The sequence below is a fragment of the Artibeus jamaicensis genome, unplaced genomic scaffold (assembly GCF_021234435.1).
Source record: "Artibeus jamaicensis isolate MK-2021 breed Jamaican fruit bat unplaced genomic scaffold, CSHL_Jam_final contig_755, whole genome shotgun sequence".
In the NCBI taxonomy this organism is placed as follows: domain Eukaryota; kingdom Metazoa; phylum Chordata; class Mammalia; order Chiroptera; family Phyllostomidae; genus Artibeus; species Artibeus jamaicensis.
Genome location: NW_026521950.1, coordinates 45894 through 112682, shown reverse-complemented (window position 1 = coordinate 112682; position 66789 = coordinate 45894). Strand labels below are relative to the sequence as shown.

Sequence of the window (66789 nt, the reverse complement as noted above, 5' to 3'; positions counted from 1 at the left end):
CACAGAATGTGCGTGGTACTCTTTAGTTTGCCAGTCTCATTAGTGAGAATGGTATCTGTGTAGCTTTAATTTGTATTTCTCTAACTATGAGGTCAAATTTCCTTTTCTTTCAAGATTAAATTTATTTATGAAGTATATGTTCTGTTTACTTTTCTGTTGGGTTTTGGGTCTTTTTGCTTTCTTCGTCTTTAAGAGTTCTTCACACATCAGGAACATTACCTGTCACATGAGACATGTTGGAAATATTTTATTCCATCCTGTCAGTTGTCCTTGACCTTGTCTGCAGTTTTCCTCCTGTGGAAAGGTTTCATATTGTTTACATTTTTGTAGGATCAAATAGATCCATCTTTTAAAAAAAATTAATTTCATCTGCATTCTGAGTCACAGAAAACCTTCCCCCACACCCAGGTCAAAGACACATTCATGCGTGTGATTTGTAGTACTCTTCCTACAAATTGATTTGAAGCCGTTCAAACTGATTTGGAAGGTTCAATTTTTATATTTAGCACCCCAATCTGTTTTATTCTTCTGTATGCTCTAAGGTGTGTATCTGGCTTCAGATTTTTCCAAGTGATTAACAAGTTGTCCTGTACTGTTTTCTGCATTTATTTGTGGACTTTCTAATTTACTCCCCAGTTCTGACAACTAAACTGCTTTAATCACAGTCACAATGTGTTTTAATGTCTAGAAGGGCTGGTCTCCCTTCCAAACATTAAAGTTTTTTTTATTTTTAAAGAAATGTTTACCTGAGTATTCTAGCATGCATTCTTCTTAAAGCACTTATTTAAATAAAATTTTAATAACCAAATTTGATACCCTCAAGTGTCAAAATGAAAATACCAGAAGTAGGGCTTCCGGGATGTTAAATGTCTGGGAGTGGACGGGCTTGGCTGGGCTCATCTGTGAGGTCTCCTGTTGCCTCTGGCTTTACTTGGATCAGGTTTTGGTCACCCGCACTGGAAGATGACCTAGGGCAGTTGCTTCAAGCGCTGCTTCTTCTCATTGTACAATTCCTGGTAGCAGTTTATTGCATCATTGATTGCTCTGGAAACTGTCCGCTTCCACTCATCATCGAGGCAGCTGCTGGTGAGGACCTGTAAACTAGCCTCCAAATGCAACAAGGCTGCCAAGAGCTCTCCTGTAGTCAGCTGATGGAGGGCAGGCTGGGCGTCTTTGCTCTCCTCCTCTTCTGCCAGCCCCTGTTCCAGCTGCATCAGCTCCTCATTGGACAGCGCGTCCTTGTGAGACTCAAGCAGCTGGCTGATGTCAGCTTCCACAACCGTTTTAGAGGCCGCGGTCTTGGCAAGGGACACAATGTTGCATTGAAGCTGTGTGATGTCATTGGATTAGGCAACATCCTGGGACTGAACACACTGGGGCCAGAGTTTTTTCCACACACTGTTCATTGTCACTGGTCTGAGCGCCTCCCAAGCTACTGTGATGTTGTTCACAGCATCCGTGATGTTGTAGTTTCTCCAAAACTCCCTGATCATCACTGTATCCTTGCCATCTGTTGCTTCTAGGATGTACTTAAAGGTCCTTTTCAGATAATGAGCTTTGAAGGTAGAGGCTACACCTTGACCCATGGGCTGCATCAGGTCAGCTATACTGTCATAAAGATATTCCACTCTTATGTTATCAGACAGTTCACTCAAATTGATGGGGTGGCATGCTGCATTGTCTAGGATGAGCAATGCTTTGTTGGGTAGGTTATTTTGGGCACAGTATTTTTCAACAGCAGGGCAAAAAAAGTATGTGAACCAATCATGGAAAATGCTCCTGGTGGCCCAGGCCTTTTTGTTTGAGCACCAGATCACAGGTAAATTGGGTTTGGAGTACCCCTCTAGAGCCTTGGGGTTTTCTGACCGGTACACTAGTAAGGGCTTCAACTTGAAGTCCCCAGCTGTGTTGTCAGCAAGAAGCAGCATCAAGCGATCTTTGGAAGATTTAAACCCTGGCTCAGCTTTTTCTTCCACGGCCATAAACGTTCCTTCAGGCATTCTCTTCCAATAAAGCCCTGTCTCATCTACATTGAAAACTTGCTGGGGGGTGTACTCACCTTCCTCGATGATGCTTTTCAGCATTTGCGGGTAGGTGTCCTTGCTGCTGGGAGCCGCACTGTTCATCCTGAAGTGGGACAAACAATGGCGCTCCTTGAATCTCACAAACTACCCTTCACTTGCACTAAAATTTTCTTTTTGAAGCTTTCACCTTGTTCATGCTGTAAGTCATCAAACAAACTTTTGGCCTTCTCCTGAATCATGGTGACACTCAGGGGCATGTTCCGCTGGCTCTGGTCTTCCAGCCAGGCACACAGCAGCCGCTCCATGGTCTCCATGACTGCACTTCGATGGCGAGTCAACCGAGGGCCAGCTATTTTTGAATTCGGTTTGATTTCTTCTTTGTTATCTCGGATTGTCGCCACCGTGGAGACAGCAAGGTCTAAAGCCTTTGCAATCTGGCTGAGCTTTTCACCTACTTCAAATCGTCTTAACACTTCCAATTTTATGTTGAGGGTAATTGTTTTCCATTCCCTTTTGGCACTCGGGATGGCTGTCGCATTCAGGGGCCTTTTCCCGGGCATCTTTGCCTCCAAAATATTAAAATCACCCCAGCCTCTGGGGCAAGGTGCCCTGTGGTTGCTCTGCTTGCTCACAGGACTTGAGAAAGGTGGGCTTCCCCGGAGACGTGGAAGGGGTGCTACAGGTTTGCCCAACAACAGAACTCATCTTCGACCCTAAGGTGGGCAGCATGGGTCCCTGGGGTCCATCAGTGTCCAAAGCCCTGGACAGCACAGCTGCAAGCCCATCGACACTGGGTTTCTGTGATCCAGAGAACAAAAAGAAACCCGTGAAGGGGCAAATCGCTGCACAGGACACACCGAAGCAGTTCTTTTGTTCTGGGGGTTATTCTCGCTGCAGTGAGCCCGCTCACCGAATAACTCCGGGTGCCTGCTGCAGCGGCCACCTGGGTGGAGAAAGGCAGTGTTCGCCCAAGCGAGCCACCGCCAATGAAGGACCCCGGAAGTGCGTGCCCCTGTAGATGCCCGACTCAGAAGAAGACTAAAAGCGCTCCTCCTAGCAGCTAGCCTGAGTCGTGCGCTGGTTTCTGTGCTCAGCTGACTGAATAGGGCAAGGCGGTGCTGTTTAAATCTTTAAAGAGATCAGGCGACACAGTAGACTCCTAAAGAGAAGTCCCTGGGCAGGCGCCTTGGCCTTGCTGGTCCAGCGTGCGGCCTCCCCTGGGCCGCTGGGGCGATTGATCGCCGCTGCACTGCGCGTGCGCGCGCCCCTGCTGTGCGCCTGGTACTCTCAGTGGCAGCGGCCAGGGACCCGGCGGTGGTCTGGGACTTGGCTTGAGGGCCGGGTTGGCCGTCTGAGCTTTTAGATCCACTCCGCAGGTGAGCCCCGGGGAAGTGCTGCCCGCCGGTTCCGGAGGCGGGACAGGCGACGCCGCGGTGACGCTATCTGGGTGCGCTGGCCGGTGCGGGGGAGCGGGGTAGGGAGTGGAGAAGAGCAGCCAGAGCCGCTTCGGCTAGGTCCCCGCTGCGGAGGCGGGTGGCCCTGGCCCCCGCCCCGGCCCCCGACCCCTAGCGCCTCTGTTCTCGCAGCCCGCTCCAGCCTGTACTCGGCGGGTCTCACTGCCAGCTCCCTCGGGCACCCTAACAGGCGCCCCGCCTCCTCTCCCGCTCCCCAAAGCGCCCGTGTGGAGCGGTTTGTGTTGGAGCCGCACTCCACGCCACCCTGCAGCGTGTCGTCCTGGCATCTCGCGGTGAGCGCGAGCCCGCTTTCTGGTGGGTCTCGCGGACAAACCGTGTGCTTTGTCCGCACCGAATGTGCCCGTGGATGGGGGAGAGTTTTGTGAATCCTTACGGGTTTTTAGTTTTGCCACTATTCATTGAGCGCAATTACTAGCAGATCGTGCTGCTCGAGGGCCTCCGTGCTGAGCTTCACATGACTCTCGCTTCAGTCTCACAGCCGGCCTGCCGCCGCAGCAGTGTCTTACCGACGAAGGAACGGAAGACCAGAGCTGGTTGGCTGGTACCGTGCCATTCAGGCCTGCCACGCTCCGGCACCTTCATTTTAAGTACTCCCGTGTTGCATGTTATACCCAGCTAGGAAAATTACAGCTAGGGCATTACAGCTAGGGCATAACCCTAAATCTGCAGTTCCTGGAACAGGGTAATGAACAAACATCCGGGAACAATTGGGTTTAAAATTCCAGCCAAATAAGGTAACTAACCCGGCCCGCCAGAAAGTGCCCGCCAGCAGCAGCACCCACCAATCAGGGACCCTCGCCGTTTTTAAATAAGCCAATAGCTAACCGCCACCTCTGCTTCTGTATGCCTTTGCTTGCTTGCTAGAAAATATAAATACCCAGTAGTCTGTAAGCCAGGCGCGACTTCCATTTTGTAGCTCTGAGTAGCTACGTGACTCCGGTCACAGTTGGGGAAGTTCGCCCCTGCGCAGGAAAATCTTTGGCCATTAAAATTTTTATCAATTCGGTTCCGGACTCCGAGAGTGTGTATTTACCCGCCGATCGTCTACAACATTGCACACCTCCTGGATTAGAATCTGGGGAATAGTACTCCATGGTTTAAGGTTGTTTTGTATCGATACATCCCAGGGGGCAGTGATCACATTGTGGGGATTTTCTCCTTCCCTAATACACTAATACGGAGGTTTTGGATTTTGACCCAAGAAAGTATCTTGATTTCAGATGATCGTGAAGAAGGAAGAGAATCACATAAGTTTATTTTCCACCCTGTCTTCAGGGGTGAACCTTCCCCTCATGTCTGTTCATTTTGGAGGCGGTGTGTGTCAGGTTTGAGTTGTCCCTAGCAGTGTCTGAACGCGGGGCCTTCACCCTGGGGCCTCGTGGCATCCCAGCCTCGCAGAGGGCTGTCCTGGTGGAAGTCAGCACCTGACTGCTGCAGCCCTGGGTGCAGGTGTCTCATGAGTCGTGAACTTCCGTGGATCCCACGTTTTCAGTTATGAAGGCAGGAGGGTGTTTTCCCAGACTGAGTCACTCATCCTTTGAGAATCTCCCAGCTAGGGACATCATGGGGAACAGGACAGGTGAGAGCTCTTCTGGGTTCACTGCTCTCCTTTGAGGGCATGTTGATGTGTTGGCTGAGGGGGGCATGGGAAGGCTGGGGAGGCAGCAGCTGCTCTGTAGTGAACAACCACGTGCCCTGGGTGTCAGCACTCACCGTGGGCAGCTCATGCCTGCCAGGCCTTCGACACGTCCTCTTTTCATTCAGCAAGCTTCTTGCGCTGTCCCTGCCAGACGGCGAGCAGGTGTGTGGCAGGGCAGGTGATTCTATGGGGTGCAGCAGGAGAGGACGCAGGAGCAGAGTGGTGGAAACGGGAGTCTTGGAGGCTAGAGCCATGTTACTGCAGGTGGGAATCAGGAGAGCTTGCCATCAAGTTGAATAGCCAGTGCTGGGTGGCGGGGGGGGGGGTGTCACCCATGTGAATCTGAGGCACAGAACAGGGACCTTGTTTGTGACCTGACTGGAAGTGACTAAAAAGGGCGGCAACACTGGGCCTGTTGAAACAAGACCTCGATGCGTCTGACCTCGAGTCCTAGCTTTGCATGTGCAGAGACTGACAGAAAAGCTCCTCCAAACCAAGGCGAAGGACCCTGGGACTCTGCGAGCTGCATCTGACCTCATGTGGGTCCCTAACCCAGTCAGAAAAGGACAGGCTCTGAGCTACAGTAACAGGATTGGATGTTTTCACAAGTGCTGGAGGGAAGGGCAGTACTTGGTAGATCCAGGGCCATCGGCCACCTGGTAGGTAATGGAGCCACCAGCTGCTTCTGGGCTCCCTTCTCGCCATGCTCCCAGCTCCCTCTTTTATGCCCCCAGGTGCTCACTCACCTCCCTCCACTCCTAGATGGGGACAGTGGTCAGGGTCGGAGGAGGTGACAGAAGCACCTGCCCTACTTCTGTGCTCCTTTGTTTGGATCTCCTTCTTGCGGTTGTTTCATAAGGTGGCACATGGGGGCGCTGCGGTAACTGGGAGGTGTCATCCGCCTGCAGTTCTGGCTGCAGGAGTGCGGTTCCTTTCGGAGGGTCCCTGTTTGGTTTTCCTGATGGTAACTTCTCTTCCTGGAACTCACTGCATTTTTCAGTCCACTCTGGCCTCTGAGAGGGTTATTTGAGTGATTTACCTTATTAGTTAATAATCACCAGGGAGAGTTTACTCTGGGGAAGAGCTGCCCCACCACAAAGGACAAATAACAGGTACTGTTTCTGCAGCTCCAGCTTTATTATAATAAAGTATTGGAGAGACCCAAATCTGTGGTGTCGTTGAGTTTTTAAAAATAGTCAGTCCTGAGTCTGAAGGTGCTCAGATTACTTTTTGGTGTGGTTTTTTTTTTTTTACTGGGCTTGTTTTTACTGTAATGGTTTTTCACCTATAATAGCGAAAACCCAACATTGTCTCTAGTTCTGTCCTTAACTGATGTTAATTGCTAGCATTTATGGTAAAAATTGGCACTTTCCCTCTGTGAGGACGGAAGAAAATACTGGATCCAGAAAAGCGTTTGTACTCCGCCTGAGAAAAACACTCTCCTTTGGTTAATCAAAGATAAATCATAGTATTCTTTGGTGTTTAAATTTCACATGATTTTAGTCTTAGAATTGTGTTTGTTTTTGAGGTTGCAATAGTCTCTGTGACCAAGATTGCCTTGGTCAAGAAAGGTTAGTTTTTTTTGACAGTTGTATCTATAAACATTCTTTATGCATTTCTGCGGTGAAGTACCTGTCTGAGTAACTTTTTATGGGATATTTAAGCAGCTAAATTAAGGCAGCAAGCTTACACCTCAGGCTTCGTCCCTGCCCCTGCACACCTGTAATCGCCACTGAGGGGAAACGACCGCAGGTTCAGGGCTGGCCCTCTCTCCTGTGTTTATTTCAGTGCCTCAAGGGCAGCGCTTTCAGCAGCTCATCCTGCCTGCAAGACTGACGTCTCTGGAGAACTGGCCAGTCACCCCTGCGTGCCTCCCTTCATTGTCCTGTCACTCACCTGTCAGCGGGATTGTGGGGCAGCCGGAACCTCTGCCTGTCTGCCCCCGGAGACGCAGGCATCACTTCTAGTCGGGCCGCAGGAAGCAGTAGCAAAACCTGTGGTTGGAAGATGCCTCCTGACGCTGCCCCCTGGTCAGTGTGCAGGGACCTTTCAAGCTTCAAGCCGGGTCCCTGGGGGCAGAAGTGCCGTGTCTGGGAGGAACACTGCATGTGGGGCAGATGGTCCAGGAGTCTGCCCTGGCCCAGCCGAGGCTTTGGCCGCCCCAGCACAGGTGAGGGCAGGGGGCCCTGGGTGTCGTGTCCAGCTGTTTGTTCCTCTTCTGCCTCTTACTCTCCCCGGGGTTCAGTTTTAGGCCTCAAAAAGAGGGCGTGGGTTCTGCAGCCAAGCTAGAAGATGGCAGCAGCCACCAGGAGGCTGGACTCGTGGTGGTGAGCTGGTTCCTAGGACACTTGGGTCCCCTGCCGAAGGCCGGTCTCTCACCCCCAGTGTGTTTGTAATGGGGTGTGGGGCCTCCTCCCCTGCTCCACCCTCCGCCCCTGGGCCAGAGTGCTCCGCCGCGCTGTTTGCAGCCAGAGGTCACTTGGGCACTGTGTGTTCCATGGATGCCATGGTCTAGAACCTGTTCGAAGAGGCCTTGGTGGATGGTAGGCAGAGGGCGTGTTGATTTCTGGTGGGGTCTGGATACCAATCACCCGACATTACAGGTTTGGCATTAAACACACCTCCCTCCTGAGCTTTGGACCCGGCCACATGACTGCTCTAGAACTTCCTCAGGATGGGCAGAATGCAGGGGTTTCCATGGTAACCCTAAGGGAGCCCCCCTGGTCAGTGGTGGGGCCCAGGGGACTCCCCTCCTCCCACGCTCATAGAGAGACCAATGGTCACAGTGGCCGAGTTTGGTCTGGGACACTCCAGGGCAGCCCCTGGAGGGGGCGGGCTCTGCGTGGGCACGAGGAGGGTGCTGCCTCCACCCCCTGCAGCTGCCCGTCATCCCCTGGGGCAGGGGATTCAGAGTGGCGCCTGTACACTCACCAGCAGCAGTTGGACTGCGTGTGCACCGTGCTGGGGGTCAGGAGGCCGGGCGGCTGTTCTCTGGACAGATCGCCGTGGGGGCCCAGTGCCTGGAGGAAAGTCACCCAGAGCGCTGACACCAAGGTAGAGGGTGGAGACCCCAGTGGAGGACTCTGCACAGCCGAGTCCTGCGATGCTCAACCTTGGTTCCTCCCCAGCTTCCAGGTTGCGTAGTTTGGGATGAGTGAAAAGCTGGGTGAGGTGCCCTTCAACTCTGCCCCACCTCCCCACTTGGCGAGGTGCTGGTGAGGGAGCTGCACAGCGAGGCCACTGCCTGCTGGACATGAGGAAGCGCAGCGCCTCATTGGCTGCACAGCGCCCCATTGGCTGCTCCCACAAGCGGATGCTGGACCTGCTCACACTGTGCCTGGAGCAGGGGGAGGTCAGTGTGGCCGGGTCCTGAGTGGGGCAAAGTGGAGTCCTTCCCAGCTGCCTGAGGGGCAGTGATGGGTGGTGGGTTTGCAAGCGGTTGCTGGGAGGGAGGTGCTGGAGAAGGCTGTGGTGGAGCTGGGCCCGGCCCTTCCCACAGAAGTCCACCCACGAGGAGTTGCTGGAGGGGGACACATTCCTCCCTGAAGGGTTGAAGAGCTCGAGCCAGGGGCAGGAGGAGGGGTGTGTGGAGCTCCGAAGGCAGGAGAGCTGGGCTTGGCACTCTGCTTTGGAAATAGCCTCCAGGGTCCCCAGAACACAAATGGACATTCTGACGCTGCAGGCAGGCCTTTCAGCCAGGGGCGTGCCGACCCACCCTGGCCCCCGGCCCACCCTGGAACAGTGCGGTGGAGCCAGGCCATGTGTCCTCCTGGGTGGGCCCTGAGTGCAGGACCCTCGGGAGCCTCTGATGAAGTGGGCGGCGGGGGCATTTGGTGGGGACATGCCTTGGGTGTGAGGTCATGCGGACAGCCTTAACTGCCTCAAAGAGAGGAGGCTTTGGTGTGACTGAGAATCCTCAAGGTCTGGTGAGCTGGCGGCGTGCAGGAAACGCTGTGCCAGTTACCAGGGGAAACTGTGGGTCTTGAAGGAGCCTTTGGGTTGGGGGAGGGCCCATCAGCGGTGTGGAGGACCTGCAGCACCTCCCACCCAGCCCCCCACCAGGTAGGCAGGTGAACCAGGGGTGGGCGGTGGAGTCGTGGGGGGCGCAGCTCTGGTTCCCAGTGTCGGCTCTCTGGGTGCATCTCGGAGACGGTTCCTTCTCCCTGGCTGGAATCACCGGGAGGGCGGGCTGCTAGGGGCTGTGGCGGGGGGACCGTCACTGCTCTGCCTGCACCTCCTTCCTGGTGCAGGGCAGCTGCTGGATGAGAGGGAAGCAGTGGGTCTTGGCTGCGGGTCTCTGGGGCCTGGTCTGGTGGGGCCTGGGGGGCGGGTGCTGTGGGCTGTGCACCCGGGAGCCTGGGGTCACGTGGGCCCCTGTGGGCATCCCCGGTACTCGTGGCCCGAGAGCCACGACAGGAATGGGCCGAGCTGTCGCATCTCGGTGGGTGGGTGGCCGGGTGGGTCACCTGGGATGTCTGTCCTCCCCCTGCTCTGCGGGGTCCACTCACAGCCCCCACACGCCCACCATATAGCCTGGCCAAGACCAGCTTGGGACTGGGCCTTAAATTTCCCAGATCATGTGATACGTTTGCCTCAAAAACAGCCCTGGCTGGTGCGGCACAGGGGCTTGTGCATCATCCTGAGAACTGAACGGTCACTGTTTCCTGGCCAGGGCACGTGCCTGGGGTGTGGGTTTGGTTTCTGGTCGGGGTGTGTATGAGGGGCAACCGATGGACGTTTTTCTCCCTCTTTCTCCCTCCCTTTCCAGCCTATAAAAACAAAATGGGGAAATAAAAAAAAATAGAATTTCCAACTTGAGACCAGCACTTTCAACATCTGTTGCTTATAGAACATGCATTGTTGCATTTTTTGTTCCTAGGGATCACCCTGTAATGCAGCCTCCATTACCTGGGTTGTTTGGGGTCTTTCAGGGTCCTGTTTTGGGGTTCCGTCTTGTGGAGGTGGGGGTGCCCCCCTCAGTGCAGGAAGGGCCCGTCTGTGGCACCAGAGCCCAGGAGCACAACCCCCCGAACTCCCTGCCTCTGCGCCTCGTGTTAACACGCTGTCCTCCGCCCCGTCCTTTACCCTCTCTCTCCTCATCTGGGCCATCACGCCCCCAGCACACCCTCCATGAGCTTCGAGTCAACTCCTGAGCTTGTGGACAGAGGATACCTGGCCTCAAACCACCTGACACATGTCTGGGGCCTGTTCTCTGGGCCCTTGATTCACAGATTGATTAAAACAGTTGGTGTTCCAGCCTCATCCTTGGCCTTCTGCTCACAAGCAAGGGTCTTCCCTGCTGCGCTGGGCCTGGACCTCCCAGGAACTTGCCCTGGGCTGGGAGGAGGCTCGCCAGGGACCACCAGTGTCTCCTGGGCCCCTGTGGAGGCAGGGTCTTCACCAAATGATTAGAGACCAAGGGGACCTGGCGTGTGACCCAAATAAGCCACCCAGAGTGCGTCACCACACAGTCCCAGTGGCTTCCCTTAGAAAACAGCACCCCCTGGAGTGTACCCCGAGCTCCGGTGACTGCTACAGAGGAGGAGACCGGCTGGGCCCTAGGACAGGCGATGTTTTGACCCCACTTCCTGTAATTAGGAATTGGGAAGAAGGCATGGTGGGTGGGCCAGCTGCCTTCAGAGGGCTGGGTTGTGAGTGGCATTCTTGCCTGTGCAGGGTGGGCACCCCCAGTCACACGTGGAGGGAACAGTGTCAGCGCGCGTCACTCAGGCCCCTTTCCTGGGGACTTGCTGCTGCGCAAAGGGAGCCCGCATGCCCAGAGCTCCTGCAGCAGAGCACACTCCCGCCCCCGGACATGGCTCAGGGGCAGAGGTCAGCACAGACAGCAGGCTCACGGTTTATTGTGAACCCAGTCTCAGGTCTGCAGGCAGACCAGAAGCCCATTCTGTCCCTTAGCACATGAAAAGCAGCGTTCAGAGCAGCTGAGCCTGGTGCCCTGGCATTGGGGGCCAGGGCTGTGCCCAGGTCCCCCGCCACATCCCCAACCCCCTTGGGCCAGGATGCCAGCTGGTAATGTGGGCGGGAATGGGCAGGAAGTGACCCCATCCATTGGAGAGCGGCATGCAGTTTTGGAACTCCGAGCTAAGGAGGGTTAACCGTCTGTCTCACAGGGACCAGGACAGGCAGTGTCTCAGGGCTTGGGTCGTGCTGGGTGGCAGGAGGGGACAGAATTGACATCAAAGTGGCAATTTTCAGGACTGACTCTTCCACCGTTTACTTGGCTGGACCCCAGGGGGTTTGCAGAGCAGCTGTCATCGCTCAGATCCTCTGTCACCCGGTATCCACCTGGGAATCTTGTGACAGATGAGCACCAGTCCTGCAGACAGAAGTTTCCAGAAGGCCCAGGCCACTCCCATCTCATCCCTGGGCATTGTCAGCCCTGATCCAGGGACCAGGAAGGAACTGGACATAAGGCCACCGGGCTGTGCTTGTGCGGGATGCCTGAGGCCCCGACCCAGGGCCACGTGGAGTGGGCAGAGTGTCCACAGAGTCACGGCCTCGCCTTCCCCCACCTGGGCTCTGGGGCGGGCTGGCTTAGTCCTGGGGCCTCTCCACAGTGAGGAATGTGTCCACGGTCGCTGTCTGCCGCTCAGTGTCACTGAGGGGCTGCTTCTCGCGGTTCTGCTCAGCCCTGCTCCTCGCCCAGGATGGGGATCGCAGGCAGCCGGCCCGGGGCAGCGGGTGCAGGCCTGGTGGGAACACGCAGGGTCAGCAGGGCCTGGGGCGTCTCCTGCAGCCACTGGGCTGGGTGCAGACCTCCCAAAAAGAGGTCCGGCCACACCCTGGTGCCCTGGGTGCTTAGAAAATGAGTGCCAGGCCACCAGCATTGAGGACACGTGGGCCTGGGTGTGGCCTGAGTTGCATAGCTGAGGCCCCACCCGGGAGGGGGGTCTGACCCCAAGCAGATGGCCACCCCCATGGTCCCCAGGGTGCAGGTTGGGTCTGAAAGACCCCACCCTAGACCCCCCTGCACAGGGTCTGAGCAGGGGGAGGAGGGTCCCTGGGCCCACACACCCCACTGGCTGCCGTGCAGTTTCCGAGGCCTTTGGGGTCTTGGGTCAAGAACAATGTTTCCTCAGGAGCTAAAGGGGGAGCCGAGTCAGGCTGAGCTGAGCAGAGCAGGGGCCGGGGTGGGTGACTTGTAGTGAAACTCAGAATCGGTGCGTCCTGCCTCCGCAGGCCTGTGGCTGCAGCCTCCTGCTGGTGTTTGAGAAGCATCGTGGGGCCATGAGGACAGGGTAGGGGGAATGCGGAGTGCAGCAGTGCTGACTCAGTGGTGCCGCGGTGGCCAAGGCGCATTTAAATGCAGTTGAGATAAAGTTATTTAAAAAAATACGGGTTTGCAGGGAGCAGTTGTTTTGAGGCCTTGGGCCCCAGGGCCTGCCCTCGTGGCCCAGCGCCAGCCTCACCTGCTGGGGAGTCAACGGCCAGGTTCTCGGCCAGGTTCTCATCGTCAGAGTCAGCAAAGACCTCAGCCAGCTCCTGGTCGGACATGTCGGTCAGCTCGGTGAGGTCCAGGAGGTCAAAGTGCACCTCCAGGGAGGACACGCTGCTGAGGGGCTCTGGGGGCAGGGGACTTGTCATTGGCAAAGTCCCTCCACAAGCTGCCCCCACGAGCCCCAGGGAAGAACCAGAGCGCTGGCTAAAGCCAGGCATGGCCCTAATAAGAAACAGCCAGCCCCCCAACTCTGCTCCTACACTCAGGGCCAAATGCCTTCTGGGGTCCCCTATTTACAGACAGTACAGCTGAGGCCCAGTGAGCGAAAGCTTTAAGCCTGGGCTCCCCATACCTGAGGGTCGAGCTCCCCACAGGGCAGGCCAGACAGCCCCACCATACTCACGCCTCCTCTCCGTGACCTGCAGGAACCCTGGTGCTGGGATGGGGATTCCCACCTCCTCCTCCTCCTCGGCCACAGGTGAGTGGCAGCTGTCCCCTGTCCCGGGAGTTGGGGTGTCCAGGGCGGCCCGTGGCACCTCCACTTCCTTAACTATTTCTGCAAAAGACAGAATGTTACCTGGGAGGACACACAGGGGCTCCTCACCCCCAGGACGCAGGCAGGGAGGACTGGAGGTGCTGGGCAGTGACGAGGGTGCTCGGGTGGTCTTGGCCAAGATCCCAGACTTGGAGGCTGGGGGGCTTCTCTGAGGAGGCTTCTCCTCCCCCACGGTGGCATTCCCACACCCTGGCCCTGCATGTCTGAGCCTCAGTGCACGCAGGCCATGCCAGTCTCCCGTGGACTCTGCGTAGCCCGTTGCCTGTCGGTCCTCTGCGGACTGGCTGCTGTGACAGAACCGCGGTCACGTCTGACCCCACCAGCGCCCTCTGTCACAGCAAGAGTCAGGGCAGCAGCAGGGCACCCGGCACCTGAGCAGACCCCTTGCCCCCCCCCCCCACCTCACCACTGGAAAATCCTTCCCTAGTGTTTCTCACTTTTCTTTGGAAGAATGTAATTTCTCATTTTCAACAATTTTGTGTGTGTGTGTGTGTGTGTGTGTGTGTGTGTGTGAGATGAAAGTAGGAGGCCCCTTGGTGCTGTGCTCCGTGGAGACAGGACCACCAGGGCACTGTCTCCCACGCCAGCAGCTCCTCCTGCAGACTGTCCTGGAGCCTTCCCCGCACGTCCCCTGGGACCCCCCACCAAGCAGGTAGACTCCAGTGACGAAGCCCTGGTGCCCCCCCACAGTGCCCTGCCACGCTCTGAGCACTGAGAGCCGGGCGTGGATGGAGCAGCTGCCTTGAGTGTCGCGACGAGAGAGGCCCGGCTGGGGGGCCCAGCGCCAACAGCTGCCCTGGAGGGGTGGGCCTGTCCCCCTGACAGTGTGGTCAGCAGCCAGGATGCCGCCACAGGGGACAAGTGGGTCTGGAGGGTGCCGTGCTGAGTGGGACACTGACTGACAGTCCCGGAGCCTGATTGTCTAGGCGGGCTTCTCCAGGCGGGCGGGCAGCACCCTCCCTGGAGTGTGGCGGAGGGAAGGTAGACCTGCTGGCTGGCAGCCTGCCGGGCTTTGCACCCTACTCTCATCACATGGGGCCTGGGCCAGTGGGCTGGACTGGGGCTCAGGGGATCCGGTTTCCACCTCTGCCGCATTTGGAGTGTGGCTGGCGAGCATCCTCCCAGGGTCGAGTTACACCCACCCCTGGCCCGGCCCTCCCAGCTGGGCAAGGACACCTTCCCGCCCAGAGGGCACGAGAGAGAGTTTGGATGCTGCTCTGGGCCAAGGGGTGGGGGTCGCACAGGGGTGCAAGCGTGACAGGGGTGGACTTGTGTCCTGGCCTTTGACACAGTTCTGAGACACTTCCACACATGTGGCCCCTGGTGGTAGGTGGGTAACCCGGTGGGGGCTCCAGGCAGGTGCTCCCATCTGTCTAGAGCATCGCTATGGAGTGGGACAGTAAGTGCCACAGTGACAGTGGCTCCTGGTGTCCTCTGTCCCAGCACTTGGCTTCTTAACCAATGTCTCAGCCAGCTAAGAGAGTGGCTCACTTGTCCCAGGCACAGAGGTCACAACCACCAGCTGCTGGCCTCCACTCCTAGGTCCTGGCACGGGGCTGGCGACGGGCCAGAAGGAGGAGGACTGACCCCTGACCTGTGCCCATGGGGAAGGTGCTGTGTTCCCAGGGCCCACCAGCAGAAGTAGGCTTCTGACAGACGGGAGCAGGGTGAGAGCCCGGGGACACAGACACAGCCGTCACTGTTACTGTGAGGGACCTTGGGGGAGCTGCTGGAGGGCTGGAGCTGTGGGGGCTGCATCTGCTTGCACTTTTTGGGGGCTGCAGTGGCAGGTGGGGAGAACCAAGCCCACAGGTGCTGCCCACCTTCCTGCACAGGACCTGAGATGGGGGGCGGGCCAGGGAGCCAGCAGGAACTCAGCCAGACAGCACACTGCTGCCCCACCCTGTGGGGACATTATGTGGGACATCCATGTGCGATGTGCCCCTGTAGGTGCCGGGAGCCTGGAGCCTGGCACAGCCCCCAGTTCAGCCCCCGCGCCTCTTGCACTGACTGTAAGAAGCACATTTGATCGAATTCCAGCATCCTTTGGAACAGCAGAGCATCTAGGGTGTTGTAGGGTCAACAGAATAGTGCATCTCTGGTTTTTGCATCTTTTCTGTTACCCTTTGGCAGTGGCCTGGCCTGGGTCAAAGCTGTTGGGGGAAGAAGAAGCAGAAAACGTATGTCCTGCTATCAAGGATACTGATCTTTGAGCTGGAAGAATATGATGGAGATCAAGAGTCAAAATGCCAGCAAGGCGGCACGGTCACAGTTGAAGAAAGTCCTGCTCTGAAAGGTGGAGCCTCGGCAGGACCCAGCAACTCCACTCCCACCCTTAAACCTCAAATAACTGGAAGCACCCGTCCGCACATACACCTGCATGTGAGCGTCCACAGGAGCATTATCCACAAGCAGAAGCAGACTCAAGCCCAGACGTCCACCAGTGGAGGATGGGTAGACGGAGCAGGACGGACCCTTCCATCAGTGGAATGTGACTCCACCCCGAAAAGGACAGAGCTCTAACTCCTGCAGCAACGTGGACAATCCTTGAACATGTTATGGTGGGGGCACGAGGCCAGATCAAAAGGCTATATGTTATGCCGCCATTTATGCAGATGCCCAGAGTAGGCAAAGCCGTGGAGAGCAGAAAACCACATCGAGAAGACCTGGGGAGTGGACTGGCAGCTGGAGTGTGTGTGGGGCACGGAGTAACAGCTCCTGGGCCCAGGGCTGCTTTTGGGGGTGATGAGAATATTCTAAAATTAGGTGCCAGTGATGGTTGCACCACCCAGTGAGCACAGATGCTCCTTACATTACAGTAGGGTTATATCCCAAAAATGTTAAGTCAGAAGTGCATTGGACACACCTAACCTACTGAACATAGTAGCTCAGCCCACCCACCTCAGGTGTGCCCTGAGGAGCACTGATGTCAGCCTGCAGCTGCCTGGCATCACAAGAGACAGTGTCATGTCGCAGGTCCAGGAAAAGGCCAGAACTCAACACTCAAAGTGTATCTACTGAGTGCGTATTGCTCTGATGCCGTCGTGCGGTCAAAGAGCCATTCAGCTGACCCCTCGAGTCTGGGCCCATCTGTGCATGAACAACACTAAACTGTACACTTTGAAAAGGTGAATTTCAGCACAAATGACATTTCTCAATTTTTAAAAATCCTCAGTGGAAACAAAGGTTGATTTTGGCTGGAGTTGCAGGACAAAGCCAGGAGGACATGTACCATTTGCTGTGCACCTACTGTGCACCAGGCACCAGGCTCAGAGGCGGGGAGTAGGTGTTGGAAGTGTGAGCTCCTGGACCTGGGCTTGGTCCTAGTGTACAGTAGGTGCACAATTTGTTGAATGAATGAGCCCGAGACTCGTGTCACAGTGAGTAAAGGGGTTGTGCAATTAGTCCGTCCGATACCTGGAGGATCAAGGGGCAAACTCACAAAAGGTCAGACCCCCTGCTGTTCCTGGGTCCCTGGAGAGTCGCCTCTCAGCAGCAGGCACACGGTGGGGGGCTTGGCAGCCTGACTGAGCACCAAGCTGGCTGGGTCTCCCAGGGCAGAGGCCATTGTGGACTTTTGATGTCCCTGGAGAGGTAGGTCCTTGTTCGCAGCCCAGCACAGGTCCCCATGGGGAGGCTGATGGGGTGCCACATGCCCCCCACCCAGAGCCAGCTGCTGATGGGAGCAGAAGCGATAGGGTTACCTTGTGCTCTGTTGCTGACCTATTTTCCAGCACAATGGTGCTGAGAACTTGGCCCAAATTTCAGGTTCCTTGCTATGTGCCCAGGGCCTCGCCCCTGCACTCACCCACAAGCAGAGGAATGAACTAGTGAAGTGAATGAATGAATGCCATGAAGAACAAAATGGCTGCAGAGGGGGCAGGTGGTCACAGGTGGGCCCTGGCACTGCATCTCCCAGTCCCTGACCCCAGAACCCTGGCTCTCCAGAGGTAGGAGCTGCGGCCCTTCCAGAAATATACTCCCCACCCCTCCCTGACACTTTCACCTCTGAGTCTGTACCCTTTTGACAGTTAGGACATTGTTAATTTGTTTAGGTCCAAGGTGGGATTTTATGCTCCATGAAGGCCTTACCTTTTAGAGAGAGTTTCAGAAATTATTGTGGATGAAACAGTAGATATGCTACCAGTCCCGCTGGGTGAGTGGGCAGGAGGGGCTGCTCTGCGATTTCCTTTTGTGTGTGTGCCACTCTCCAAATAAAGTTTACAAAAGTCGCTGAGCTGGGAGGACGCCAGTCACGGCCCCCCACACGTGAGCTCTGCGATCCTGTGGCCGCTGACTATGGGTCCCTCAGTGTGGCCCTGAAAGCCGCCCCAGCCCCGCTCCCACAGAACGGGCACCTGGTAAGCCCACGTCTGTACCCTAAGCCCCTTGGTCTGAGGTTCTAGTAGCTGAGATTCTGCAAGTGAAGGGTCGCTCGGCTCCTGCACAGCCCTGTGGGGGGCCGTGTTGCCCACCTCTCCCCAGCCCTTGCTCTGCAAGCCTTGTCTTCCCATCCCCACCAAGCTGCCACTGGAAGCTGTCGGGGGTGGGGGGTGGGCAGGGGTCCTGGGACTGTCATTTGTGAGAAAAGGCTGGATCCCACAAACGACAAAACAAAGGAAGCCGACACCCACTAGCCCCTGGGAGTGTGATGCCAGCAGGGAGGATAACAAGGGCCCCCAGGCAGCGCTCTGGAATGAACAGCCCAACAACTGGCTGCAGCTGGACAGCTCGGACCACTGCTCCCGGGTCCCCCTCCGGGCCTGCCGTGTGGTACCTGGGGAAGTCGCTGGAGCCGCTGGGGGGCCCTCGGCGGGCCCCTGTGTGGCAGGGAGTGGCTCTCTGGAATGGAAGCCCCAGGAAACCAAGGATGCTCCCGGGGCCTGGTCAGGCGGGTTGAAGAGTCCTGCGTTTGCATCCTAGTTCCTAGGCGGGTGGAACTAGGTTGCAAACGCATCCTAGTTCCCCAGACCCTTTAGGAGAGGTCTTGAGAGGGGTTCCCACAGTTTTCCTCCCACTATGGCAGGACGGCGGACGGGCTGCGAGGAGGGATCACTCGGTGTAGATCTGCCCTCCCAGACCACCAAGCCTGGCAGTCAGCGCCCCCACCCCCGCAGGCAGTGCATCTCCGAGACCCCATCTCAGCCTGGCGCCTGACAGGGTTCCGGCCGCGCCCCTACCCGGCCTGAGTGCCCAGAAGCCGCTGCTGGGGCGAACAAAGCAGACGCGCGGCCCAGAGAGCTGCGTCGCCCCCCACCCAGACCCCCAACTCCGGCCCCGGCGCGCCCCATCGGACCCTGGACCCACGGCTCGGCTGTGAGGGGTTCAGGATGAAACTCTGAGCCACCCACCGAGGAGCACGACAGACACCGCTTCCGGGAGCTCCGAGGGGGGCGGGGACGCGGTCTGTGCGCCCCCCGCCCAGCGTCGGCAGCTCCCGGGAGGTGCCACCAGCCTCGCGCTGGCGGGACCCGGAGCAGCCGATGGTCTTTGCGGCTCCGGTGGCTGCATGGGCCCTGGACCAGGGGCTGCGGCTCCGCTGCGGGAAAGGAGCAGCGCAGGGGCTCCTGGGCCTGGGGCCACACTCACCTCCCGGGCTGGCGCCCTCCGGGGGCTCCATGCAGCCAGCGGCGTCACCGGGCCCAGGCGGCCCTGCAGCGGCGGCGACTCGGCCCGGCTCCCGGCTCGCGGCTCCCAGCGCAGCGCATCGGGCAGCAGCCGGGGGGCCGCGGCGGCGGGGAGGAGCTCGTGGGGCGGGGCGCGCAGCTGCTCCGGGGCCCGGGCCACCCCATCCTCCCTCCGCCCCGCAGCACAGGTGCGGCCCCGCCTGCCCCGCGCGCGCCCCCTGTCGGACCCGGGCCTGCGAACCCCGCCCCCCGCGGACCCACCCGGACCTGGCCGCGGCCTTCCAGCCCTGCGAGCACGCTCCTCCCGCAGTCGCGGAGTTCCGTCCATTTACTCACCCCCAGATGTTTATGGGGCGCCAGCTACGAACCCGCGCTTCGCACGAGAGGCAAAGACGGAGCCTACAGCCTAGGGCCCTTAAACATAGAATTGCATGTTGTAATAAATATTACGAAGAAACACTGGGGGTGGAGGGCTAGAGCTTTTAATGGGGAGGCCGAAGGGGTCGTCGATGGGGGATGGGAGGCAAGGACTTGAAGGCCAGGGGATGGGGGCAGCTCCCGGGAAGGAAGGCAGGGCGTGGGCTCGCGGGGCGCACAGAACGCTTCCTCCGGTCCCATTTCCCAGCGCTGGCCGCTGCGCGGCCCGCACACAAGCCCTCTGAGTCCAGTATCTCAATTTTGTCAGTGACGCTAAGACGACGGTACCTCGTTTTCCACGGGAAGAAGCTGAGCAGAGGTAGGTAACCCGATCTACAATGCCCAGCCAGGCAGTGAAAGCCGGAAGACCCGAATCCGTGATCAAGGTCTGCATTCTTACAAAAACAAACCAAACCAGAGAAAACTTCAGAGTTTGTTCCTAGCTGGGTGTGGAAAAGGCCTGCAGAGGGGGGACGTGGGTATGAACGGGGTGTTTGCAGGCAAGCCCCCCACCCCATCCCCTGACCCCTGCAAAGGCAGGCACAGCTGGTTCATGCAGCCCGCCCCTGTCACAGGGATCCCAAGGCCTTTGAGACTCAGCGAGCTAGACTAATACTTTTCATTTTCCTGTAGTTTACAAAACAAATGAAAACAAAACCTGCTATTTAAAACTGCCTAAAATGACGTCATGACGCACTAGGACTCACCCCTATAGTTTGCAAGCGCCCTGTCTCTGTGCCATCCCAAGGGGCGGAGGATTTGTCCTCTCAGGGAGGAAAGAGCTACAGGGTGGGTGGTGTGGGCAGCGGTTGGGCACTGGGTGCTGGGGTGGCAGATGGCATTTTCTCAAAATGATCGGAGCCGTATTTCTCACCCCACATGTCTTCTAGAATCCCCCACTCCGAGCAAGACACTCCCACCTGATTCCTTCTGCTTGAAGCTGGGCAAGGGGTGTGGCTGCTCTGCCCCATAGCATGTGCCCAAAGGGGTGATCTGCGACTTCCAAGGCTGGGTCATAAGGAGGACCCAGCTGCCTCTGAGAAGGCGTCCCTGGAGCCAAGGCGCCCTGGGTGAGGAAGCCCCAGGTGCTCGAGTTGCCCCCTGCTGGGTGGCATGTGGAGCCAAGGTGGTGTAGCTGCAGATTCATGAGCAAAACAGGTATGTCAGTCTATGGAGCCACTGCATTTAGTGTATAACATGTTATGCAGCCACAGTAACTATAACAGTAATTGTTTAATAATTATCACTATTTGCAGGACGGTAAATGTATACTGGGGGGCTCTTGTCAAAGGCATCCAGAGGCCAGTGTTTACTTTTAGCACTTTTTAAGAACATTTTCAAGCCAAGGTAGAGAGAATAACACGATCAACTTGTGTGCGCCCATCACTCAGACTCAGTGATGATCATGGATGATCTTGTTTCTTTACTCTCAAAGCCTCCTTCCAATGCAAAGCAAATCTTACACACATTATGTCCTCTCACTGGTAATAACTTCACTTCTGTCTCTAAAAGAGAGTGTAGTCTTAAGCAACTCTGCTACCCTAACATCTAGGTATCCACCCAGCTGAAGCAGTGGCTTGAGGCAGTTTACCTGACCAACCAAGTAAGTGGGCATTAGGAAGAGCCAATGTTAGATGACATATAAGAGATTTGATGATTAACATTGATTCTGGGAGTTTGTAAAAAACTCAGATGCCATTTATTCAGATTTCTGAGTTGCACAGCATGATGCTGAGTAAGTGATTTAAGCCACGCATGTGAAGAAAAGGCTCTTTCCAAAAACTTGGAACTGAAATCAACATGAAAAGAGCAGGTCGCTCGGGCCTTGTGGGGAGTCCGGGGCTCCATACATTATCATCTCTGTAGCCTGCGCTGATGAACTGAGCGACACTCTGGGTTTGTGACAAATGAACACCCTGTCTGGTTATCCTGAGCTAACCCTCCTATTCTTGCCTTTTTATGCTGAAAGGAATCATTGTTAATGCTTTTATTTAATTCAGGATTCCGAGCCAGACTTCTAAAAGGAAAACCAATCAGTATGAGGCACCTAGCATATTGGGCCTGTAAATTAAGCGTTAAATAATAATAATCACTCCGTTGTGTTACCCAGCTGCACTGCCTCGCCTGCCAAGTTCCCTCTAGGAGGCCTGGCCCTGGGGGAGGAGGCCCCTCTCAGGCCAATGGTGTCTGGCACAGAGGCGCAGGTCTTGGTTGCTCCGGCACAGTGGCAGGACCAGACCTCACAAAGGCCTCGGGGTCCGCTATAAATAAATCATATCTCTGTGCAAGCTGGGTCAATGCAGCCCTTTCAACTGGCTGCTCCCCTGCAAGAACAGTCAGGGCTGGGCTGGGCAAACAGGAAGCTCCTCTGGCTCATCAGGGTGGCTCTCAGATCTCTGCCCCCGGGTGGGTGTCTAAAAGCCAGAGAGCAAGAGCAAATAAGACATGTTGCTTCCCGGGTGGGGCAGCCAGATCCAACCTGTCTTCATCATTGCCACTCTGTTCCAGGGGGAAAAGACAGCGGACCCCTCATCTCCAAGCAGATGGAAACATCTGCAAAACCACTAATCGGGAAGATCCTAAAGTTGAGAGTGTAGAAAAACAAGACCATGAACAGTGGGTGAAGATGGGCACCTGCTTGTGACAAACGCTCAGCCTTCTGGATTGAAACAGAAGCGACACAGAGCGGTACATGCAGGTAATAGTGTAGTGGTAGAAAATTTGCTTTGGGAATTGCAACATGGTTAGGGAAGAAGCCTGATATATGGGAAGTGCAAGGATATATGTATCTATCCTGTCTGGAATCCTCTGGCAGTTTCTAGTGTTTCCTCGCCCTGAGAACAGGGAGCCACAAAGGCAGCCTCTTCAAGGCAGGGCAGTTTACCTTTGTGGAGGGGATACCTGCGTATTTCAAAAGTTTGGAGACTTTTCACGTTTGTCTCTTTTTGAAGGTTCGTGTATCTCCAAACCAACAGGGAAGGAATCTTCGAAGGTGGGCCAGATAAGGTCAGGCTCAGGGGCTGAGTTTCAGCCCAAATTTGAATCTAAACTGCATAATTCCTCGCTCCCTCCTTCACTGAAGGCATCTGTGCGGAGCACCTGGGCTAGGTCCTGTTCTCCACACCGTAGGTAAGAAGTGGACCAAACAGTAGGGGAGGCCGGCGTTGTACACGTCCATCCCGCGACGAAACGCGTTTCGGGGTGTCGGGGAGATCAAGTGTGTGAATGATGCCCGGCTGCAGGCAAGACCTACTTCTTCGCAACCTCGGACTCGATCCGGGGCGCGTTGCTGGGGACTCACTCCTGCTGTTGCCAGGGCTTGTCGCGGCGGGCGTAATCTCGCGAGGATCTTCGATACTTCGAGCGGGACCGCCCCGCGGTTGCTGGGAGACCGCGCAGCTTCCGCCGGGTGGACGCTTTTTAGTCTGTGGGTCGCGGCCGGCCTAGACGTTTGCAGCCATGGTGAGGCTGGTGCCGGCCAGACCGCCGGGGCGGGCCCTGCGCGGAGACCCTGAGAAGGGCCTGGGGCGCTGGGTTCCCGGAAGGGAGAACTTGTTGCTCCGCAAGGAGCATGCAGGGGGGAGGAAGAGTCTCGGGCGCCGCGAGTCCCGCATCCGCCGGCGCTCGTAGCTGAGAGCCCTGGGCTCCAGGCTCCTGTTCTTGCCGGCGGTCTTGTAGGCCCTCGCACACTCAGCCTCCCAGGGCCCAGATCCCATGTGTCCAGAACAGAGAGCCTTCCCGGAGCGGGAGGCTCATTCAGAGCTTGGGGTTTTCCTGGGGCCTGGGGTGCAGGGGACACCCTAGGACTTCCAGGCTCTGCGAGGCAGGAGGCCCCTCTACATCAGGGGGTCCTGGGCAGAAGGTCCAGTGCCCACGGCAGCCCAGGGGGCAGCCTGGCTTCATCTAACCGCGTGTGATGGGGCTCTCAGCTGCCCCCCTTCAGTTGTCAGTAACTCAGTTTCCAGGCGGGGAGCTGTGGGGACGCTCTCTCCGTGGGGAGCCCTGCGGTTGGCTGTGAGGGTCCCAGACGCTGAGCGGACAGGGGCCTCTGGTGGGTGGACTCCGTGGCGAAGAGGGATTAGTGGTCAGGAGTGGAAATTGCGGCGCATGGGTCTTTGAATATCAACCGTGAAAAGGCCACCAAAATACTTCTCACTAGCTTGAGGGATAGGAATGATTTGCCTTATTTCTTTTTGCTTCTCTGTGCTTTTAAGATTTCCACATAATTTTTTGTAATCACAAATTGTTACGCAGACGCGTAGACACAGACAAGCGTGGAACACAGACCGCTGAAAGCAGTGAGGGCCGAGGACGGGGATTTGGAAACGTCCTGTGGGGCAAGGGGCAGGCTAGGAGCTTCTGTCGTCTGGTCGGGATGGTAAAAGGGGGAGTGACGCCAGAGTAGTCGGAGTGAACCCCGGACACGGTGCCTCTGCAGTTTTGTATTTGGAAGAAAGAAAGCCTCTTTCGCGCGTCTGATCGTTGCCACGGAGGCGCCTCTCCCAGCACACGTGGAAGGTTCTCGTGGGCTTCTCTGTGGTGGTTCCCAAACATTGTAGCCACACGGTAGCATTGACACTGGTCCCAGGGTTGTTCTCAAGGCCACCTGGGTTTCCGCGTCCACGCCGAGGGGGGGCGGGGCGCTCGGCCCTGCACCGGGAGGTGCACGTGGTCGAGTTCCCGCCCTTCCTTTCTGAGGTAGAAAATGTTCTCTTCTGAAAAGGGAGATTTCTCCTCCTCCAAAAAACTAGTGGGGAGAGGGTGGGGAACCTCAGGGTAGAGTGAGTCCTGTAGGCAGGGGCAGGAGACAGTGAGCAGGGGATGGAGGTAGCGCAGCGGGGACACAGGAGGGAACCAGCCAGCTGGACAGCCCAGCCATCGCACAAGAGCCCCGCTTACCCAAGCGTCTCTTCTTTAACTGAAGGCGCCCAAGAAGAAAGGGAAAGGCAGAGGTACCCCGGTCGTGGACGGGCTCGCTCCGGAGGACATGAACAAGGAGCAGGTGAGCGGGCGGCCCTGTGCCTTGGCCCCATCCGGGCGCAGGGTCCCGGGTGTTACTGTGCCATCTCTGGTCCAGCCATTAGCGCGAACCTCTGCTGGGGCTGTGCCCTTGGTGCGGCCCTCCCGTCCGTGCTCAGCGCCCTCCCTCAGCGCCTGCAGTCCCGTCCCAGCCAGCACACTCGCCCCATCTCCACAATCCCCCAAGGGAGCCGAAGCAGTCACTCAAGCACACTGCACATTAAAAAAAAAAACAAAAAACAAAAAACAAAAACGCAGTCCAGCCATTGGAGAGCTTCTTTATAGTGCGGTAGGAATTTGCAAGGGAATGTTTTTCTCTGATGTAAAATTTTTGTATTTTCTTTCAGTCTTACTCTTTTATGCACCTATGGTTGTGGAGCTGTTATAATAGTGAATGAATATATAGTATTGTTGTTTATTTTATTTACCAGTAAACATAAGGAATTATTTTAAGCCACTTGTCCATGTTGATGAAGGTAGGGCTAGTGAGCATAACTGTATAATTACAGTTTTAATTAAAAGGCTCCTGAGGGCGGTAGCATGTAGCAAATCATGAGCTACACTGGCGCCCGCTGCAGCCTCCAAGTCTCTGGTGGCGGCCGGGGCGCATCTGCCACAGGGCTCAGAGTTGCTTGGGCGTGGCTGCCAGTCACCCTGCCTTCCTTTAAGAAGTTGTAGGATGAAAAATAAACACACAGCAAACCACCAGGGTCACGTGGGCTGAAATGGGGGTGTTGAGCAAAGGCCCTGGAGTAGCTTTTTGTGGGTGAGACGCCCAAGGGGTGGAGCTCGGGGCTGTCAGTGGCCAGTGGTGGGCTGGGGGCTGCAGAGGACTTGCTAAATGTGGGGAGGGGGGTCTGTGAGCGGTTTCAGCAGAGGGCGGCAGGGTGCACTTTGTGTTTTGGGGAGGTCACTGGACCGCACACCATGTCACCCCAACAGCTGGGCCACCTCTTCCCTCCTTGTTTACTTCTGGTCCCTGTGGAGACAGCGTGGACATGCCATGCCGGGTGTCAGTCTGCAGAGCATGCACAGACCCCTCAGAAGTGCCCAGGGTCCTGGGTGTCCTGGGTCCAGGCAGTGAGGGCGGGGCAGCTGCAGGCAGGTCGCCGGGCAGTTCCCCTGTGGGCGTCGGGCCCAGAGCTGTCTGTTCACTGATTTTTAAAGAGAAGCTAGAAATCTGCACGTTTATAAAAGATCTGTGTATTGAGTGGTGGCAAAATCACATCCCGTGAGACAGTCACATCCCGGGAGCCTGGTTTAGACTGTTTGAGTGACGCTAAAGGTCTGTGACATGAAGATGTCGACATCTGCGCAGACCTTGGTCACATGCTGGGGTCTGTGTCTCCCTCGCAGGGGCCGACCCCGCCTGGGCCCTCACCCCAGGCCTCCTGGGGAGGGGCTGTCAGCAGAGGGACAGCGGCTCAGGTGTGCTAAGAAGATCCCAGGAATCTGTTCTGTTTTTTCAGTTTTAAAAAAATTTTAAAGCCTATTTGCAGATTGACAGTTGGCTCTGGACCATACCTCTTCACTGTTAGGGATCTACTGGTTCTGTATATTTTTTGCTTAACATATATCTTTAGAGGTGATTCAGCATCATTTTCTGAATGTGTCTTTATGCTGCCATGTCATTTTCATATCTATGAAGGGGGACCCGAGAAAACCCAGAATTTATTTATAAAAAATTGTGTGTTTTACTTCAGCCACCTTCACAGTCCTCTCCATTCGATGCAGTACACCTAGCAAGACTTTTTTCACTGCTCAACACAGTTTTTAAACTCTCCTTTTAGTGCTTCTGCTGTCTTTTGTTTCACCTCTTCCACATCAGCAAATTGTTTCCCTTTGAAAATATTTTTATCCAGGGAAACAAAAGAAGTCACTGTGGGTGAGGTTGGGTGAATAGAGAGGGTGGGATGCACGGCTCATGCCAGTTTTTAGTCAAAACCTGCAGAACACTGAGCATGGCGTGGGCAGGTGCACTTATCAATCACCCATCAGGAAATGGATAGAAACACTGAGTCTTCAAAAAAACTTCACTGCAGCCGAATGCAGCCTCTCACAACAACACCAGCAGGTGCACTGATACAGATGGGTTCCCAGAACACGTGCCTAGTGGGGGAAGCCTGGACTATTGAACAGGGTGTTCACCCTCCAGAAGATAATTCTAGTTTTTTTGGGTTCCCCCTCATTGGTATATTTGGTTTGTATAATCTTCTAGTTTATTGAGGCTAATTTTCAACCATTTCTTTACATTATTTCTTTTTTTTAAAGATTTTATTTATTTATCTTTAGAGGGGAAGGGAAGGAGAGAGGGAGAGAAACATCAATGTATGGTTGCCTTTCATGCATCCCCTGCTGGGAACTGGCCTGCAGGGAACTGGCCTGCAACCCGGGTATGTGCCCTGACTGGGAATCGAACCGCGATTGTCTGGTTCGCAGGCCCGCGCTCAATCCACTGCGCTACACCAGCCAGGGCTTAGATTATTTCTTTTTTAATGTTGCTGTTTCCATAATGGTGTGGCTAGTATCTTCGAGGAGAAAGCCCTTTTGTTCTTTTGAGAAATGTCCTCAGTATAAGCTCCCAAGAATGGATGAAAATAGATAATCGTGTGATTAGTGGCCAGATCAGATTGTTGCTTTCTGCTGAGTGTGCCCCGCCCTGAAGCCTGAAGCCTGCCTGGTACTGTTTCAACCCCTTTCATCTCTCACGTGTTTTCAGATGAGGGTGGCCCCTCCCCATCTCCTGCTTGCCTCTCTCCTCCGGGCACCCCGCAGGTGGGTGGGTCTGGCAGGGTCCCTTGAAGGCTCTGCTCTGCCCTCAGGTGGAGGGGCATATTGCCCGCATCCGGGAGGAGCTGGACCGAGAGCGGGAGGAGCGCAACTATTTCCAGCTGGAGCGGGACAAGATCCACACCTTCTGGGAGATCACGCGGAGGCAGCTGGAGGAGAAGAAGGCTGAGCTGCGGAACAAAGACCGGGAGATGGAGGAGGCCGAGGAGAGGCACCAAGTGGAGATCAAGGTGAGTGGGGCAGCCTGCCTGTCCCTCTGGGGTGACTGCTGAGATGCTGGGCAGGGTGGGGGCACTTTCTCTCCTTGCTTTGGGGGGGATCATAGCGCTTTGAGTCCTTTACATTGGGAACCTGAAGGTATTTTTTAAATAAAAGATTACACGCATGTACAGGTGAGCGGGGGAGTAGGTGAGCATGTGTGTGCAGGCCATGCTTCTCCTGCCTGCAGGTCTACAAGCAGAAGGTGAAGCACCTGCTGTACGAGCACCAGAACAACCTGACGGAGATGAAGGCCGAGGGCACTGTGGCCATGAAGCTGGCCCAGAAGGAGCACCGCACGCAGGAGGGGGTGCTGCGCAAGGACATGCGGGCGCTGAAGGTGGAGCTCAAGGAGCAGGAGCTGGCCAGCGAGGTGGTGGTGAAGAACCTGCGGCTGGTGGGTCCCTCTGCCAGCTGCTGGGCAGCATGCGCGCCTGAGTGGCCAACAGTGACTGGGAGTTCACACTTCTGTTTAAAAACTCCCGCAGTTCTGCAGTTAATTGAAGTACTTTTTAAAAAACACCTGCAGCCATGCAGGCCCACTTTGGGGGCCAAGTGCAGAATCCTGGGTCAGGCTTGGATGCTAAATTGACACGAGGAACATCCCACTCGGCTCCTCTGCGTGAGCTGCTGACACCTGACACCCACCAGCCCCCCCAGAGACACGTCAGGTGCATTCAGAAACACAGACTGTCACCATGCCTCACACACGTCCCTAGGTGGCTGTGGCAGATTGTCCTGCAAGCTGGGCTCACAGGCACCTGGCCCACTTTCGAGACCTTTTGGTCCACTCTGAGGGAGGCTGGTGGGGGTTCCAGGTGGGGGCTGGCATTTCTTTGCTGAGGGCCTGCCAGGTGCCAGGGCCTGTTCTGACCTCTGAGGAGGGCTGACAAATTTGGGCTGATGGGGAGGGGCCGGTGTGAAGGCTGGAGCTGCTGCTCTCTGGCCCAGAAGCCACAGGAGGCCTGGGCTTTGACCCTGGCCATGCCAGGGAGCCTGTGGAGGGTTTGGGCGGAGGGAGGGTGTGTCTGGCCCTGGTGTTCACAGGTTCTTCCTGGCTGCCGGTCGAGAAGACTGTGAACACACCTGTCTCACGTGAAGGCAGCCTCCCCTGGATCTGGACAGAAACCCTGTGAAACTGCAGTTTGCAGTAAAGTCTGAGGGAGCTCAAGTTTGGGCCTCGTGAATGGTCTGGTCCCTCCTGACACAGGCTGGTTTCCAGCGTGTTCAGTGACGTGAGACTGTGCACTTACCCAAGGCCTGATTAGCTGTGTGGTCAGAGTTCCCGTTTGGGTAAAAATACTGCTATAAAAACAGTTAACACTCTTAATTCAGACTTTTAATAGCCATCTGTTGAAACAATTTTTAATGTTGCTCCAAGCCACAGCTAGAGTAGGTGAGCAGGCGCCGGGCAGCCTGCAGGTGTGTGGAGACACGGCCACAGCTGTCCAGCCTGCAGGTGGGCCAGGCGAGGTCAGTGCACTCAGTGCTCGAAAATCTGTTACCATTTTCTGAAGCTCAGAGCTGACTGCAGCCAGGGAAGTGAGATATAAAACGTGGCCGTCCGAGCCTGTCACTGTGGGCACGTCCCACAGACTCACAGATGGATCCACAGGGCTGGGCTTTCTGTAGCAGCGAGGGCGGGGCTGGCCCGAAGGGCCGTCTCTCTCTGTCACCTGGTAACTCGCCTGTTCCGGCCTCTGCAGAAGCACACTGAGGAGATCACCAAGATGCGGAACGACTTTGAAAGGCAAGTGCGAGGTGAGTGACCGGCAGAAAGTGACTCACCTCCAGGGCTCATTGCCACAGGGCTGGCGGGGCAGGTCACAGCAGCCCAGTCCTGCCAGGAGAGAGAGTGTGGTCAGTGCCATGGCTGATGGACACTCAGAATCCCAGAACAAGTTACTTCCATGTCACTAGGGGAGGTGGTGGTCCCACCCATTTGCCCACTCCTGGTCCAGACTAGGGGCAGGGGTCACTATTCAGTCTTTCCCATGGCTCCTGGCCTGAGGAGGTCTGTCCGTTTTAGCCACAGATCTCCAAGCTGTGACTGGGAGGCCACATGGGTCATGGCCAGTGACCACTGGGACATGAGGCCACTCAGCCCCCTGGAGCCCCCTGCAGGAGTTGAGCAGCAGCGGCTGCCACGGGAAAGGACAGTAGACGTGCTGTGTTGGGAGTGAGGCCCCCGAGCGTCCGCGGAAACGCTCCGCGTCACCTCGTTCTCTGGCAGCCTCCACCCGCTGGCTGTTCCCCGCTGAGCTGCTGTGTGTGCTGCTGCCTTTCAGAAATTGAGGCCAAGTATGATAAGAAGATGAAGATGCTCAGGGACGAGCTGGACCTGCGGAGGAAGACCGAGATCCACGAGGTGGAGGAGAGGAAGAACGGCCAGATCAGCACGCTGATGCAGCGGCACGAGGAGGCCTTCACGGACATGAAGAACTACTACAACGACATCACCCTCAACAACCTGGCCCTCATCACCTCCCTCAAGGTGCTGCCCATCAGACCCCACCCCGCACCCCTGACACAAGTGTCTCTGATGCTGCCCTGCCTGTCCTTGATTGAAAGTCACAGGTAATGTAACCTCATCTATGCCTGTGGCTGAAAACGAGCTGCCCCCTAACGTGGGGCAGGGAATTAATAGGACAGTGCGTGTTCTGGCGGCTGAAGGCTCAGGGCTGTGGTGGGAGCCCAGCAGGTGCCATTGTCACCAGGTGCTGGCAGAAATGGTGTCTCCACGATTTGGAACGCCCTTCTGGGCGTCCTGAACAAGCCCGAACCTGCGGAAACTCCATTCATAGAACATTCAGAGCCTATTAAAATTGTGCAAAAACTGTGCGCACACACAAAACAGGTCTGGTGGTCTGCGCCCTGCAGCACAGGACATCTCGGGGGCCTGAGCTCAGCTGGCACCCCCGCTGAGCCGGCCCGCCCTGCGCCCCCAGGAGCAGATGGAGGACATGCGGAAGAAGGAGGAGCACCTGGAGAAGGAGATGCAGGAAGTGTCGGCACAGAACCGGCGCCTGGCGGACCCGCTGCAGAAGGCTCGGGAGGAGATGAACGAGATGCGGAGGAAGCTGGGCGACCACAAGCGGGACAAGCAAATCCTGGTGGTGCGTCGCTCATTCACTCCCTGCTGCTCCCCACCCCACCCCAGCTCCCAGGCTCAGAAGAGAGGGGATGCCTGGGTAATACCTCCGGATGCCCGTGCAGGGCGGGCCCTTAGTTCATGAGAGGGACGGAGTCTCTTTTCTGTGACTGGGAGTCCGCGTGTCCTGGGAGACAGGTGTGCCCTTGTGTCTGTGAGCTGGTTCTCTCTGGTGACTGCTGTTGGCATTGGCCTCTCCCTGGGGCCTGCAGTGCAGCCTGAGTGCCCTCTGTCCCCACCCTCCTCTCTCTGCAGTGCACAAAGGCCCGTCTGAAAGTCACTGAGAAGGACCTCAAGAGCCTGCAGTGGGAGCACGAGGTGCTGGAGCAGCGGTTTGTCCAGGTGAGCAGCCGGCCGGCTCCCGGGGTCCTGCTGCCTGCTCTTCACACAGCTCTTGAGGCAGAAGCCTGTGGCACATTCGCTCACCTGTCCCTCAGGCTCCCTTCTGAGACACCGGGCGGGACCCGGCCCCTCCAGGGAGCAGCGTGTTCCCTGCACACACACGTTTCTAGTGCTGCACTCTATGGTGCACCCTGCGTCTGCAGGTGAAAACGACAAGGTCCCCTTGCAGCCTGGTGCCGTCTCACAGACGCTTCCTGTGCCTGCAGTGAGGGTGTGGCCTCCGGCCTCACATTCTGCGTTTCCTGTGTCTGCCTGCTGCGCTGCCCCTAGATGCCCCGCGCCCCCCACCCCATGAGCGCTGGCGCTTCTGCAGGCGGTTCCCCTGGGCAGCAGCCCCACTGCAGTCCTCGGCGTCCTGGCTCGTCTTTGTGCAGCTGTGTGAGCATCTCCAGCAAAGTCGGTTCCCGGCCAGGTTTCCATCTAGATTTCTGACCGAATCTGCCCCGAGTGCTCTTGGACGTAGTTTCACCCCACGTGCCCCAGGGGCCACTTCCCACCTGCACCAGCTCTCAGGGATTCAAGCTGCTGACATGCCTGGTGGAGAAGGTGCTTTTCTGAGATTTCCAGCAAGTCCGAACACGCCTCCAGAAGCGGGCGGGGTCTGCCCGGGCAGGGCACTCCCACCTTTGCGAGCCGCCTGGCGGTGCAGCAGTGTCTGTGAGCTTGGCAGACCCACGCTCGTCTTCGCGGCTGCCTCAGAAGGGCCTGCGGGCTGTGGCGGCCTGAGGGAGGAGGTGCCAGGTGTTGGCACGGTGGCGTGTGCAGGTGGGGGTGGCACGGTGGCGTGTGCAGGTGGGGGTGGCACGGTGGCGTGTGCAGGTGGGGGTGGCACGGTGGCGTGTGCAGGTGGGGTTGGCACGGTGGCGTGTGCAGGTGGGGTTGGCACGGTGGCGTGTGCAGGTGGGGTTAGGGCCGCTCACTTCCCACATTTCTGCAAAGTCTTGTTTTTCACAGCACCGTTGAAAGTAACGGACTTAGGAGATGAGAGGCACTTTTACTGACTGACAGGCAGTTGGCCCCAGGGCGGTGGCAGCACGTGGGGTGGGATCTGGGGCTCCCACCCCCAAATGCTGTTTGCTAGTTTGATGCCCTGGATTTCACATGGTGTGACCAGGGACAGATCTGACCCGAGCCCACTGCCCAGACCCGGGGTCAGGCCTGGCCGACCCCTCTGTGTGCTGCTGAGGTGCCTTCCTAGAGGGGTCCAGCTGGTGTCTCCTCCTGCCTTCCATGGTGTGACAGTTGCAGGGAGTGGGGGTCCAGGCAGTGCAGATGACAGGCTCACCCGGTGGGCCTGCTGGATGGCCTGGGGAGAGGTGTGTCCTGGCCCCTGGCAGGAGTGGCTCAGGGGAGGGTCCCTCCAGGTGCAGCGGGAGAGGGACGAGCTCTACGGGAAGTTCACTGCGGCCATCCTGGACGTGCAGCAGAAGACAGGCCTCAAGAACTTGGTCCTGGAGCGCAAGCTGCAGGCCCTCGGTGCGGCCGTGGAGAAGAAGGAGCTGCAGCTCAATGAGGTGCTGGCCGCCTCCAACTTGGACCCCGAGGCCCTGACCCTGGTGTCTCGCAAGCTGGAGGTAGGCCCCACACAGGGGTAGCCAGACGTCACTTGTCTCATGGCGAGACCTGAGCATGCCTAGATTCCGCTTATCCAGTGGAAACCCAAGGTTGGTCACAGGGGGGTGGTCCCCACGCTCATCAGTTCTCTCGTCCGGGTCACCCCTTCTCTCTTAGCTGCAGGGCCTTCGGTCCCCTGAGGCCATAGCTGGTTCTACTTCTCAGGACAGGTTCAGTGGAGCCCGTCAGGCCCTGGGGCTCCGCCGTTCTCACACTCCTGGGCGTGAGGTCTGTGGGCCTCTGGCAGCAGACCCAGACACTGGCTGGGGGCGGCTGAGCCTCCTGCACACTCACAGGGCATGCGGCCCTGGCTGTTGGGCAGCAGGGTCGGGTATGGGATTTTTCGGGGGCTGCTGGGGAGGGCTTCCCGGAGGGAGGTACTTCTGGGGAGAGGCTGAGCATCCGTTCACTTGGGTGCAGTTATTCATGGGGCTGCTCTGTGCCAGGACGTCCTGGGCTCAGGGCACGGCCGTGGATAAGACAGATGAGGCCACAGGCCAGCAGGGTCAGTGCCTGGGACCCACCAGGTGGAAGCCCAACAGTGGCCGGCAGGCCCACTCTCACCCGGAGCGGACCTTGCCCCTCTGTTACCTAGACCTGGTTTTGGGGGGTGTCACAGACAGAATGCTGATGCAGAGTTAGGGGTGTCGGTGCTGCCAGGGAAGCTGGGTGACCTGCTGCTGCCAGGCCGTGGGGACCAGGCCGACAGATGCGGGTGTGCAGCTGGCCTCCGAGTCTGCACCCAGAGGCCTGTCCCAGTGCGGATGGGTTCTTCCCCCAAGAAGCAGGTGTAGTCACTTCAGTGGGCAGGTGTTCGTTATCCTGGGAAGTGGCAGTGTCCCCGCGCAGTTTGGCTGACCGGGCACCCTGTCTGCTCGCGCTGCCCCGAGGCCCACGAAGCCTCCACATCTCCACTGAACGTGCGGCAGGCTGCTTGTCTCTCAGCCTGCACCTGAGGCCTGGTGTGCTGCCAGCTGGGTGGGGAAGACTCTGCAGCTGTCAGCCGTGCCCTTAAGTTTGGGGCTGGCAGGGGACCTTGCAAGGTTCTGGGCAGAGCAGACCGGCTCTGAGAGCCCATAGGACCTGCAGGGAAGGCCAAGGCAGGGTGGACATGTCGCCGGCCAAGGAAGGTCTGGGGAGGCTGAGTGAGTGCCCATATTCGTGCTCACTGGCTGCAGTGCCTGGGTGCTGCGTCACCAGGGACAGGCTGTTGGGGGCTGGGCAATCAGGCACACAGGAGGGGCTGTGCCTGGGCTGCTGGCAACTGTGCTCCAGGGGCCACCGCCCATTTCTTTTTTTGTTAATTTTTTATTTAATTATTTTTCAAGTACAGTTTTTCTGATGGGGTGCCTATGTCTGTGTGAGTCACTGGAGGGGGTAGGTAACAAGGGGATGAAGAAGCCTCGCACACAAGGGTCCCCACAGCAGCACCTTGGGCCTGGGTGGGGGTGGGCCAGCTCTGGCCTTTCCTGGTTGGACCCGCCAGGTCTGCCCCTTTCTAACTTCCCGAGGCTGGTGCTGCCTCCCTTGTCCCTGGAGACCTTTGCCCATGGCCAGAACCCTGTGTGTCAGGCCGCTGTTCCTCAGACAGCTGGGGTCCCAGTAAGAGTCCCCAGACACCTCTTCTGCCCTGGCTCAAACACAAGTCTCCAACTCACACCTGCCTCTCTCTCCTCAGGATGTCCTGGAATCGAAGAACAGCACCATCAAGGACCTGCAGTACGAGCTGGCCCGAGTCTGCAAGGTGGGAGGGGCCCGCCTCCCCCCTCGGGACCATCCCCGTGGCATGTGGCCTGTGGCACGTCCCCGCCCTAGTGACCCTCTTAGGACCTGCCTGTTGCACCCGTGGTCTCATCCAGCAGCTCCTCTGGTCCTCCATTGGACTTGGCCTTTGGGGTGATGGGAGGGGCCTCCTCTGATCCCCAATTAAGTCCCTAAGTCCTCCAAGCAGGACTAACCTTGAGAGTCTAACCTTACCTGACACCTGTGTACGTCTGCTGAAAGCTGCGTGCCTTTCCCTGCTTCCCGAACTTGGAGAGGGGCAGCGAGTGCCTTGACCCCACCGTCTGTCCTGGGAGCCCCATGAGCCCAAAGGCCTAGGCCCTGCACCCACACTGCACGCCCCCACCAGTGCCCCCAGCTGTGGGCTCTGCCCATGTAGATGCACAGAGCTGCCTGTAGACGCCAAGAACAGCCCAAGTAACTCAGACGTGCCCTTAGTTCTGTGGGGCGGACATCACGTGGGAGCTCTGTGCTGTGCAGCCACAAGGTGAAGGTGGTACCTGTCACCTGGGACTTTCCTTGGCCCTCCCCAGCCTCACCTGCCCATCTGAACCCTTCCCTCGGCCGCCCTGGCACACTGGTACTAGTACACACAAAATCGGGGCCACCTGCTGGTCTGCACAGCTCTTGTGAGGGTCCCCACAGGTTGCATCTGATTGTCAGGGGCCCACAGCCCAGTGAAGGGTGAGAGCCAGGCCCAGCCTCCCTGGTCCCTCTGGAGCTTGGCCTTGGCTTTTGAGCTCCTGTCGACTCCAGACCCTGACGGCCTTTGCCTGGTGATGGTGAGGATGAGGTGCCCTTGGAGCTTTGGCTCGGAGTCTCGTCTGGCACAGAACATTTCTCGGGCCTTGCCTCTTCCTTACAGCCAGCCAACAAAATTCACCCTTTTAAGAACATCCCTTTTCCAGAGGAGGGACTGGAAACCTTGTCTGTTGCCCAGACCTGTGCTCTCCTGGGACAGGGGTGGTCACCAGGCTCCTGTGTGGTTTTCTACCTCCTCCCACCCTTCATGAGCCGGGTGGCCTGAGCGAGGGTGTGGCCCCTTCTGTGGCCCTGCCTCCGACTCTGCTCTCTCCCCACAGGCCCACAATGACCTGCTGCGCACCTACGAGGCGAAGCTCCAGGCCTTCGGGGTCCCCCTGGACAACGTGGGCTTCCAGCCCCTGGAAACAGCTGTGATGGGGCAGAACCTGGGCCAGGGCCCCGCGGGACTTGTGGCCACCCCAACGTAACCCTGCCCAGGACTCTTCCCTGCACAACACCTGCTTTTATACACCGTGGGCAGCAGGTGTGTGTGGATTTGTCAGGTCAGCAAATGAAGGCTTCTCACGGTCACCGCATGTCCTGTTGCGTGGCTGTGGCAGATAAGCTCCAGAGCCACCACATCCGCCCCTCCCACCTCTGCTGGCCAGTACCAGCCAGGCGCTGCCCAGTGACGCTGCCCAGTGACAGCAGCAGCCCTCAGGTGCCACGTCGACTTTATTCATATGCGAGTCTCAGCTGACACTGGAAACATGGTGGGGCCAAAACATCCCTCAGGAGGTGGGGCCTGAGAGGCCCCTCCCAGGAGCACGGAGCCCACTGTGGAGGGTGGGGGCATCCCAGGCCGGGCTGTAGCGCTCAGCTCCCTCGGTAGGTGGTGTAGGACCAGGGGCTCAGCAGCAAGGGGACGTGGAACTTGTGGGTCTCGTCTGTGATGGTGAAAACGACCTGAGAACCAGAGGCACCAAGGAGAGGGCTGTGGGCCTGACCCCAGCACTCCCAGAGAGACGCTGGAAGCCCAGACCGTGGAAGGGGTCTGGCTCCGGGGTGGGGACAGGAGCCCCAGGCCAACCAGAGCCCGATGGTAACCGGGGGAGGGCTGTGGGTGAGGCTGAATCCTCTCCAGAGAAAGCACTGCTTGGGGGAACCCCTGGGTCTGCCATACTTCCAAAGGGCCCACCCCGGATGGGGCCCGGTGGAGGGGAAGGCAGCAAGGTTAGGCCCAGTGAGCTGGATGGGGTGCAGTGACTGCCTGTGTCCACAGGGGCTGAGTCGCCCTGGACTCTGCCCCCCACCGCTCTGGGAGACAGGGCAGGGGTGCTGTCCACTGCAGGACCTGGGGGTGAGGGCCTCCACCCTCCCGGCCAGCCCCGGCCCTCACCTCCACATATGGGTAGAAGCTGTCCTGCCCCCTTTGCTTCCAGTAGCCCTCAGTGTCGAAGGTCAGCTTGTAGGTGCCTGCCTTCATCTGGCCCGGCAGCAGGAGCCCCGGGCAGCGGCCATCGGGGTTGGTGTAGCTGGGAAGGACGGAAGGGGATGAAGTGCACCCCTGCCGGGCTCTCTCGGCCTCCACACCCTGCAGCCTCAGCCACCCCCCTCCAGCCTGACCCTCCCAGGCTCTAGGGCCTGGGCTTCTGGAGCCGCCACTGCACAATACGGAGAAGCGAACCTCCCACAATCACCCCATGAGCAATAATCACTCTAGTCTGTACTTTCTCAGATTTTCTCAACTCATAGGTATGCTTATTTACAAACCTGCAGAAATGTAAAGTGGATTTCAGGATTCATGTTGTTCTGTAACTTGGACTTCTCACTCTCTGGGTCATCCCCATGATCAATATCGACCCAGCACCTGGGTCGATATTGCTCGCACCCCAGGGGAGTCACGCCCAGGCCTTCTGGTGCCCCCAGCTGTGCCTGCAGGTGTGTTTGTCCTGTGGTCACAGAGCAGCACTGTTGCGGGCTGGGGAATGGGTCCACATGACCCCCCAGGGAACTCCACATGTCCTTCCAAGGCCACAGCTGCCCCTCACATGGGACCTGGACATCCTGCTTTTTTGAGGGGCCAAACAGGGAGGGGACAAGCTTCACACCCTGAGGCCCTGAACCCTTAGGGACCAGCCCCCTACTCCCACCTCCAGCAGAGCCTGCCTCCCTTGAGATGGGACACCTGTCTGTCCCCTGCTCACAGGTCCAGCCGAGTGCCCACACCAGCCTGGCTGGGCCTCCCCCACAGAGCAGAGCGCCAGGTAGGAGCCAGGCCTGTGAGGAGCTGGGCGCCACCAGGTAGGGTGTGAACTGTCCCTTGTCTCTTGCTGCCTGTCTCCCCATCTGTACAGGGGTCGTCAGGGGGCTGTCAGAGTGAAAGGACAGAAACACAGTGCCCAGCATGCTGCCTGGTGACCTCAGACCCTTTGAGGTCCTCCTCAGGCCTCAACCCACCGGCCCTCTGCTGTGCGGCTGTGCTGACTGGGCTGGGCTGCACAGCCCGTGGACCGGGAGTGAGCAGGGGCTCTGCCAGCAGCTCCCGGGGCACTGTTTCGGGCTGGGTTGCTCTCGTCCCAGGCCAGAGCTCGGGCCAGCCCTGTGCTGAGAGCAGGTGGTCTGGACCCCAGTGCTGTCCAGACCTCCTACCTTTTCCTCAGTTCAGTCCACTGCTGCCCATGGTCCTCAAGCCTGGACAGCCAGAGGCAGAGGCCCTGGGCTGGGAGCCCCGAGGCTGTGTCCAGCACATGTGTGGTCAGAGGGCTGCTGCCTGGCTCCATGCCTCTGCCCTGGGCCAGGAGAGAGGGACAGGGTGAGCCCTATGTCCACACCCGCTGCAATACCTCAGAGTAAACAGCCCCAGGGGGACAGAGTCCCAAACTGTCCCTGGGGAGGGTTACTGACCAGCCCCTATAAGGCTGGGGTGTGGGCACGCTGAAACACAGTTCATAAGCCACAGCGATGTGTCCCTTGTCCGCCCCCGCTAGGTCCCCTACCCTCCGGGGCACCTCCGACACACAGCGGGTCTGAGCGGGCGTGGATGGTCAGACCGGCTCTCCAGGACTCAGCTCTGTGTCTCCTGGCTCACGGGACCTCCGCCCCAGGTAGACAGGGCCGGGAACCCCAGCCCCTACCTCCAGGGACCCCAGGTGTCTCCGGAGCGTGCGCAGCCGCGGGGCGGCCCCCGACTTCATGAGCGCTGATTTGGATCTTGCAAGGGCTTGAGATGCCAGAGATCGTCCCACACCCGCCACCGCCTGTGGGGCACCTCCCCGGCCGGCCCCATCCGGCTTCTGTCACCTCCCAGGACCCGGATCCACGTGTCTGTCCAAACCGGGGGTTTGGGAGGGGGAGGTACATCTCGGCCACCAGCAGGGCCCCAGGGACTTCGCTCCCGAGGGGGCCCGGGAGGGAGAAAGCGCGCGCACAGACCTGCAGGGCTGCGGAGGCTCCTCCGGGCGGAAGTGGAGTCCAGGGAGGTGGGCCGGGCTCGGGGCGGGGCTCCCGGGCTGGAGGCAGGTTGGGGGGCGGGGCAGGCCTCTGGCCCAGCATCAGGAGGTGGGGCGCACACGCCCTACTCCCCCCAGCCAAGAGTCCCAGAAACAGGGTAAATTTTTTCCTTTTACCTGGGATACTTAGGGTTTCGATGGAAGCCTCTGACCGGTCAGGTAGGCTGTCCGATTCTGACTGCCCCTGCCCCATAGGCCAGGTGACGGTGCCTCAGTTTACCCATCCGTGAAAAGGGGCGGTAACCATTCCGGAGGTTAAGATACAGGGGATGGAGCTGAGCTGCTGTTCTTGTCCCGCCCCTCCCCCGCCCCCCCCCACTCCACCTGCGAGCCCCGGGGAGCCCTGGACAGACAAAGGTCCGGGTGGCCCACCGTGCATGTGAGGCCCTGTCCCCTCCAGCCGAGTCCTGGGCAGCCTGTGTGAGTGAAGGCGGGGAGGAGGCTGCCCTAAGGAGAAATGACTCCCTGCGGCACAGGGCGAGGCCGGGCCCAGGTGGAGTAAGCCCTAAGGAAGGAATCTCCGGAGGAAGTCAGAAATGTGACCCGCAACACACCCCGGTAGTGGCAAAATGAAATGGCTCTTGTTCCCGCAAAATGAGTTCATTCTCTGGTGAAAATAGAAAATGCTCCCAGGATTCCCTCCCCCACCTAAGTACTGAACACCTAACTAAAGGAGTTCCAGGACTGGGACTATATTGATCAGATCCCAATCCAGGTAAGGTCTCCTCAGGTCAGTTCTGGGAGATGGTCCGAAATCACCAAACTTTGCCTCTTTGTGGAGTGGTGGGGTGGGGGTGGGGGGCCGAGGTGGACGCTGAGCTGCCTGTCAGCCTTGCTTTGAACGCCTCACAGGACCCGACCCAGAAGCTGGTTGTTTAATGGAGAGAATGGTCCTTCTAGGTGGGTGCCTTGGGGGCTTCTCATCTGCTCTCTGGGTGGCGCTGGGTGGACGAGCCCAACCTGCCTCTGATCCCCAGGGTGGAGCACTGCGTGTCTGTGCAGTGTGCCCGTGTACAGCCCGAGGGTTCAAGGTGATGGCCTCCATTGTGATGATTTAAGTTCTGCACTGACAGCTGGACTCACACTCACTGATGCCAACAGCCACCCTCCCCCGTCTCCAGCCTGACTGTGCCAAGCAGAAGCCAGCACATGTCCCGTGAACTGTGTTTGCTTGTGCATCACTGTGTTGGGCTGCAGTGTCGCCCAGGCCCGTGGTCCTCAGCCAGGTGGTTTGTTAGAACTCTCTGGGCCTCGCTGGGACATGCCAACCAACCCTCTGTCCCAGGGCAAGGGCAGCCATCTCTGCCCTTGGCAGTGACTGCCCTGGCCTGGGCAGTGACTTGAACAGGGAGACAAAGGCAGCAGGCAGAGTCCGCGACAAAACCCAGATGTGTTTGTCTTGGGAGGGGGGCAGGGGAGGGGCTCTGATTTCAACCACGAAATGACATTGAACATGGACACAGGCATCCTTCCCATGATGGTTCAGCCACCGTGATGTGTGGGTCTCTCTGTGGGTGGTGCTTGTCCATACGGCAGCCAGACCAGCCAAGTTCTCAGGTCTCTCTGTTCAGGGCCTTGGCTGACCAGGAAGAACCATCGGTTCCAGGTTACTGAGCAGCGTGTGCTGCGTGTTTTACCTGCGTGGTCTCAAATCTGTGAGGCAGAAACGCCTTCAGCCACATGCCCGGAAATATCAGCGAGATGGTTCAAGAGCAAGACTGACCTGTGGCTCCATCACACAGTCCAGGCCCAGAGGCCCAGCTGCCCAGCAGCCCAGCAGCAGCACTGGGCACACAGCTTCAGCTGTCTTTCTGCTCTGCTTCCTGTGCCTGTGTCTTACCCTCCTGGTAGCGAGGGACTCCTGCATGTCCAGTACCACATGGGAGGGCAGAGGGCAGGAGCCCCTCCAGGAAGATTTGCTCTTTGTGCCACTGTCTGTAGCAGTTGTCTGCTCTGATTGGTTGGTGCATATTCTAATTAAGAGTGTTCTCATCAGTAGGTGTCTGCTCTGATTGGCTGGTGTCTGTGCCCATGGGTTAGGACGACCACAACACCCATTGGGCCCTCCTGCCCCCCTACCCTGTTGGTCTGGCCCTGAAGTGAGCACACTGATGAGTAATGATGCCCCTGTGCTGGCTGGCAGTGAGCGTGCTGTGCTGAGGTACCGTCTGTGGCTGCATTGTAGGTGTTCTGTGTGTCTGTTGCTGTGACTTGCATCCTGGTGGTGCCTGCAGGGAAATGCAAAGGGGAGTTGATATCTCAACAGCTAACAACTAGCATGGCAACAAAATTAGCACAGAAGTCTTAAGTGCAACATGCTGCCATTTTTTTTAGTGTACTCACTGTGCAGACAGTAATACTGCCTGTGAAGTGATACAAGCAGTATAGTCCATCAAATTTTTGTAGCAATTTCATGGTTATTTGTTTACTCACTTAGAAAGATTTAGGGCTTCTTCTAACATGGCTGTAGCTGTGGGAACGCTGTCCCTTGTCAACTTGAAACTATCAGGGACCTGAGTGGAGGGGATGTGGCCGTCCCAGGTCTCATCCCTCCACCTGCCCCACTGCGCCCAGGCCCTCAACCCTCTTTCCCTGACAATGTCAGTGGAGTCCTGCCTGGACACTGGTCCCATGTCAGGAGCTGGGCTGACTGCAGAAGCCAGAGAGAAGAGCTGGCTGGGGACAGTATGTCTTAGTGGCTTGAACCAAGACTCTGGATGTTGGTCCATGAAGGACCCAATGTGGTTGCACTCCTCATGTGGTCATCATGAGATGGTTGGTGCTGGCTGGGGAGCAGGGGTTTGCTGTGGGGGCAAAGCCACCATGATGACAGAAAAGGGAAGGAAAGAGGAGAAAGCAGTGGTGGCCGCCAGGGGCAGGTAGGAAGGACAAGAGGACAGCCCCTTGGAACGTCCCTTCATGCAGAATTTTCAGGTTCATTTGCTGTCAGTTCCTGCGACCTACTCTGAGCTCAGGTGCTGGCCCCCCAGAGTCGTGGTGCCCAGTGAGTCTCAGCATGTCTGCAGAGTGTACAGTTCAGATCTGCACCCAGCTCTGCTACCTCCACCATTAACCCCCTGTGCAGTCCCTGAAAGGGGCTTCAAAAGGCGTCATGAATAATTTCACAAGACAAGTGGCTATCTGAAACACGTAAGAAGTGAGACAATCTCCCCTGGCTCTAGCACCCCCTGAAGCCGTACAGGAGACGCAACGTGACGGATCGCTTCTCTCCGTCCAGGGTGGTCGTCACCTGCAGCCACCGTCTTTCCTGATTTATAACAAACGCTGTGAGGAGGCTCCTCAGCACCTGGGCCAGTGATGCCCAGAAAACCCAGACTTCCTGGTCCTTGTCCATTGTGATCTGAAGACACAGAAGCAGGACCTGCAGAGAACAATCCCCATCGGGTCTAAATTCCCTCAGTGGGGCTCCTTGAATGAGACCAGAGTTTGCCCTGTGCCGTTCTTGACCTACATTTTTGGGAGTGGGCCTCAGTCATTCTCTGAGAAGTAGAGAGGAGGGGTAATCCAGTCTTTTTTTTTTGCCTTTTGAGACCGAGGTGGGCATTGGGGAACATCAGTACGTCCATCTACTGTCCAGAGAGAGATTCCTAAAAGGACAGGAGGAGGGGGACCACAGCACAAGCCTTCCTGCCCAGTAAGCCGGGTGGCTCAGTCCCTACCATGCTGACCTGTGGGAAGGGCTTGGATTTGCTGCCATCCTGACCTTCCATTACCAACTGCAGCTTCTGAGGCATCTTGGGGGCCCTCCTTAGAAGGCATCATCTGGGCAAAAAGCTACAAGTCCACATGGTATGTATAGACACTGTTTACAAGCCTGCTCTACGAGATGGACATCGTCCCAGGTCATGGGGGTGGGTGTCCCCCTTTCATGAACCCACCAGCAGGAACAGGGTGGGTCATGCTTAGGTCTTCCTCATGCAGGAGAGGGTACAATAGGGGTCCTCACTCTTTGCCATCCCTCTGTATTGAAGTCACTCCTGGTTCTAAGAAAAGTGTGACCTCTGGAAGCTGCCAGCACCCTCGCTTATGCAGATGTAGATGTTTACCCTGTTCTCACCCTGGGTCTCACTGGACTCCCACCCATTGGGTCCACAGGAATTCTGTGCTCCTGGGCCATTTTGGACATTACCTGGGAATGGGTGGCCAGGAATGACCAACATTGTGCATGTCTGCTCTGCTTATAGCATGTGCATTGTCCCATCAGAGTTCACAAAAGTTTAAAGATACAGTAAGAGTTTCAAGATGATGTCAGTGGTGTATTAAACCCCACGGGACCAAGGTACAAGGTAAGTGCAAGGTAAGCTGCTGTGTCGTGGGCTTCACAGACACTGTGTGCAGATGAGGTGCACCCAGGTCAGGCAGATGCTGCCCCCAGACTCAGCTCTCAGCAAGGGCTGGGCAAGGGTCTCATTCCACAGGTCATTCTTAGTACCAGCCGCCTGTGTTGAGGAGGATAGGAGGCTGCCCAGGCTCAGTGGGAGGGTGGTGACCTGGAGGGAGGCATGTCCCTGACCTCAGGCCTCCTTTCCAGGGCAGCAGAGTCTATGTGGGGAAAGCAGTGGTGTCTGCACAGTTTCTAAATTTGGCTCCAGGCCCCCACCCAGTCCTTATCTTCCCGTGCTCAGCACTAAAGACCTGGAACATGTGGGCACCAAAAGCTGTTCGGCAAGACTTGTGATCTCAGTCATCCTCTGTGCTGACTTAACTTTGAATGTCAAACCAAAAGGCTGGGGTTACCCTCCCATCATACAGAATACAAAAAAGGCACAGAGAAGTGAGAATCTTGTCTTAGGTCACACAGCTGGAGAGGGCACAGCTGAGGCTCAGACCCAGTGAGGACTGGTCGGGAGTCCGTATGCTGTGCACCATGAGGTGCTGACCTGAAAGGCCAGCAAGGGGAGAGCAAGGCAGACCGGGTGCCCAGACTGAGCCAGGCTCACATCCACACACATGCACACATCCCTCTCTGCCCTTCCCCACTGAGGCTACAGAGGTCGGAGGAAATCAAAAGAGGAGCCAAGAGGGGGCAAGGGAGGAGGGTGGGGAGCCTATTAGGAGAAAAAGCCCCACTTCTCGGGTGTCCAGGAAATTCTCTTCCCTGGTGAGTCTGTCTCATATGAGAGGGTGGACAAAAAAATTAGAATTATCTTCTGGAGCGTGGGCCTCTTATAGTCCAGGCTTCCCTGACTAGGTGAGTGTTCTAGGAACATAACCTGTATCAGTGCACCAGCTGGTGTTGTTGTGAGAGGCTGCATTCGGCCTCAGTGAAATTTTGAAGACTCAACACATCTGCCCATTTCATGATGGGTGTCTGACAAATGCACCTGCCCACACCATCCTGAGTGGTCAGCAGTTTCTGACCCAAAATGCCCATGACCCCTGTGCCCTACCCTCCCTATTTACCCAATCTTGCCCTGAGTGACTTTTTCTTTGTCCCTCCAGATGAAAAAAAGCCCTCAAAGGGAAATGTTTTGCTGATGGAAGAGATGAAAGCAAAACAATGGCAGAAGTACCAAAAGGCATCAAAATTCACAAGTTTGAAAACTGAGCAGTGGGAAAACATCTTCACAGGTGTGTGGCAGCTAATGGAGAGGACTTAGAAGGTGACTGAAGTTTAAACATGTAAGAATAAACCCGCAGTTTTTATAAATAAATTCCATGTTTTTGGGGTCCCTCTTCCATACACCTCTCCTTGGGCAGTAACCTAACTGGACTGACTCCAGACTTATGACTTTGCAGGACTTGAGTTTCTGTTGCTGAGTATGAGTTCTCTGGGACCCCCTTGGAACTCTCTGCTTTCACTGATAAGGGGGATGAGGTATTTGGGCTTCAAATTTGTATGGAGACAAATTTAGAACAGGCCACAAAAACAGTAACAAAACAACCACTATGGAGGAGATTGGTGTTGACATCTTCATAGCATTTAAGAAACTGTTTGTCTATCTCACCTCTTGTTATGAAAGTAGAGGATTTGTTTAGCCAGTTACTTCTTTACAAATGACACTCTTGCGGACAGTAAAGGGCCAGTACACTTATCTGAAGTCCCCTCAGAGCTGAGGTATAAACTGAGTGGTGGCTACATTTGTCCTTTGGCTATTGAGATGCGATTTAAGGCTAGCGACTTACTCAACTTTCCTGCAAACATAGGGCTTCTCCCCTGAGTGTGTCCTCTGGTGTGTGATGAGATGTGCCTTCTGTGCAAAGCCTCGCCCGCACTCCCTGCAAACATAGGGCTTCTCCCCAGAGTGTGTCCTCTGGTGTGTGATGAGATTTGTCTTGCATGTAAAGCCTTGCCCGCACTCCCTGCAAACATAGGGCTTCTCCCCAGAGTGTGTCCTCTGGTGTGTGATGAGATGTGCCTTGCGTGCAAAGCCTCTCCCGCACTCCCTGCAAACATAGGGCTTCTCCCCAGAGTGTGTCCTCTGGTGTGTGATGAGATGTGACTTGCGTGCAAAGCCTCGCCCGCACTCCCTGCAAACATAGGGCTTCTCCCCAGAGTGTGTCCTCTGGTGTCTGATGAGGTCTGACTTGCATGCAAAGCCTCGCCCGCACTCCCTGCAAACATAGGGCTTCTCCCCAGAGTGTGTCCTCTGGTGTGTGATGAGACTTGTCTTGCATGTGCAAAGCCTCGCCCGCACTCCCTGCAAACATAGGGCTTCTCCCCAGAGTGTGTCCTCTGGTGTGTGATGAGACTTGTCTTCTGTGCAAAGCCTCGCCCGCACTCCCTGCAAACATAGGGCTTCTCCCCAGAGTGTGTCCTCTGGTGTGTGATGAGATGTGCCTTCCGTGCAAAGCCTCGCCCGCACTCCCTGCAAACATAGGGCTTCTCCCCAGAGTGTGTCCTCTGGCCTCTGACAAGATGTGACCCATCGTTGAAGCCTTGCCCACACCCTCCATGCTCCATCATTACAATTCTTGACATTCCCCCTCCCACAGATAGTTTCTCTGTGTCCTCTGGATGCACTCTCTGGCCTGTGCTGGGCTCTTCCTCCATCATTTCCTCACACTCATTCGAGCTCCCCATTTGTTCCCTGAGAGGTTTCAAAATGGCCCTTAAAATCCTCCTCTGTCTGATCCTTTGAAGCAAAGAGTCAGACCTTCCTTTGACCTCTCGTCCCTCAGTGGTGTCTTTCCAGCTGTGCGTGCTAGTATGTTGCTGCTGCTGATTCTGACCCTCTGGGCAGGGTCCCTCTGCTTGGAGGTGTTTTCCTGCAGATGTTCCTGGAAGTCTCTGAGAGGGGTGGCTGCGCTTCACATGTTGGCTGAGGAAATTCTGACTGGAGAAGGCCAGAGAGCAGGAGGGACATGGGTGCACCTCTGGCTTTGGTTCTGCTGAAAGAGAAAGGTTTGGTCAGGGCAGATGTTGACGACAATGCCTGGGCCGCACAACTTGCCTCCTGGTAAGACCTGCTCCATGAATCCTTCTTACTGTGGTGATAACACAACCTCTGTCCCTCACAAAGTGTCCCCTCACCATCTATTTTCCTTTTCATTTTCATTCAGTGCATCTTCAGAAATCCAGAAAGCCCACATCAAGGGTCTTTTTTAATATTGCCCAGACTAGGGACTTTTGGAGCATGAGAAGCCATTTCACTCCCTGTGTGGATGGAACTGCAGTGACCTTTCCCATCTGTAGGTATTTGCTAAGTCATGTTAAAGAGGAAAACTACAGGCCCCAACTAGGAATTGCTTCTCTCAGTTTTCCAAAATAGTAAAATAAAATGTCCTTCCTCAAGCCTCAGAACAAATATTTATGCTTCATTTAGTGTTAGCCCATTTCAAATACACTAAGACCTATTTCAAAATATTTCAACCACATTTCTTACACGCCTGACTCCTGTTCCTCTCTGGCTAATCCACATGCTCTCTCACTTGGAGATGAAGTAATATGAGGGAATTCCCCACTGGAGTTTATTTTCTAAAAATTAACAAAACATAATGAGAATAGAGAACACACCACTGTACAGCTGACAACTGCACACTTTCACTCAGGAAAGTCCCCAGTGTCTCAACTTGGGTCAAGGGCACTGCATTTCTGGGCTGCTAAGCATCTGTCTGATCTCCTTTCTTACCCTGTGTGCTGAGATGAGACCTGAGTGACCCTCAGCCAATTCAACGCCGCACCTCTTTTCTTCCCTGGACTAGCTGCTCCCTCTGCCTGGGATCCTCTGCCCGCAGGTATTTTTGTAAGTGTTGTTTCCTGAGGGGCCCTTCCCGGACCACCAGCCTCAGCCCACCTTCCCTCACACTGATCCCCAGGCACTTGTCCTGGATTACTTTTCTCCAAAGCACTAACCACTGTGTGATATTACACACGGGCACGCAGGTACCCCTGGGTTTCTCTCCTTCACCAGTCAGCTGCTTGAGAGCAGTGATTCTGATCAGGTGTTAATCTGCATTTCCAGATCCCAGAGCCCTGTGTGGCACAGAGTAGGAACTGACAGGGCAACTAACTGAAATCACGAATAAATGCATATTAACATACATATTTCATTTAGAAATTAGAGTAAATTAAGAAGAAAACAGCTATAAAAAGGCCAGAAAAACCTGCTTCGGTGAGGTCAGTTGCTAAAAACTTGTTTTTTGCTTTGACCAGGATGGCTCAGTGGGTTGGGTGTCGTCCCACAACGGAAAAGGTCATGGGTTAGATTGGTGGTCAGGACACAGGGCTGGGTTGAGTGTTTAGTCCCCAGCTGGGCAAGGGCTCATCAAAGAGCCCTTATGAGGCAACTGATCGACATCTCTCCAGCACACTGATGTTTTCCTCCCTCACCCTCCCCTCTCCTCTCTCTAAAAATAAATAATTAATATCTCTTTAAAAACTTGAGGGTTTTTTGGCCTCTAAGTCTTTCAGTACTATATGCTGGACATGGTATATTTAGGGCATGAAGAATTTAAAAAATTTGTGCAGAAATTAAAAATATAAAAATTCTTCATAAGAGTCAAAGGCATATGAAAGGAATCCTTAATTTCTAAAACATCTAATATGAAACTTTACTGACTTTAGAGGGGATTTTACTCAAGAGGTGGACCATGACCGTGAACATTTCTAAGGAAAGTTTTTGCTTTTCTTTCCATTTTGAGGAAGAACAGTGGTGCCCACCTCTCCCGGCCACGGGCTCTCTCTTCCACTTGCTGCCCCACTTGATGCCCAGCTCCTGGCCATACTCTTCCCCGTACCAGACCAGCAGCTCACAGCCCGGCCTGACAACCCGGCAGGTTCGGTAGAAAATCTGCCTGTGATATTGAAAGGCCACCAGGTTCTGCTCTTCGTCATCCCGGGCACAGTTCACATACCTGGGATTGAGGCAGATGAAGGGAAAGAAAAGCACAGTGTGAGTTCCCACTACCTGTGACATCCATGTCCAGCTCCTCACTGATTCTGAAGGCTCTCAGGCTCTGAGGCCACCCACTGCCCCTAATGCTCCCAGGGAACCTTCAGTTCAGTGTCTGAGCATCTGTCAGCACGTCATGTGAACGCCTGCCTCCCAGTCCTGCTTGCAGTGCTAATGCTTCCTAATACCATTTTCTAAAACTCAGTTACAGACTTAACCTCAATCCTGACTGGCCATAAAACCCAGTGACCTCTGAGTTCTCTAAATACTAAATCAAGTTCTGTTTGACACCACAGAACCTGGTGTTTGATCTAGACTCAGTTTCCAGATTAGCTCATATCATTCGATACTTAGGCCAAGTCCATCTTCTCTTGAGGGACCTTTCTCCAGTCTCCCCACACTTTACTTAGGGTGCCATTCACTTGCCTCCCCAAGGTTCCCATGGAAACTTGGAGGTCTCTCTGTCTTAGCAAAATACCACAGAACAACAACAGTTAATTCATTCTATTTCCCCTGATGAAAGAGCCTCCCTCAGGAAAGGGGCCCATGACCGTTCCTCTGCAGGCCTCAGAGCCCAGCTCTAGTTTGAAGTGAGGCTGCGCTGGTTCGCTGCCCTCACAGCTGTAGGCCATCCTTGGTCTGTGCTCTCCTGACACAGTGCTCATCTCAAAAAAAAAAATAGGAAAATTACAGTTAAATGTTTCTGAAAGCAATTGTCTCATGTCTGTCTGCAGTAAGTCCTTCATAAGGACATGGCTTGTGTGATCTCTTTAAGTAACAAATTCCTCTGTCTAAACTGGAACATAATATGTGCTTAATCAATGTTCATTAGATTAATTAAAGTACTATCCAGGGTCCCAGGAGAATCTAGGGTCTTTAAGGTTTTTTCTGCCCCGGAGCTCAAATTTTGTGTAGCATAAAAAATTTTTATAAAATGTTTCTATAGAAACTCTTTATATTTTCAAGAACATATGCTATATTTCTATCTCCTTTTTTTCTAAATGTCTCTTGATATGAAAGAACACTGTGTAGAGAAAAAGAGGAACAAAGGGTTAAGGGAGAGCTCTGGGGAGGCGTGATGACAGGGAAGAGGAGTGTCCCCTCTGGCACCCAGAGACCAGTCAACCTCACCTCATCCAGTTGGCCCAGGATTGGTCCTTCCCATCCACATACTCATAGCAGTTTCTCCCTTTGGTGATCTGAGTTTCAGAAAAGAAGTTAAAGACCTTTTATTTTCTAGGTGGGGAGGTAATAGTCAGAGTTATTTTACTCCACTGTCATCAAAGCTCGTTTGGCCTGCATGGGGATTCAACTGCCAGTTGTGACCACATGATGTTTTTCTTACTCATCACCTGCACAGCCAAGTCCACCTGTCCAATCAGAGCAGGAGTCCCACAAGGGAGAAGCCGCTCCTTTGTGTGTGCACCACTTTGCTCCCACTTACCTTTTAAAAAATATATTTTATTTCTAGAGAGAAGAGAAGGGAAGGAGAAAGAGAGGGAGAGAAACATCAATGTGTGGTTGCCTCTCACATGGCACCCACTGGGGACCAGGCCTGCAACTCTGGCATACGCCCTGACTGGGAATCGAACTGCGACTCTTTGGTTCACAGCCTGCGCTCAATCCACTGAGCTATACCAGCCAGGGCCCCACTTACCTTCTGATCCTTAAATGGGAGCTCTGTGTTCATGTAAAGCCCAGTCAGTACACAGAGCTGACTATATTGTCCCCTCCATGTCTAGCATTAGGAGGTGAGGTCCCTCCAGGCCACGGGGAGGGTGTGGGAAGCCAGAGGACAGTGGAAGAGGTAAACACTTCTCACCAGCCAGGAGTAGCCGCTGTTGGCTGCCTCTTCATCTTCTGTGATGTGTCCTTCATAAGGGCCAAAGTGCAGACCCACTGGCAAATCAGCTGCTTCATTCCACACTCCAAGCCCAGCCTCAGGGATGCCAGATGGTCCGATTCTCAACCCAGGGGGCAGGGTGAGGGTTGAGCGGTTGGGATGCCCCTTGTGCACTGCATGGTCCTTTACAAATGTAGGGGGCCCATGCACAGCACAGCTGTCGATGAAGAAGTTCTGACACTTTTCACAATCTGGAGGCGAGAGAAACAGGGGTTGGGGAAGGTGTAGTGCATGTTCCTGGACAACAAAGAACTTCAGAGAGAAGCCAGGCCCTCACATCACTGAGCCCCAACCCTGCACTCCTGGTCAGCGGAAGGAGGGAATGATTTGGGGACCAACTGGCTAGATGCAATTATTGTATCAACATGCTTCTTAATGAGGGTCGCTTACAAAGGTAGTCATCGTCCTGGGGCTCGCTGACTTCTTGGTATACATGGCCCTTTCTTTCTCGTAGGCTGTACATCTTCACATCTATCTCCTTTCTCCTGGGTTCTAAGTTGGAGAAGAGCAGTTGAGCGAGGTTGGTGGGGTGTGGAGTATTAGTTCCCATTTTGTCAGAAAACACAATCTCCTCCCATCAAATTATCGCCTGTCCCTTGTACATAATTTGGTATTTTACTCAGTTAACTATTGGTTCAGAGAGACTAAGATGACTGATTGAATTTTAGTTTCTAGATCTTCCCATTACCGGGTTTAACTTGCCAACCTTTAATCATTCATAACATATTCATTGAGTGCACTTTGTGTGTTAGGCATTGCGTAGAGGCCTGAGCACACAACACCAATGAAGTGTGGTTGCTATTATCACAGATGGATTTACTGAACGACTTGCATGTGTCCATTGTTTTAAATTTAATGTAATGTTTTCAGACAATATATGAGTGATGTTTCCTTATCTTCACTTTACATATTAGCATTTGGAAGCTCAGAGAATTTATAACATTTGCCTGAAGCTCCAGTGGTAACGTCAGTCTCAGCTTAAATCCAGGCATCCGAAGTCCTTCTCACATACCTAGGTCATACTTATCAGCCCTTTTGTAGGACTTATAGGAACTAATGTTTCCGAGTGATTTTCTCTTACCTGATTTTTGTCTAATGTGCTCTCCAGAGGCACTTGCTTCTCCAAGAGGGGACACTGGTTTCTGGGCCTGCTCTGAGCCACTTGCAGTCATCAAATTTGTTGTTCCGGACAATTCCTTCACACTATATTCATTGCTTAATGGCGTGGACATTGCCTTCAATGTGAGGGCCATGTATTAAAGGGTGATATGCATTTATTTAATTCTTAAGGGCCTATGATATATTCTCATATGCATGAGTATGAGAATATATCATAGTATGAAGTAATTGATACTTCAACAGCCCTTGGAAATATCTGGGGAATGTGACTATTGAATGAGAAGAAAGGGCCTATTATGCGTATTGAATTCAAGACTAGAACCCATGCCTTAGGCTCTTTTTTTTTCAACTTTCTCTATAATAGTGAGAGTGAGGCATATATGGAAGAGAATAAGAAATATTGGCAGAAACATATCTAGATAATAAAGAAAATGATGCTAAAATTTGCGAACTGCTGTATCTTGGGAAGAATATTTGTAATCAGATTAGCTGATTCCCTCTAATTTTGTTTGAATGAAGTTGTACCACTAGCTAGTTCTCTTCAGTTTCCTGATCTACAACAGGCTCATTCTTAATGTTTACAGTGACCATGAAATACAACAATGTTCACTGTGAACAGCAATATAAAGTGTTCTGTGAGCTGTGAATACAGTGTGGATGTGAGATTACAGTCCTGCTATCAATTTACCCGTCGGCTGTCTCCATATTTGACATCTCACAGAAACTATCTTCAGCGTTCATTGACCCATTCTAGTTTAATTTGCAATTGTGAAATCATTCATTCAGCAAATATTCAGGGGCCCTCAAGGCCATGAGACTTCTGAGAAGAATGCAGTTGGACCAGCCTCTCGAAGAGCTCACAGCACAGCGGCGGACCGGCCGTCTGAACAAATGATTCCAAACAGGGTGAGAGTGGCCTCCTTAGTGCTCAGAGAGAGAAGCTGTTACTTCCTTCTACAGGGATGGGCATTTGAAATCGGTTGCAGATGGATGAGTTTCTGCTGAATAGTGTGTAACCTTAAGCCATTTTATCACATGTTTCTCAATCATCAAACCTGAAGCACCTCAGGGGTGGGAGATACTTTCTTAGAGTGGGAGGCTCTGGTGCTGGGGAGCCTATACCCTTCTTTATGTGGGACTTTCCACCGTACAAACTGCCTACACATCAGACGCTTCCCTCATAGGGGTGTCCAGACTGTGGTCCGCAGGCCGCATGCAGCCCAGAATGGCTATGAATGTGGCCCAACACAACACTGTAAATTTACTTAAAACATTTGAGATGATTTTGTGCTTACATGTTGCAATGTATTTAATGTGTAGCCCAAGACAACCCTTCTTCTTCCAGCGTGGCCCAGAGACTCCAAAAGGCTGGATCCCCCTGCAGGGTCTGACTGCGTCTCTCACCTCAGCGTCGCAGGAGAGAATTGCAGTTGGAATCATGAGTCAGATGAATGGTGTCGTGATACACAGATGAGACAGTGTAAACTCTATAAAACTATGGCAGTTTTACTGAGTAAGTGGTTTAGGGAAGGAGCTACGGATTAGATTGCACAGAAGCAAACACTTCTATGTCTCAAACTCTCTACGTTCTCCTACTCTTACCTGCATCTGTATCCACGGGAAGTTCTTCTCGTCAACAGGGTTGGGAAATACTCACCTTCTGGTGTTTACTCTGCTCCCCTCTGAAGGCCACCCAAGAAGGTTTCACTAAAAGATGATGAGAGATCGGTGTTTTGGCTGGTAGATGTTTCCAAAATCTGGAGATTCTCATTAGGTACACAGAATTCCGAATCAGAGGATAGTCCAAGGGCAATCCAAGGAAGATGGAAAATGTTTTCTGAGCCATCATTAAGGCTTAAGCTTCTATTGGGGGCACCAAGTAATATTCTTAAAATGCTTTTTAAAAAACTAGACAAAGCATCATATGTGCTTAATCCTCCATTCATAGAGTATTTGTTATATATGTTAAAAATAGCCTTGGCTGGTGCGGCCTGCGAACCGAAGGGTCGCTGGTTCGATTCCCAGTCCGGGCACTCGCCTGGGTTGTGAGCCAGGTCCCCAGTAGGGGGCGCGTGAGAGGCCGCCACACACTGACGCTCCTCTCCCTCGCTTCCTCCCTCCCTAAAAATAAATGAAAACTTTAAAAGCCTTCCTTATTTAAAAATAAATTGGCCTTTCATGAGAAGAATGGAATAAAGGCCCCGCGACGGCGGCGCGGCCCAGACACGCGGGGGCGGACCAGCCCGGCCGGGCGGACCGCGCGCCGGGCCCTCACCTCGCTGCCTGGGCGTCCACTCCTCGTCCGAGTCGTCGCTGGCCGCCCCCCGGGCCGCGGCGGCCCGCCCGCGGTGGCGCATGAAGGCCGGCCGCGGGGCCCTGAGACCTGCGGAGAAAGCGGCCGTCGTCCCGAGGGCGGAGGGCGGAGGGCGGAGGGCGGAGGGCGGAGGGCCGCGGCCGCGCGCGCCCCGCCGGGACTACCTAGGCCGAGCAGCGCTTCGTAGTTGCTCTTCACGTTGCGGTACCGGCTCTTCTCCCAGGCGCCCATCGCCGCCCAGTCTTCCCGGGAGAAGTAGACGGAGATGTCCTTGAAAGCATCCTCGGCCTGCGGGGGCGGCAGACGGCGTGGGCCTGCGGCGGCCGCCCTCCGCCGGGGGGCGCCCGCCTTCTCGTCCGGCCGCCGCCGCCCCGCTCACCTGCGGCCTCCGCCGGGTCCGCCCCGCGTCGCCCTGGGGGCGCTCCTGCGTCTCGCGGCCGCGGTTCATCGCGTCCCGGCCCCGAGGCCCGGGAGCCTGTGGAAGGAGAAGGCGCTGAGAGGGCCGCGCGCCTTCCTCCCCGTCGGCGCGGCGCCCGGAGAGGGGACGCGAGGACCCGGCGGGACGAGGGGAGTCGGTGGGCCGCGGAGACCCGCCCTTCCCTCCGCGGCCGCCTCAGGAGGAGCGCGGCCGGGCCTGGGGCGGCGGCGGCGGCAGGGAAGGCGCCTCTGTCGGGGAAGGGGCGCGGACAGAGGCGCGGTCTCCGGGAGACGGCGTCCGTCAGGCGCCGGGGCGCCGGGGCCCCCAGGACAAGACCCGGGCCTTTCCGGCCGAGGGCACGCACATGCTGGGGGTGGGGGGCTACCGGACCTCCGAGGCTGAGGAGATCGGGGTCGCTCGCTGAGGGCTTTCCCGACCTTGCGTCCCCGGATGACGGCTTTCGGGGTCTCTGAGTTTGGGGAGATTCGGTCTTTCCGGGCGAGCTGCAGGCAGGGTGCCCGGGGCTGAGGGGAGCGGGGGCTTTCGGGCTGTTTGGGGGTCTAAGCGTCGGGGGATTTAGCGTTTGTCCGGGCGAGGAGATTTGGGGTCCTCCGGGTTAGTGGACGTGGGGCCCCTCCAGCCTCTCAGGATGAGGGCACCTAGACTCTCTTAGGCTGGACCTGAAGGTCGTGGGCTAAGGGTTCCACAGGGCCAGGCCCCCCGTTTTCCTGTCAGCCTCCCGGGTCCCCTGCCACGCTGCCCACCCTGGCCTCTGTCCCCCAGCTTCTGTCTTCTGCCCTCAGGAGGTGTGTGACGCGCAGAGGGCGAGGTTCCAGCCAATATAGCTGCTTCGATGCCCGCGGCCAATCAGCACTGAGATCGCAGGGTCTGCTCGCCAATTGGTCGGGAGAGTTGAAAGGGAGGGACAGGGGGTGGAGTCTGTCTGTCAGTTTCGGGTTCCCAGGCCCTCTCCACCCCGCGGGGATTGGCTGCTTCGGTTCCAGCGAGTGCCTGTCACGCAGCTTGCTGCGAGGACTGTGGCTAGGTGGTTCAGGTTTTTGTGGCTTGTTTGGCAGCTGTTGGTGCAGGACCCGCCCCTCAGGTGCCGGGAACCCCGAACCGGGGCGGTCTTCTGGGTGGATGTGGTCCTCCTGCCTCCTGACAAAGTGTCTTTGTTCCACCAGACTGTGGTCTGGATCCCCAACTTTTTTCTAGGCCCATCTGGCCCTCCCTTATCCAACCCACTTTCAACAAGAGCTTCATAACCAGTGAGGATGCGGTCAAGACTGCATTGCATTCCGGGGAAACTTAAGTCAGTAAATGGTGACCACAAAATTCATAGACACAAAATAAGTTCCAGAGGGTTCAAAGATTAAACACATGGAGTAATAAGTATACTAGAAAAGCCACGGGGAGAAGTGGTGGTATGAGTAATAGGTTTGTTGAAGTAGCTTTAGCGGGTGTACAAAGGCTTCAGAAATAAGATAAGATACAAGCAAACAGAAATGAAAACAAACACCCTGAGAAAACCTACAACTGTTTTGCACAAATATAAGGCACCTAATCTGAGGACAGGGGTCCAGGGTCAGTGTAGCTGCCACTGGCTTTCAAGAGATAAAATGGGAAGAGGGTTTCTGGCCCTTACCTCATTTTGAGCACCGAAAGATAACTTCATTTCCATGGGTTGGAAATAAGCCAACTAACTGTAATTATTACTGTGAAATTGCATAAAGGGGAGCCTCACTAAAGTGGAGTTGATGGGTGAGGGGGGGAGCTCTCATGTAGCACCACCCCCGGTCAGTCACAGGCCCCAACAGGAAGATGTACAGGTGCTTCCCAGCAGAAACCGACTTCCCGGGCAACTCAGCTAGAGTTGGAAGTCAACCCGCAGAAGTTCCTTACATTCGAAGACCACTGTGCACTCAGAAAGACACCAGCCTTCCTCATCTCAAAATCTTTCATGGAATCATAACTTCTGCAGAAATCTGCATATGCCTGTTTTGTCGGTTCAGCCACAGCAAAGTTATAGAGAGATGTATCCCCCATTGTATAGAGATATACAATGATGGCTCCAGCAATATGAAATTGCAGATGCTTGGCCCGAAGGCCACACATCTGGAGTTTAATCAAAGTTCTGAAACACATGGTAGTTACATTCTCCTGAATACCAACGTCCTTCCTGGGAGAGAAAGGGACCCCAACTTCTTGATGCTAATTTATTGAAGTTGGCTAGTTGGCTCCTGATAAAGAATTTGGACTTTATATTATCAATAGAACACACAAGAAATATGTGCAATGACCTGCCCACAATAATTAGTAAATGTTTATTAAGTGATGAAATTCACTGTCATGAACATAAAGGGTGGAAAAATGTAGGTTTACAGTTGTGAGTATTCAAAGCAGAGTTTATTCTTGCATTATTTATTAGTCATTGCACAATTTCCAATACAAACCTACTGCTGCCCCACCCTGTATGTGGTTCCGTGTAGAATAAGGTGAGTAGCAGTTATGAACCATGTTTTATACTTCATATATTTCTACAAATTAGATTTGCTAAATCTATGAGTCAAATTGATTCTGTCTTCTTTTTTAAATGAGAATAAGACTTACTCAGCCCTAGAGAGGGCAGTAACTGTGGGGATCAGAACCAGAGCCATGCCTGTGTGTGAGTGCCCAGGCTTTTTATTGGGGCCAGAGGGTGGGAGCAGACTCTTCTGTTACAGTGTTGCTATAGGCTACAGGGCTATGATGGCTGGTCGCTGTTATTTTCTCCCTGCAGGTGCACTCTGGTCTTGATTTTTTTCTCCTTTAATCCCTGCAAATAAACTCAATGAAAGATAGTTGTTTATCTTGTGTTTCTTAGAGGTCTTATGCTTGTTGCCAACTTCTGGGTTTCCCCTCCTCCTCCCTTCCCTGGCCACCTGTGGTATCTCAGAACTGCAAAAGTATCAAAGGAAGGTGATTTAAGCTGTATGTTCTCTGGTCAGGAAGGAGAGGTAGGAACCATTTGCTCTCGAGTGTCCTTGGTTATGGGAGATAAGATCTTGCAGTTTACATAGGAGTAGGTTGTAAGTTGCTCAAACTGCCTGGCCTTGTTTAATTTTCCTGACTCAGTTTCCCCATTCCACCTGGCCCCAGGCTTCTCACCACCCTGTCACCCTACTAACAGTATAGATTGCCTGTGTTCTCCCACCACCAATGCTTGATGTTATCTTTTTATTGTTTTTTTTCCAAAGGCAAGGAAAAGTCTTCTCATGTTGATGTGGATGTCTTTCATTATTAGGTTGAGCATCATTTCTGTCTAAATGGCCATTTGGTTATGTCTTTACAAACAATTCATGTCATTTGCCCACATTTCCTTTCTTTTTTGCTTTGTATCATTTACCTTCTTTTCCTCCAGACAGAAGTTGTACCTTTCCAGTTGGGTCAAGTCTTTTCTTACAGCCTGAGTTTCATGTCCCATGTGCAGCTTCCCCTGCACTTTCTGCACCGTCATCTGTTCCGGCTCATGAGGAACTCTTAGGGTTATCGACCTGGTGTCCTACCAGCTGTCCAGCCTTTCAGGCAGAGCTTGTCCCCTCGCTAACTCATGGTCCTGTGGACCAGGGAGCTGCTGGGTGCCCAGCCCCAGCCTCAAGCTCTTTTCCAGCCCTGCGGTCACCTGGAGGACTGTGGTCCGGATGGCATACTGGGTGCCGTGTAGGTCCCACGGGGTCCTCAGGAGGGTGTTGTCCAGGGTGAAGAAGCCGTTGCCCGTATGCCACACTTGGGTGCAGACAGCAGTGTTCTTCAGCTCCGGCTGATTGACATCTGTACTTGAAGCCGTCTTGCCCCACGTATGTGAATATTTAGAGCTGGAACTGGGTAATGCTGGAGAATGCACATTGTGTGATGAGCAGTTCTTGGTTTGCTCACTGGCCGCTATTGTTACTGTTGAAACATGAGGTGCCCTCCAAGGTGAGGGCTGTACGAATGGATTGGGGTTACTACTTCTGACACTTTTGGTTTGGTTTTGTCGTGCCGGGGGAATCTGAAAGGTCCACTCCTATCCCAATTTTACTTCCATCTGCTCCATCAGAAATGTGACTTGCGGTGGCTGGACTGCCGGCAGGCTCTGCCTGCAGGAGGCAGTGTGGGGCCCTCATGGATTTGGAACCCCATCGCCCAGCACAGGTCATCGTCCCGAGTGACCTAAACACAGAGATATGCCCACCTTCCCCGGGAACACAGGACATCTCCCACTGCCCCGCAGAGATCTGAAAAGCCACTGCAGTGCAAGAGAGCTGACCACACTTGCACTCATGCGCAAGTGCCCAGAGAAGGCGTCTATCACGTACCACGGAACCAGGCAAGGTGGCTGCTCGCAAAGGAAATGAAAATCTCCACAAAGGAAACTTTTTAAAAAGTACTTTTATTAGCTATGTTATTATAGTTTTCCCAATTTATTCCCCTTTATCCCCCCTCCACCCTGTACCCCCAACTGTCCAGCATTCCCCCACCTTAGTTCATGTCCATGGGTGGTACATGTAAGTTCTTTGAGTTCTCTGTTTCCTATACCAGTTTTTATCTCCCTGTCTATTTTATGTCTACCAATTATGCTTCTTCTTCCTTGTACTTTCCCCCCTGTTAGAATGGAAGGGCAGATAAAGTGCTTCCCAGATAAGGTCTCCCCCACCTTATCCTCCCTCCCCCACCACTGAAATCCCTCCATGTAATGTCCATTTCTCTGATTCTGTTCCTGTTCTAGTTTTTTTGCTTAGCTTTTGGTTTTGTTGTTTTTCTTCTCTTTTCAGTTCATTTGTTGATAGTTGTGAGTTTGTTGTCATTTTACTGTTCATATTTTTGATCTTCTTTTTCTTAGGTAAGTCCCTTTAACATTTCATATAATAATGGCTTGGTGACGATGAACTCCTTTAACTTGACCTTATCTGGGAAGCATTTTATCTGCCCTTCCATTCTAAATGATAGCATTGCTGGGTAGAGTCATCTTGGATGGAGGTCCTTATCTTTCATGGCTTCAAATACTTCTTTCCAGCTCCTTCTTGCTTGCAAGGTTCCTTTTGAGAAATCATCTGATAGTCTAATGGGAACTCCTTTGTAGGTAATTCTCTCCTTTCTTCTTGCTCCTTTTAGGATTCTCTCTTTATCTTTAATATTGGGTAACTTAATGATGATGTTCCTCGGTGTATTCCTGGGTCCAACTTCTTTGGGACTCTCTGGGCTTCCTGGACTTCCTGGAAGTCCATTTCCTTTACCAGATTGGGGAGGTTTCCCTTCATTATTTCTTCAAATAAGTCTTCCATTTCTTGCTTTTCCTCTTCTCCTTCTGGCACCCCTATAATTTGGAAGTTGGAACGTTTCAGGTTGTCCCAGAGGTTCCTAAGCTTCTCTTCATTTTTTTGAATTCTTGTTTCTTCATTCTGTTCCGGTTGGATGTTTATTTCTTCCTTTTGTTCCAAATAGTTGATTTGAGTCCTGGTTTCTTTCTTGTAACTGTTGGTTCCCTGGATATTTTGCTTTATTTCATTTTGGGTAGCTTTCATCTGTTTGTTTTTTTTTTTTCATTTTTTTACCAAGGTCAATCAATTCTGTGAACATTTTGGTTACCAGCGCTTTGAGTTCTCCATCAGATAGGTTGGCTATCTCCTCATCGTTTAGCTCTCTTCCCGAAGCTTTGCTCTGTTCTTTCCTTTGGGCCTTATTTCTTTGTCTCGCACACCTGATATGTTGTGAGGGTTTGGCGCCTTGGGTATTCATCTGGACAGGGCAACCCTCTTTGTCGCGCTGCATGCTGCCTGTAGGGGAGGTGCCAGAGAAGGAGCCATGCGGCCTGTGTGCTTGCCTCCAGCACACTTTCCAACAAACTCTTGTGTGAGACTGGGAGTTTCTCCACCGCAGCAACCACTGTAGTCCACAGGCAGCTCTGAGTCTCAGTTTGTCCTTCTGCCAGCCTCGCCTGTGCAGTTCGCTGGCTGGCTGCGGGTTTTCTCAGCTTCCCTACCTGCACGTTTTGTCTTTAATTCCTTGGTTGTCAGAGTTCCATGCAGTTTGATTTTCTGGAAGTTCTGGTTGTTTATTGATTTTAGATAGGTTGTTATCTTCCCTTTGGTTGTGTGAGGAAGTGAAGGGGTTCTGCTTACGCCTCTGTCTTGGCTGGAACACCCACAAAGGAAACTTTTAAAGACCTAGAACTCTGTGACTTAACTGGCAGAATTAAACGTGGCAGTTCTGGAGAAAGTCAGTGAGTTACAAGGAAACAGAGATGGGCAGTTCAATGATTGCAGAACGTTAAAGAAATCGATCAGCAAAACACACACTTACTAAAGAGATAGAAACTTGAAATAAAAAGTTGCTTGGTAAGGAGTTATTTATTCCAAATGATTGGTTCCTGTTTACTCAAAGTACAGATGTATGGTTTTCATTTTTGCAGGCAATGCCAGGATAAGAAAACTGTTCATACGTGTGCTTTTATACTGTATACATGCATCACAGTGTTGAAGACTCAGCCATTAGCTGAGAACATGCTGTTCTTGACTTTGTAGGCAAAAGTATTGCTCTTGCAAACTTTTTATGCATCACAACTGTAAAGACTGTTGGCGTGCGTTATAGCATTATAGTGCTGTGTTCTGTGGTTGCACAGGGCGGTCTGATCACACATTTCTAACTGGGTGTGTTGTGGTGGGTAGTCACATCTGGGCATATAACTTCTTTTTTTTAATTTATTGATTTGAGAGAGAGAAGGTGGGGGGCAGAAAGAGAGAGAGAGAGAAACATCGTATGTGCCCTGACCAGGAATTGAACCCACGAGACTTTGGTCCACAGGGTGATGGTCCAAGCAATAGAGCTACAATGGCCAGGTTGTAGATCATTTTGGATCAAACCTCCCAACTACTGTCATCAGTTTTGGCTCAAATAAACTCATACAAATTATCCACAGTCTTGGATATTTCTTACATCAATACCTTGAACCCAATTTGACTGACATTTCAGGGCGGTGACATCATCCATTTATCAAAATGACAGGTGTCTGAACTCTGCAAGCCAGCAGCCCTCTTAGAAATAACTGTTCATGTTTATACATAAGCCATGTTTTTACATGTGTTACATGGGGTCACAACATGGTAACACATACATGGTGAAAATGTTAAATGCACGTGTATTGTGGTGAGGGTCCCGGCAGGGATGAGGTGAGTGGGTAATGGCGAGGAGTAAGGGAGAGGGTTAGTGAGTTAGGAGGCCAGGATCAGGGATCAGGGTCAAGGTTACAGGGTTATGGGGTTAAGGTTAGGAATGGTGTTTGGGTTGGGGTTGGGGTTTAGGGGTCAGGGTGAGGGCCAGAGTCAGGGCTTAGGGGATCAGGATTAGGATGGTTAAAGTTTAGGGTTTTTGATGAAAAGGTCAGAGCTCAGGGTTAGAGGTTAAGGTGTTAGGCTTAGGGTTATGTTTTAGATTAAGGTCAGGTTCAGGGTTCAGTTTGAGCATAACTGGCCTCTCCCCCTCCTCCCTTGCCATGTCTCCAAAGCTTTCAGGACACGGGACACAACCCACATCACACGGAAGTCTGGGTTTGAATTTGAGTACGGGTTCTCTGTTCCTCACCCTACTCTTTGACAGGAGAAGAACATTGTTCTGGTTACTGACTGTTTCAGGTCCCCCTCAGCCCCCCGCTAGGGTTGTGGAGGGTCTCTGAGGTCAACAGGGCTCCCCCCAGCCTCCCTTTGGGAAGGGGTGCTGGCCGCTCTGAGCTTGGCAGCCGGAGGTGCCTGCTCAGCCTTGGCCATGAGGTACTCAGCAGGCAGGTATGGATTTATACAGGACTGACTGCAATGACCGGCCAGGCCCCAGGGGCAGCCGTCCTTAGTCCAACCTGAGTGGGCTGCAGTAGACGGGCAGGTCTCAGACAGGACACCCCTTGGCCTCTGACCACCTAGGCAGGCATCTGTGGTCCTCCAGCTCAGGCCAGTCCAGCTGGGCCTGTCCAGCTCCCAAGGCCAATTACTGAGTGAACCATGCCTCTCGGCACCTGTGCAGCTACTGGGCAGTGCAGACAGCACTTTGGGATTATTTGGTTCCCGACACCGTGTGGCTGAGACAAGCACCTCCCCCCTCACAGCCTCAGCCTGGTAGTAATTCTCCAGGTGGTGGGCGTGGCCTCCGGCTGTAACAAAGCTCTGCCATCCACGCCCGGCGAGAACCACGAGTGTTGGAGTGACTGCCTCGCAGTGCGCAGTTTTGCGCTGAGACCGCGTGGATTTGGAGAGCCACGTGCGTCCACAGTCCAGCCCCTGTGGCCTCTGGAAAGCTGACCGAGCGTGAATTTTGTGATCTGGAATCACCCCTGAGCCTCCCACTGGTTCCCTTCCCAGCCTTGCTCTTTGTAAAGGGAGGAGAGACTGGAATCGCCCACTTTGTCCTTTTGGGACGACGGATTGATGTGGCCTGGACGGGCGGCACTCTCGGGCTCCCACCGCTGAGGACCTGAGTGAGGCCCGTGTGCCTGCTGAGGGCCAGTCTCTGAGATGAGAAGACATGACACCCAAGGCAGGAGCCGAGTTTATCACAGAGAGTGGTGTTGCTTTTGCAGCCAGAGAAGGAGCCCCTGGCCCTGTGGGAGGACAGCAGGGGCCCTGGGCGGTGACCCTGACTGTGGACAGCCCCTGACCCTGTGGGTCCTTCCTTCCATGGCTTCACACCCTGCAGCCCTGTGGGGGGCCATCCGTGGTGTGGACCCTGCCGCTTTCCCTGACCCGGAGTCTGGCCTTCTGCCCACACCCTGCGCCTCTGCACTCCTTCCGGAGCCCCTCCCACCTGCCTCCTGTCCCAGCAGTCCCTGGGGGCTGGCCCTACGTCTAGCCAATCCCACCTTCGTTCTCTGGATGCTCTGATGACTTCAGAGATGAGCATGTGGCCCAAACAAGGTCAAAGGACTTAAAGCTGCTCTTTTATGGAACACAAAGGAAGGAAGGAGAAACCCTTCACATTAGGATGGGTGGTGAGCGGGTGTCCGCCCAGAGTTTCTGGTGGCCCTGACACAGTGGGAGAGACTGTGCCCGTGAACGGGGACTGCCGAGGACACTGAGTGGGGCTGAGGGCTGGAGACCGACTGGGTCCCACTGTGAGAATGTGAGAACCTGTATCTGCCAGGCCCAAGCCTGTTGCTTTTCATTTTTAAGATTTTTTAGAGAGAGAGGAAGGGAGAGAGAAAGAGAGGGAGAGAAATAACGATGTACCACAGAAATACATCTATCAGTTGGTTGCCTCTTGCATGCCCCCTACTGGGGACCTGGCCCACAGCCCAGGCGTGTGTCTTGACTGGGAACCAAACTGGTGACCTTTCAGTTTGCAGGCTGGCGCTCAATCCATTGAGCCACACCAGCCAGGGCCAAGGCCGCTCTTAAATTTGCCTCTTGCTAGTGTTAATCTATTTCTACCATTTAAAAGTATTAATTTATTTTACTTCAGTAAGTACGTCCAGTATATTGCAATCAAGGGGATTCCGCTGACACGTCAAAGCTGTGGTCCCCGAGACTCCCTCTGCACAGTGTCCTTGGGTGCTGGGGCCCCTCTGGGGGGGCTGCTGAGCAGCTCTGTCCCTGTCCCTTCTCCGTCCCAGGAGAGGGACAGCCCAGAACTAGGTGAAAGCCAGCTGGGGAAGAGGTCCCTGGGTGGGTAATAAGTCTGTTTGTATTTTTTGCACATTTTATTAAAGTGTGTTTTTTACTAGGAAGTCACCCATGTCCTCTACTTTTCCAGTTTGATGCAATAGATATCTCTTATGTGAGTCTTAATTTATCCTCTTTCTATGTTTTGTACAGAATTGTTATAATTAATAAATATTGATACATTGTTACTAACTAAAGTGCACATTGTATTCAGTTTCCCACATTCAAGGCTCAGCACCAGCGCTGGCCCCTCCGTCTGTGAAAGCCCTGCCTGGTCTCCAAGCAGAGAGGCGGACACTGGCCTCCAGGGTTCCTGGCACGGAGTGGGCGGGGCGTCCGGAATAAAACCAGGAGGAGGCCGTGGGGCCTCCACAGAGTCTCCACACTGCGCCCGTGATGGGGGGAAGGAGCTGTAGGTACTTCTCATGCCTGGGGGGGTGGGTTAGGGTTTCTAATTTAGAAATGGGATTAGATTTCTAATTGAGGAAGATTCAGCTGGTCACGGCGTGGAGGTTGGATTGGGCCCCCGGTCGTGTAGAAATCAGAAGTATTTTATAAATGACATTGTAGCCCTTCCAGGTGATCTGAGGAAGTTGCAATACGGCAAAGGTCCATATTTTCAGTAAGGAAGATTCTAGGTGGTGAACTTTGGAATCTAAAAAAGCAAGAGTATTTACTTTTAGTGGCCTGACAGAACAGTTATTAAGGAGTGACGTGTGAGCAACGACAAGAAACCTGTCATCCTCGCACGCCTGCGGTGCTTCACCGCCGTGACTCAGTGTCCCCGGGTGTCTGGTCCCTTCGCCCGCTGCCCTTGGGCAGGGGCCCGCTCAGCCTGGACGCTTCCACCGCGGCTCGGCGGCCACAGGCCGGGCCCTTCCCTGCCATTTAGGTCTCAGCGCCCACACTACTTTAAAGACAGGTTTTTTTGTTTGTTTTTGTTTTTGTTTTGTTTCCGGCCATTCATTTTTCTGTCTGAATGTTCTTTTTCTTCACAGCGCTTATCTCCATGTAAACTAATATATTTATTTCCTGCCTGTGTGAGCAGCAAGCCCCGCGTGAAGGCACGTGTGTCCCTCTCACCAGCGTGTGTCCTGAATTGCACACGAAGCCCGTCCCTGGGCCTGACCCCAGTAAAGGCTTCACACTTATCGAGTGAACGTCCTCCCTTCCCAGCCCTGAGAACCCCTTGAAAACGCACCTGCGCGGCCGGCAGAGCCGGGAGGAAGGAGGCGAAGCCTGGGTCAGGGCTTAAAAATGGGGCCTGGGAGGAGCCGGAGGGACGCTGCGGCTGCGGAGGTGCCGGTGGAGCCGGGATCCCGGCGGGTCGGGGATCGGCGTTCAGGGGCGAAGCCCGGGTGTGGAGGGAGGGCGGCGAGTGTCCGGAAGGAGGGCGGGACCCTGGAGGGCAGTGCCGGGTTTCTTCGGAGACGTTTGGGGGAGGTTTGAAAGGGTTTCCCTGGGGGCGGGAGGGGAAGGGCCCGCGGGGAATTTGGGGGGACAGGAGAGACTGAGGCTTGGGGACCGGGTGGGCGGAGGTGACTGAGAACGTGGTAAGACTAGAAGGAAGGTTTCGGGGGGAGGGAGATGGGGTGGGAGACGGGACACAGGCCCCGAGCTCACACAAGTTTCAGGGTTCCTCTCCCCCATGGGGAGGAAAGGGGAGCGGGGTGGAGCGGCCTCGCGGGGAACGGTGCTGCGCGCCCCGCCTCCGGCCTCTCACCGGCTTGCGGGGCGCGGGGAGGGTCCCGGGGTTCGAGGAGCGGGAGCCGGAGAGGGTTCGTTTGGATGCGCTCGCGACGGTCGCCTCCTTTCCTCTTTCACTCTTCCCTGGTTGTGAAAAGAGGAAAAACCAGGAAAACCTGCTTCGCGGGAACGTGGTGAAGGAGCGAAGGATTTGTCCCGTTTTCCTCGGTGCGGGGACAGGGAGGGACCCCACGTGCCGACGCGGAGGCTGCGGACCCTGAGCCAGGGACGGGCGCGCACTGCGGCCTCCCGGCAGCGGGCTCATTACACGCGCGCTTCTCTCCAGACTCCTCTTTGGCTGTTTGGTGCCAGTAGGGAGAGTCAGCGTTTATGTCAGAGATGCCCCTGGTGAGAGCAAGGGCCGCGACTGTAGGGGTGGTGGCCTCTCCCAACGCCCAGCACGGCTCTGTCCTATGTGGAAGCCAAGAGAGATGGTGCCTGTGGCTTCGCGTGGCACCCTTTTGCTGAGATGGTTTAAATGGTTGCAGCAGCCCCCCCCCCCCCCGGCCGAGGGCAGCGTCTCCTGGGACCTGGGGCGTCAGTGGGAGCATCAGTCTGCAGAGGACCCGCAGAGGTCGGCTGGGTGAGGAAAACTGTGGGTTTTTTTAAATTTAGTTTTTTGTGTATATTGTGTAAGGGAGCGTTTGGGTGAGGGTTAGGCTGTTGGAACACTGGGTTATTTGTGTTTTGCTGCAAATTACAGAGGAACTAAGAATATTTGCCACTACTGGGAAATGTTTGTGGAACATTAAAAATTTTGTGCTATGAATAAATATATCTGTAGAACTGATTGAATTTGTTTATAAATATCAATCTTAATGCTGGCATAACAGAGAACTCACAATTTCTTACTCTTATCTTCAATGAGAAATTAAGATTTTTTGAAAAAAGTTAAGAATAATTAAAGGTACAGAAAAAAGCAGTAGAGAGAAGAATGGTGTATACAAGAAAAACAAGACATGTTGCGATTGAATAAAACGGTATGAGGTCTGGGCGTGTGTTTCTCAGAGAAAGGGAGTTAATCGTGTCCTAAGAGAGGCCGGTTGCTCTGCAGTGAGACGGAAAAGCAGGGCAACCGCAGAGCGAAGAGGAAAGTGGTGGGAGGTCCGTGGAGGGAAATGCGGAGCGGGGCCGTTTTTTATGTGGCAAAGCTGAACATGATGGGAACGCATTTCACTGAGTAAACGAGTGTAAATGTGAAACGTGAGCTGATGTAGAAGCACAGTGGGTTCTGTTTCACTTTGTTAAAAGGGCAAAGTTTTCCTGTTGTGCCGCACCAGATAAGATGGTGCGAAACATTTTTTTTTTGCCCCTAAAGCAGAGAAACAACGTTTCCTTAAAACTTGTTTCCGTTCCCTATCGTTTTAATCTACTCTCTCCAGTGAGACCCCTCCTCGCACTCAGAGAACCCAGAGCTGGTAGGACAGGTCCCTCTGTGCTGGCGGAGTGGATCTTGACCCTCTCAGATGCCCACCGCCTGGAAATGCTCTCCTCTGCTGCCATCTAGTGCACATCCTGGGGATGGCACCTATCTGCTCAGCATCTGCTTGGATAATTTTGGGAGGACACTTTGAATCTCCAGGGCACCTCACACCATCTCTGGCTCAGCAGGTCGTACATGCCCGTCGTGGTTGGACCCAAAGCTCATGTGACAGGGCCCACTACTGCCTCTGGTGGCACCTTCCCAAACCTAACCCTAACCCTAACCCTAACCCTGTCCACAGTCACAGAACCCAGAGCTGAAGTGACGTGACCCCTAACACTGGCAGCTAGTGGTTGTACCGTCCGCATACTCATAGGCC

At 54.8% G+C, this 66789-nt stretch overlaps 4 protein-coding genes across 8 annotated transcripts; 1 reads left to right on the top strand and 3 right to left on the bottom strand.

Annotated features, from left to right (window-relative positions):
• Positions 1 to 11357: 11357 nt before the first annotated feature.
• Positions 11358 to 22375, bottom strand: DBNDD1 (dysbindin domain containing 1). Its single transcript, XM_037142598.2, has 5 exons — positions 22322 to 22375; positions 18743 to 19013; positions 13001 to 13153; positions 12569 to 12721; positions 11358 to 11848 (listed from the first exon to the last, which is right to left on the bottom strand). The coding sequence occupies exons 1-5, from the start codon at positions 22373 to 22375 to the stop codon at positions 11694 to 11696; spliced, it is 786 nt and encodes a 261-aa protein (XP_036998493.2). The 3' UTR covers positions 11358 to 11693.
• Positions 19370 to 35644, top strand: GAS8 (growth arrest specific 8). Of its 4 annotated transcripts, XM_053672219.1 has the most exons (14): positions 19370 to 19516; positions 20088 to 20355; positions 21706 to 21895; positions 22149 to 22326; positions 24122 to 24199; positions 27039 to 27236; positions 27455 to 27661; positions 28971 to 29025; positions 29553 to 29758; positions 30213 to 30380; positions 30671 to 30757; positions 32182 to 32391; positions 34110 to 34175; positions 35296 to 35644. In XM_053672219.1, the coding sequence occupies exons 5-14, from the start codon at positions 24185 to 24187 to the stop codon at positions 35443 to 35445; spliced, it is 1362 nt and encodes a 453-aa protein (XP_053528194.1). In that variant the 5' UTR covers positions 19370 to 19516; positions 20088 to 20355; positions 21706 to 21895; positions 22149 to 22326; positions 24122 to 24184; the 3' UTR covers positions 35446 to 35644. The 4 variants fall into 4 exon arrangements, with proteins under 4 accessions (XP_053528194.1, XP_053528197.1, XP_053528196.1 ...); XM_053672222.1 differs by lacking the exon at positions 19370 to 19516 and having other exon boundaries at positions 19711 to 20355; positions 32188 to 32391; XM_053672221.1 differs by lacking the exons at positions 19370 to 19516; positions 21706 to 21895 and having other exon boundaries at positions 19715 to 20355.
• Positions 35645 to 35674: 30 nt separating this feature from the next.
• LOC119047173 (5-hydroxyisourate hydrolase-like) lies at positions 35675 to 38357 on the bottom strand. 2 transcript variants are annotated; one of them, XM_037142547.2, is made up of 4 exons: positions 38261 to 38357; positions 37610 to 37749; positions 36357 to 36492; positions 35675 to 35923 (listed from the first exon to the last, which is right to left on the bottom strand). In XM_037142547.2, exons 1-4 carry the CDS (start codon positions 38318 to 38320, stop codon positions 35834 to 35836), a joined length of 426 nt encoding a protein of 141 aa, XP_036998442.2. In that variant the 5' UTR covers positions 38321 to 38357; the 3' UTR covers positions 35675 to 35833. The 2 variants fall into 2 exon arrangements, with proteins under 2 accessions (XP_036998442.2, XP_036998449.2); XM_037142554.2 differs by lacking the exon at positions 38261 to 38357 and adding an exon at positions 38095 to 38249.
• Positions 38358 to 43278: 4921 nt separating this feature from the next.
• PRDM7 (PR/SET domain 7) lies at positions 43279 to 57075 on the bottom strand. The gene is given in 14 exon segments (XM_053672210.1): positions 43279 to 43370; positions 45588 to 45819; positions 47594 to 47645; positions 47647 to 47787; positions 48957 to 49024; positions 49648 to 49919; positions 50119 to 50220; positions 50810 to 50963; positions 52505 to 52554; positions 53123 to 53230; positions 53326 to 53449; positions 53541 to 53636; positions 54017 to 54139; positions 56965 to 57075. Coding segments are annotated over 14 exon segments (1725 nt in total).
• Between the last annotated feature and the right edge of the window lie 9714 nt (positions 57076 to 66789).

Coding starts and splice junctions, on each gene's coding strand:
- DBNDD1 (XM_037142598.2), bottom strand. CDS start 22,375: ATGGACGTGTACAACGCCGGCCTCCCCTACTGTTTGGTCCACTTCTTA. Junction 13,154..18,742: donor GGAGGGCGCCAGCCCGGGAG/GTGAGTGTGGCC, acceptor TGTCTTTTGCAG/AAATAGTTAAGGAAGTGGAG. Junction 11,849..12,568: donor GGCCGTTGACTCCCCAGCAG/GTGAGGCTGGCG, acceptor TGTTCCCACCAG/GCCTGCACCCGCTGCCCCGG.
- GAS8 (XM_053672223.1), top strand. Junction 29,026..29,552: donor CTTTGAAAGGCAAGTGCGAG/GTGAGTGACCGG, acceptor GCTGCCTTTCAG/AAATTGAGGCCAAGTATGAT. Junction 29,759..30,212: donor CCCTCATCACCTCCCTCAAG/GTGCTGCCCATC, acceptor CTGCGCCCCCAG/GAGCAGATGGAGGACATGCG.
- LOC119047173 (XM_037142547.2), bottom strand. CDS start 38,320: ATGTACCTCCCCCTCCCAAACCCCCGGTTTGGACAGACACGTGGATCC. Junction 36,493..37,609: donor TGGACTGAACTGAGGAAAAG/GTAGGAGGTCTG, acceptor CGTCCTTCCCAG/CTACACCAACCCCGATGGCC. Junction 35,924..36,356: donor GCTTCTACCCATATGTGGAG/GTGAGGGCCGGG, acceptor TCTGGTTCTCAG/GTCGTTTTCACCATCACAGA.